The 72,089-nt window shown below is 33.1% G+C and overlaps 2 protein-coding genes across 3 annotated transcripts; both read left to right on the forward strand.

Moving 5' to 3' along the window:
• Positions 1-15,137: 15,137 nt before the first annotated feature.
• On the forward strand, positions 15,138-20,941 carry LOC115722199 (probable E3 ubiquitin-protein ligase LUL4). 2 transcript variants are annotated; one of them, XM_030651337.2, is made up of 4 exons: positions 15,138-16,181; positions 17,943-18,447; positions 18,785-18,935; positions 20,664-20,941. In XM_030651337.2, the coding sequence occupies exons 1-3, from the start codon at positions 15,640-15,642 to the stop codon at positions 18,896-18,898; spliced, it is 1,161 nt and encodes a 386-aa protein (XP_030507197.2). In that variant the 5' UTR covers positions 15,138-15,639; the 3' UTR covers positions 18,899-18,935; positions 20,664-20,941. The 2 variants fall into 2 exon arrangements, with proteins under 2 accessions (XP_030507197.2, XP_030507196.2); XM_030651336.2 differs by lacking the exon at positions 20,664-20,941 and having other exon boundaries at positions 18,785-19,207.
• Positions 20,942-22,820: 1,879 nt separating this feature from the next.
• Positions 22,821-25,968, forward strand: LOC115724140 (heavy metal-associated isoprenylated plant protein 33). The gene is made up of 3 exons (XM_030653608.2): positions 22,821-23,460; positions 23,698-23,773; positions 23,877-25,968. The coding sequence occupies exons 1-3, from the start codon at positions 23,431-23,433 to the stop codon at positions 25,394-25,396; spliced, it is 1,626 nt and encodes a 541-aa protein (XP_030509468.2). The 5' UTR covers positions 22,821-23,430; the 3' UTR covers positions 25,397-25,968.
• The last annotated feature ends 46,121 nt before the right edge of the window (positions 25,969-72,089 follow it).

A 72,089-nucleotide genomic window follows, 5' to 3' on the forward strand; every position in this document is an offset into this window, starting at 1 on the left:
TAATTACTGCAAACATGGGAAACTTAACATGCTCTTAATTTGCTATCAAGCTACTACCATGCCTCTTATCATACTTTTCTAATCATGCATAATAAATTTAAACTACTAAGAGCATGCAAAGGGCTTATTGAACCGTGGGTCGAGCTTATCTCTGATGATGATTGTGTTGGGTTTTATGCCCTAAATAAAACTCATTTCAATATAATCAGATTTACTTATTAATATAGATCAGAAATAACATTTAATGTTGCATGGTTCACATGATTTATTTCATGATTATATGTACATAATGTATAAATTCATCTGAAACCCTTTTCACATACTTGATCCTGTTTATTGTGCCGTCAACACATTGGAAAGTAAACATGACTATGTGAATAAAGTTTCCTAGATTTATCAGACATAGGGTTTTACTGATATGATAATCTACAACAGAGTTTACTTGCATTTGGAGAAGTGCTATGTTCTTTCCAGAGCATTGGTTAAAGTAAAGCTCAGGTTGGATGCATGGAGTATGCATCGGAAGGGACTGATATTGAACTTTGACTTAGATTTATTAAACTTACCGTAATATCTATTCAAGTCAATATCGTCTAGTTGATCCTAGATCAAGTGTTCTTAATCCTGTTATGATTAGGCTCAATCTTGAAAGGCTATTCGTGTTCTTTGATTTGTTAGTTAAGCCTACTTTTAGGTCAGGGTGATACGTACATTTTGGGAACACGGTAGTGCAATTGAGTGGGAGCGCTATCATAAACATGGAATCTATAGCTTCTATCTGGCGAATAGTAAGCAAAGGATGATCTCCTTCGAGCTTGACCAAACGAACATAAATGGTGGAGTACTCATTTCACATAAGCTGAAATATCATTTATACGGGGTCAAGTGTTTTAAGGAATAAATACATTGTAGGGTGTAACGGTAATCTAATCCCTTTACAGTGTAGATCATTCATATAGAGGATCATTGATCACATTAGGATTATAACAATGGATAACTAATGATGTGTCTATATGGTGGAACATATAGAGCATTCTATATACTGAGAGTGCAATTCTAAGTTCTATGCGTGGATTCAACGAAGAATTAATAAGTTAGTGAATTTTAGTGCTAAATTCTTGATCTACTTATTGGAAGCTCGGTTATATAGACCCATGGTCCCCCCACTAGTTGAGATAATATTGCTTGTAAGACTCATGTAATTGGTTTTGATTAATCAATTATAATTCTCAAATTAGACTATGTCTATTTGTGAATTTTTCACTAAGTAAGGGCAAAATTGTAAAGAAAGAGTTTATAGGGGCATATTTGTTAATTATGATACTTTGTATGGTTCAATTAATAAATATGATAAATGACAATATTATTTAATAATTATTTATAGTTATTAAATAGTTAGAATTGGCATTTAAATGGTTGAATTAGGAAATTGGTATTTTTGAGAAAATCAGATACAAAAGGTGTTAAAATTGCAAAATTGCAAAAAGCAAGGCCCAATCCACTAAGTGTAGGGCCAGCCACTTTTGTAGGAAATTTAAACTGATTTTTTCATTATTTTAATGCCATATAATTCAAATCTAACCCTAGTGGAATGCTATAAATAGATAGTGAAGGCTTCAGGAAATTTACACTAAAATTTTCTATTTTTCCTTCAGAGAAAAACCTGAGCCTTTCTCTCTCCCTATCTTTAGCTGCCACTTCTTCTTTCTCTTCCCTCTTGAAATTTCGAAATTTCTTAGTGTATGAGTAGTGCCCACACACAGCAAGTGATACCTCAATCATAGTGAGGAAGATCGTGAAGAAAGACATTCAGCAAAAGGAGTTTCAGCATCAAAGATTCAGAGAAAGAGATCCAGGTTCAGATATTGATAATGCTCTGCTACAGAAAGGAATCAAGGGCTAGATATCTGAACGGAAGGAGTCATATTATTCCGCTGCACCCAATGTAAGGTTTCTTAAACTTTATATGTGTTTAATTTATCGTTTTAGAAAGTTCATATTTAGGATGTTAATCAACATACTTGTAAGTAGATCTAAGATCCTGGTAAAATAAATTCCAACAACTGGCCTCAGAGCCATGGTAATTGATTTACTTACATGTAATTTGGACTTTAAAACGATTGTTTGTATGTTCTTTGGATGGTATCATGTTGTATTGAGTGTTATTTGATGATTGATTGATGTTTGTGAAATTTTCGTAAAAAATTATTGTGATTTCGATTCTGGAATTATTTTTATTGGATAGTATGGAAAAAATTAAGCAAGTTAGCCTTTTACAGAACTCAATTTGGATTTTATTTGAATTAGTTATGATTTTTTGAAGATTTGACAAAATCGGGGCTGTGTTGATAGTTTCCTGCGATCGCAGAACTGTCCGTACAGTTTCGGATTTTTTCCTTTTTCTTCAATTTTTCATACTTTTTCATGGAATTAACTTCCAATTTTTTGTATGGTTTTGTATATATACTATTACTATTCCTAATTCAATTCTAATTATCATTTTGAATTAATTTAATTTTTTTTTTTAAATTAATTCAAGATATTAGTGTAATTTGAATTCGAATAGAATTAGTATTTATCTTTTTGCTTAAAAATCTATCTTATTTTTAAATTTGATTATATTTTTTTTTAAATTTAAGGTCAGATTTTTTAAGATATTTATAATATCTTTTAAGATATTTAAGATATTTTAAAAATATCTTTTAAGATATTTATAAAATCTTTTAAGATATTTTAAAATATCTTATCTTTTAAGATATTTAAAAATATCTTATCTTTTAAGATTTTTTTTTAAATCTTTTTAAGATATTTTGACCTTATTTAAATTTAAAATAGATATTTATAATCATGTAATTTTAAATAGATATAAGATAAAAAGTAGGTTTAATTTTAATTTTTTTTATTTTCGAAATTTAATTTTAAATTCCGAAATTAATTTTTTTTTAAATTATTTTTCGAATATTTTTTTTAATTTAATTATTTATTTATTCGAAATTATTTATTTAAAATTAAATAAATCCTACTTCCAACTATCCAAAATTAACCCTGTTGCAGGAGTATGTGTTTTAACTTGTTTGTAAGTTTTCAAAACCTATTATTACTTGATTGCAAATAGCCATGGTTACTTTTTGCCAGATCTAATGATCTGATGGCTCCCTTGGTCAAGTTAATAATTTGTAACAGGTAAATTTTACAATCTTCTTTCATCTGTGTATGACCTAGCAACATGATAGGACCCATCCAAAGTGTGCCTGTGTGAGCCTATGTGTTTAATTTGATTATAGATACATATAGGTTGTTGTTGCTAAAATAAATTATCATAGTTCTTGATAGAATTTATTTAGGCCCATTTAGTTATTGGGCTTATTCAATGAATAACAGTTGTTCTTATTAAGGTTAAATTCCTCTCTTTTGGGCCTTGTGTGAGAGTTGGGAGCCATAGAAGTGGGTACGACATACTGAACCCAGCACCCCCTCACACAAACCACCCCAATTGTGAAGGCCCATTTGCCTGATTTGAATGGCTTGTACTAGGTTAATTAAACTAGTTTAACCTAATAAAATTGATTAGCAACATAATTAATTTCATTTATTTTGAAATTAATTTAAGAAAAATATAGTTTAAAGAATTTTTATTCTAAGCTAAACTATATGTGTTTTCTTGTATTTAATTAAATATAGAATTATAATCATCTAGATTCTTTTTTCGGAACTTAATTTAAATTATTCATTAAATATTCTTATTTAAGTTGATATTTAGTTATCTACAACTAACCAACTTAAATCAATATCTTTTGAATTTCAAATTTCAAAATTAAGTTGAGGAATTTTAGGCATTGGTTATTAAGATTCTTTAGATATTTTTTAAGTTAATATCTTTTCAAATATTAACTTAAAATGGAATATTTTCAAATTAAGTGGTTACAACTTAATTTTTGATATTTAATTAAATTTAAATTTGAAAATATTTAAGTTCTAGATTTTTTTCTAGTACAACTTAAATTAGATATTTTTTCAAATTTTGTGGAAAAGATACTTAGTCAAATAAGATATTTTCTAGATAGTTATTTCTAGACTACTTATTATTTCTAATATTAAAATAGGAAAATATTATAAATTGTGAAATTAATTATTTATATAATTAATTTTGGTACAATTTATTTTAAGTATATTTTTTCCTAGTATTAAATTAGAAATTAATAATTAAGCCTTCTCTACACTTAATTATTTATTTCTTGAATTTAATACATTTAATTAATTTGAAAATTAAATATCTAAGTTGATTTTTATCATCATACTTAAATATTTCTTTTTCATGACATTTAATTAAATAGAAAATTATTTTTAGTTGAAATTTAATTTTTCAACTAAATTTAAATAATTTTCAAAATATATTTTTTCTTTATTTTATTAATCAATTTTCGAAATTGCATTTCTTAAATGCTAGAATTTCGAATTTTATCTTGAAAAATAGATTAAGTTCTAAATTAATTATTTTAATTAATTCTTGGATCAACTTAAATCAATGATTTTTTCATTTATTGATTAATTTAAAATAAATTGAATTAAAGTATATTATTAGAAATTGAATTAATTAGTCAAAGGAAAATCTAGATAGATGATATTTTTGCTTGAAGTATTTTTCTAGTGTATTTAATTAAATAGAAAATTAATATTTAAGTTGATTTTCATCATCATACTTAAATATTTGAAATTTTTCTTATATATTTAATTAAATAGGAAAATTATATTTTTTGTTGTAAATTAATTTTATTAATTAATTTTGGGCCAACATTAAATTAGAATAATTTTTCCAGGATTTATTTTTTATTTTAATATGCATTTTTCGAAAATTGTATTCTTATATACTTTAATTTTTCGAAATGCAATATATATTTATAGAAAATTAAATTTGAGTTGTAAATTAATTTAAATTAATTTTGTAACAACTTAAATTGAATATTTTTCTAAATATTTATTGGAAATTATTACTAAGATGGAAATAATTCATGTTATTTTCATATCCATCTAAGTAAAATTTATAAATATTAAATTAAAATTTATATTTGGAATTTTTCATTCTAAATTGGAAATTTTAATTAAATAAATATATATTTAAAATAAATAGAATAAATAAAGAGAATCAAAGAAAATACAACTCACTTTAAATAATGAGCTTGATTATTATTAAGATATTCGATCTCCATTGTTGGTCTTACAAAAGTTAAATGTTTTCAATATAACCTCGAGACGCTAGACTTCGTCCCCCTATGGATGGTTATTCGTTGAACGCATTTAACACCGTAAGATTTCATTTGATAAGTGTTTTGTAAGTTTTCGTCTCTATTAGACTCTCCCCTACGGTGACTACTTAGAGATAAACTTATGAAACATGAAACAATGGTGGAAGCTCATAAAATAAGAATAACCTTGACTCTCGCCTACCGGGACAACGTTGGATTCTTATTTTGATCGAATAAAAGGTTGCTAGAATGGTTTCTATTTTAGATGAGCTGACAACTCTATTCAATAAATGATGCTTTGACTCTCGCCTCCCGGGACACTGTATCAGTTTGTTGAAAACCTTGGAAATTATTTAGGATTGTATGTTTTAGTATTTTCACTAGTCATTCCTACTTGCTATATGTTTATAATTTCTGAATTGTGTATGAATTTATATTGAACCGTGTTATTTTCTGTTATTAAGTTGTAGTTTAATTTCGAATCTTCATTGTTGGTCTAATATGTTTGTTTATCTAATGAGATAAATCCCTAGTGGATTTTCACCATTAGACATACATAATAGTGTAAGATCTCGAAAGATAAGTATTGTATATGCGACATCTAACTGTTCATCAATTGATGACACCTTAGACTAGTATTTTTACAATATGAAACAAGAAGATTACATAAATAAGATTACTTTGTCTTTCGCTAATCGAAGCATCGTTGGATTCTTATTTTAAACGAAATTATCCTAATTCCTCTTAGCTTATTCATTTCGAATTAGCTTCAAAACATATCATTGGATGAATGGTCTATAAATCATTTCATGTCATTATATTTTCTCTTAAGAAATTAAATGACGCTTATGATTATAATCCCGAAATTCTATTCCCAATTGATATAAATCCTCAATCCTAGAAATCTCCTACTTGTATGGGCAAATCTGACTTAGAGTTTGTATTAGTAGTGGTGGTCCAAGAAAGAATTACTCATTATATTTGGTTGAATTTAAGTCTTTGACTTTAATTTTAGAATCCAAACAGAAATTTTCTTATATTTCTAATTCCAGATACAATACAGTTACACTTTCTCAAGTGTTTAATATCCATCTTTTATTAATGGATTCAAACTGTATGGAATATGAGTTAGGTATTCTGTGACCAGGATCCACTTGCACTATTCTAAGAACTCTTTGATGTAACTAAACCTATGTCATCAAAAGACACTACCACATTTTTTTAATCTATGGCATTTGTATCTTGTTCATAGTGAATTTGACATGATCAATCTCTGCAAAGAGATAATATGCCTATATCCACTGAAAGTAGTTCATCTCATTCGCAGATGGATGTACATTCAGGGGTGGATATGAGTTTTTCGTTGTATTCTTAAGACGATAACTCTAGATTATACCTTTTAGCAAAGAAATTTGAAATGTTTGAAAAATTTCATTAATTTCTAGCAATGGTTAAAACCATTAAGGTAAGTGGTTAAAGATCTTGCGAACTGATAGGGGTGGAGAAATAGTTAGTAGATATGCAGTTCAAAGATCATTAAATTGATTTTTGACTTACCTCCCCAGAAATTTCGATTTGCATATTGATGATTAGTTACTAGTCGTTGCCTAAGTCCTTCTATGGTAATACAATTTCAGAATGATGTAATGGTTGTATACTTAATGTAAATCATTACTAGATTCATGGATGACCTAATCAAAATCTTAAGAAAGGCTAGAACTGTTAACCATGGTTTGTTAGCTTTTCTAAGTGATTAGGGGTGGACCATCCCATTGTCAATAGATAAGAAAGTGTTTGTTCAAACAAATACTACTTTTCTAAGGAAATGACTAAGTCTGAAACACAAGTAGCAAATAAAGGAGATATTTATTCTTGATTCCAAAAGTGTTCTATCATCTTATATAACATATGATGATCCCACTGCCTCTGTTGTCTTGTCACAACCGAAGATATCAATACCATTTAGTTTTCTTCGACATAATTCACAGTACCTTGTCGTAGTGGGAGAGTTTCTAGGACCTCACCTTCTTATGACTTGGGAGACACAAGTGATTAAAATCCATTGTGAGTTTAAACAAGTAATGGATTGTCAAGATAAGAAACTAAGAAGAAAGCCAATAGAACTATGGTTTAATCCATTCACATGGAATAACCTAAAGTTTTCTATTACAAGGACATAAAAGGAAATTTTTGTTTATAAGTCCATTCAATAGACTTAACAAACTTCCTGTTCCTAGTATTATATGTTTGAGTTTATCTAAATCTATGGCTTGTGGTATACCTGGTAATTACTTACTCTAATGCAAGCAACTTACTTTAGTAAGATGCTGAAGCATTTTCTTTCTAATGGCAATCTATAGAAGCTTCACAACTTCTTAGGTATAGATTTTATTTATCTAAGGAAAAGTCTCAACTATTCCAGAAAAGATAAAGCCATGAAAGAATTTCTTACATCAACAGTGAGAGGTCTTAGATATGCTTTTGTATGCCTTAGACCAGACACCTGCTGTTGAGTGGGAGTAATGAGTAGGTATCAGATTAATCCAGGAGAAGAACATTGGAAGACAATCAAGTAAATCCTAAGATAAAGAAGAGGAACTATATGTTAGTCTATAAGGGTGTGTTTAAAACTCTTAGACTACACCATATCAGATTTCGAAATTTGCCTATGTGCTAGTAAATATTTCTGATAAGATGGTGGTTACTCTGGGGGTGGAATAGTGATTTTGGAGAAGTGTAAAAACCTATCTGAAGTCTCTAGGTCTACCAGAGAGAGACTGAATGTTAAAGCTGCAGGAAAGGTACTTATTCAGTCTAAGGAAAGTTCTATACATCTTTGGCACCATTCCAAATTGCCTTAAACTACTAGTGTTAATTTCCTGATTAACCAAAAGTAGTTGCCAAAGATATAGAATCCAGTATCCCAAGAGAGTAAACATATAGAGAGGAATTTCACATTATCAATGATTTTGTGATTAAGGAAGAGTAATAGTGGAGAAAAGGTTGTGGTTAATTCAACCTTTCAGATCCTATTACGAGGAGTTTACTACTACTACACTTGATTTGTATATCAAGGTGTTTAGATTATTTGAAACGCACTTTTTGTTTTATATTAGTGCAAGTGGGAGTTTGTTGGGTTTTATGCCCTAAATAAAACTCATTTCAATATAATCAGATTTACTTATTAATATAGATCAGAAATAACATTTAATGTTGCATGGTTCACATGATTTATTTCATGATTATATGTACATAATGTATAAATTCATCTGAAACCCTTTTCACATACTTGATCCTGTTTATTGTGCCGTCAACACATTGGAAAGTAAACATGACTATGTGAATAAAGTTTCCTAGATTTATCAGACATAGGGTTTTACTGATATGATAATCTACAACAGAGTTTACTTGCATTTGGAGAAGTGCTATGTTCTTTCCAGAGCATTGGTTAAAGTAAAGCTCAGGTTGGATGCATGGAGTATGCATCGGAAGGGACTGATATTGAACTTTGACTTAGATTTATTAAACTTACCGTAATATCTATTCAAGTCAATATCGTCTAGTTGATCCTAGATCAAGTGTTCTTAATCCTGTTATGATTAGGCTCAATCTTGAAAGGCTATTCGTGTTCTTTGATTTGTTAGTTAAGCCTACTTTTAGGTCAGGGTGATACGTACATTTTGGGAACACGGTAGTGCAATTGAGTGGGAGCGCTATCATAAACATGGAATCTATAGCTTCTATCTGGCGAATAGTAAGCAAAGGATGATCTCCTTCGAGCTTGACCAAACGAACATAAATGGTGGAGTACTCATTTCACATAAGCTGAAATATCATTTATACGGGGTCAAGTGTTTTAAGGAATAAATACATTGTAGGGTGTAACGGTAATCTAATCCCTTTACAGTGTAGATCATTCATATAGAGGATCATTGATCACATTAGGATTATAACAATGGATAACTAATGATGTGTCTATATGGTGGAACATATAGAGCATTCTATATACTGAGAGTGCAATTCTAAGTTCTATGCGTGGATTCAACGAAGAATTAATAAGTTAGTGAATTTTAGTGCTAAATTCTTGATCTACTTATTGGAAGCTCGGTTATATAGACCCATGGTCCCCCCACTAGTTGAGATAATATTGCTTGTAAGACTCATGTAATTGGTTTTGATTAATCAATTATAATTCTCAAATTAGACTATGTCTATTTGTGAATTTTTCACTAAGTAAGGGCAAAATTGTAAAGAAAGAGTTTATAGGGGCATATTTGTTAATTATGATACTTTGTATGGTTCAATTAATAAATATGATAAATGACAATATTATTTAATAATTATTTATAGTTATTAAATAGTTAGAATTGGCATTTAAATGGTTGAATTAGGAAATTGGTATTTTTGAGAAAATCAGATACAAAAGGTGTTAAAATTGCAAAATTGCAAAAAGCAAGGCCCAATCCACTAAGTGTAGGGCCAGCCACTTTTGTAGGAAATTTAAGCGATTTTTCATTATTTTAATGCCATATAATTCAAATCTAACCCTAGTGGAATGCTATAAATAGATAGTGAAGGCTTCAGGAAATTTACACTAAAATTTTCTATTTTTCCTTCAGAGAAAAACCTGAGCCTTTCTCTCTCCCTATCTTTAGCTGCCACTTCTTCTTTCTCTTCCCTCTTGAAATTTCGAAATTTCTTAGTGTATGAGTAGTGCCCACACACAGCAAGTGATACCTCAATCATAGTGAGGAAGATCGTGAAGAAAGACATTCAGCAAAAGGAGTTTCAGCATCAAAGATTCAGAGAAAGAGATCCAGGTTCAGATATTGATAATGCTCTGCTACAGAAAGGAATCAAGGGCTAGATATCTGAACGGAAGGAGTCATATTATTCCGCTGCACCCAATGTAAGGTTTCTTAAACTTTATATGTGTTTAATTTATCGTTTTAGAAAGTTCATATTTAGGATGTTAATCAACATACTTGTAAGTAGATCTAAGATCCTGGTAAAATAATTTCCAACAGATTGTACATATCACAATGATCTTTAGAAGACAACCTGGCGACTCTGATACCAAATTATAATGCCCTACTAGTTTAGGCGCGCTACAATGCTTACTTAATTACTGTGCACTCCTTTGCTAATTAAAGGGTTTATCAAAAAATTATGAATAATTAAAACTTTCATAAATAAACTTAAATAAATATATACAAATAGATATTTTAGGATCTTGTTTTAAAGTTTACAACTATTTATAAAACATGTTTACTACAAAAGCTGTTGCCTAGCATTTACCAAAATAAAGGCCCAACTGTATTAAAGATTTGAACACTCCAGGTCTAACCACCTCAATATGTACAATCTTCATTTAGCTCCAGACTCACTGGTGCTCAGCCTTTGCTTTTCCCTTACCTACACATGTAAACATATCTGTGAGTCGATAGACTCAGTAAGAAAAACATAAATATAAACATGTAACTTAACTGTAACCAGGCACCCATACACCTAACTGCAGTCCTTTCTCGGTACTCTAGCCGATATTCTCAGTACCCTAGCTAATACACTTGGTACTCTAGCAAATGTTCTCGGTACCCTGGCTAATATACTTGGTACTCAGGTTGATATACTCGGTACTCTGGTCGATAAACTAACATGTTGGCTATACATGTATGCATGCATATCTTTATACAAATCTTACCTTAATTTTAAATTCAAGTGTGCCAGTCAATCTATAAGTGAAAACTGCTGCTCGACGATTTAAGGTTCTAAATCACATTTTATGTAAAACTGATAAGTGACACACTAAATCACTTCCAGTGACTTTGAACTCAAAACTAAAAGTTTCTCTATTAATAGATAGCATGCCAGTACCCTAAATATCGATAAAACACCAAAAATAATACTTTGGGAAAATTCCCAGAAATAGGTAGGCCATTTCTCTAAAAATGGTAGGCCGTTTTTTTGGGATACTACTAGGGAAAGTGGTAGACCATTTATGAGAAAATAATCTACTATTTTCTACTGCAGATTTTCCAAAATTCCTATTTCGACTCTAAAACTATCCGAAACTTTCTATGTTATCTTTTTGGAACCCCTATTTTAGGCCCAACAAGCATAATTCAACAATTAAAATCGTTCAAACTATGTTATGACCAACAAAACCAGCAAATTACAGCTCAAGCAACCTAGAAATAGCTCAAGAAAATAACACCAAACACCTCCAATTCGAACAGAAACCAAAACTCAAAAATTGCATGAAAAACTTAACTTTTCACTTGAAAAATTGAAAGCAGAAAGAAGCTTAGCGTAGTCTTTGGGCAACACAATCTTGAATTCTACTAGAAATCCCTTGATTTGGTCAGAAATTAGAGAAGAAAAATCTGGTTTTAGCTTGGATTCTTGCTTGGCCGAACTAGAGAGGGAGAAAGTGAGGACTTAGGGTTTCTTGATTTTGTGGATAATGATCTATTTTTTTTTTTTTTTAAATTAACGAAGTTATTAAAATTTGAAGTATTCCACTATTAACTAATATTATCTCACTAAAGACAACCTTCAATAATCTTAGGGTAAAATGGTCATTTTGCCTTTTACTTTACCTTGAAGCAACCTAAAAGCTTAGGGGTAAAATGATTCAAAATCACAACCCCGCATTATCTCGACATTCTAAACGTCTAATTATCTTGCTCGCTAATTTTAAGATATTCTACTGTATCTAAGTGATTCTAATGGTCAAATCGTTGCATTCTACTATTACCGGACATAAAAAATGGCGGCAAAACCCCCAATACTTTAGTTTTAGTTTCACTAAACCCCCACAACCCAAATTTCTGCGGGTAAACCCCCAAAACCACTATTCTGTTAGCAAAAACACACTTCCGTCGAAATTTAGCTGTTAACTGACAGGTTGGACTGGACCGAGAACACGTGGCACAATTTTATTCGTCCACGTAAAAAATTATTTAAAAAAATTAAAAAATTAATTATTTTAAAAATAAAAAAATAATTTTTTTTTTCTTTTTCTTTTTTCCTTTTTTCCTTTCTTTTTCTTTTTCTTTTCTTTTTCTTCTTTTTTCTTTTTCTTTCTTTTCGTTTGTTTTTCTTTTTCAGTTCCATCACACTTCTTCTTCTCTCTCTCTCTCTCTCTCTCTCTCTCTCTCTCTCTCTCTCTCTCTCTCTCTCTCTCTCTCTCTCTCTCTCTCTCTCTCTCTCTCTCTCTCTCTCTCTCTCTCTCTCTCTCTCTCTCGAATAGTTGCAGGTGGGCCGCCGCAGTTGCCGAGGACCACCAAGCCAGCTCTGTCGCCGTTGCCGAGGATCACCAAGCCAGCACCGTCGTCGTCGCCGTTGCAGACCGACCCAGCCACCGAGAACCGCCGCGGACAGATCGATCGCAGCCCCAATCGATCTCAGCGCCGATCGATCTCAACCACGGTTGATCTCCTCTCTCTCTCTCTCTCTCTCTCTCTCTCTCTCTCTCTTCCTCTCTTTCCCGATCTCCTCTCTTTCTCTATATATTTAGGGTTTTCAAATAATAATTTTGGGGTTAATTTCGTATATACGTATATATATATATATGTGTGTATTTGTTGGATTTAGATTTGTTTGAATTGGTTTGAGCCTTGTTTTGTTATTGTTTTTTTTTCTTTCTGTGATTTGAATGGTGGTGGTGGTAACAGTGTGATTGAGGAAGAAGATGAGGAAGAAGATGATTTTTTTGGGTTTAGTTTTGAATGTGATTTTTTTGGTTTTAGTTTTGGGAAGAACTTGATTTTTTCTGTGCTTATTATTTCAGGTAGAAGAAGAAGAGAATGGTGGTGATGGCTGGGAAGAAAGGGAATGGTGGTGGGTGGTGGAAGGAAGGAAGATGGTGGTGATGGGGATGGCTGGGAAGGAAGGAAGATGTGGTGGGTGGTGGTACAGGAAGGTTCTTGTGATAAAGAAAAAGAAAGAAAGGAAAAAAGAAAAAGAAAAAAAGGAAAAAAAGAAAAAGAAAATTATTTTTTTTTTTATAATTATTTTTTTAAAATTTCAAATTAATTTTTTTTTAATTTTTTAATTTTTTTAAATAATTTTATACGTGGACGAATAAAATTGTGCCACGTGTTCTCGGTCCGGTCCAACCTGGCAGTTAACAGCTAAATTTCGACGGAAGTGTGTTTTTGCTAACAGAATAGTGGTTTTGGGGGTTTACCCGCAGAAATTTGGGTTGTGGGGGTTTAGTGAAACTAAAACCAAAGTATTGGGGGTTTTGCCGCCATTTACCCAAAAAAAAAAATATAAAATTTTATATTTATATAATACATTTAGAATTCAAATATATCTCTATAATTGAGAAATTATCAATTTAAAGTCTACTTTTGATAATATGCCTTAATTTTTTGCTAAAAGACATATAATATTAAAATATTAAAATAAATTTTTAAGTATTTACTAATTTTTATATTAAAATTAAGTAATTATTATAAAGTTCTCGCTGATTGTAAATTTCGGCACAATTAATTCATGCATAATTTTGATCATAAAATAAGGTGGAGAGAGAATGTGAAAAAAAAGTAACATGAACAATTTATTGTAAAATGAGGTTTATGTAAAAAGTAACATGCCTTAATGCTTTTTTTTTTTATTTACTTATTTGTTTTCAATTTTTAGCTCAAAAATAAGCAATTGCAAGAAAAAAGAGAGAAAGAATATAAAAGTGAATATAAATAAGTAATGATAAAGAAAGAGAAGAGGAATATAAAAATGTGTCTCTATTTGGCAGCCCACAATTAGAAAGATTACACTAATGGCACATTTACTATACATTAATTAGAATCAGAATAAATTAATGGAGAAATGTAACGGAATAAATGAAAAATAATCGGAATCAATATATGTAATATGTTGTTTACTAAATTTTTTTAGAAATGGAATAGTTGTGATTTATCTTGTTTACTTTATAAGGAAACGTAATCAGAATGCTTAAATTGACTAAATTGTCCTTTTGAGTTAAACTATATTATATGGTAGTTATTTTGCAAGACATATTTTAAAGGATAAAATTGTCATTATATATTTAATATTAAAAAATAAAATAAAAATAATAAAAATCCATTACCCTTATTTAATCAACTTCTCCCTTTCCTAATTTTAATAATGCAAGTAAACAAATATAAGGGAATGATTACCTTACTATTGATTCTCATTACTTATTAGTAAACATGCCATTAGAAAGCTAATAGGATTTAAGTATTAGGGGTGCACCAAATCATCTTTTTCAAGGGGTGAAACAGAAATTTGCTATATTATATACCACTATCATATAGGAATATTTTACAGTGTACCCCTTTTAAATAGATGTAGTGATGCATTCCTATTTATTTTAACATCTGAAATAGTTTTTTAGTCAAATTTTTTCTCATAGGCATGTACGTTATAGCTATTTAAGATATCTTGTAAAATTTTAAAAAATTTAACATGTCAAAAATAGGGTTCGCGTGATTATTTTATTTTATATACGTGTGAAATAGATTATTTGAACACTACTTTTTATAATGTAAATTATTCTAAATTTCTCAAAATTTTATAAGATATTTTAAATAACTATAACGTAAACGAATATAAAAAAATATTAGATTAAAAAAATTTTTTGGATGCCGAAATAACTAAAAGTGCTTCAATAAACCCCTTTTTAAGGAGGTACATTGTGGACTCTAACATATACACTACAATCTACTTGGTAGGATAAGTTTAATTATGCAAGTAGGGTATAGAGGAAATGGTGTGCATGTGAAAGAATCATGGTTATTTTTTTATTTATTTTTTTTGAAACAAGAATCATGGTTATTAGATTTAGATCAAACCAAATCTACTAGTAGTTGTAAAAACTAGTATAATTATAAATATCTAATTATTTTATTTAGTTTGAATTTTACAGCATGTACAAAATATCAAATCAATCTAATCAAACCCTCTTGAAGTTTGTCTAGCTATATTTGTTTGTTCTCTAAAGAGCATCTTAATTTAAACTCCATTCAAACACAATGTCTTTGTAATATAGTTTTAAGTCGATCTCTGTGGAAGAAATAAGAAAAGTATGTGAAGTTTAGCAGGGCATTTTGACCATTATTATTATTATTCTTTATTTATTATTTGACCAAGATAAGTGAAAGAGACACAAAACATTGGCTTACAAAACGACATGTCGTTGCGTTGGAAGTTAATTTAATTCTATTTACACACGCTGTTAACAACAATGTCAAGTCAAAGAAAAGTCAATGATTTCTGTTCTATTTTCTTCAGCCACAAACAAATGAAGCCTGTTCAACTCAATACCTTTCTTCTTCTTCTTCTTCTTCATCGTTCCAAATTTTCTTTTGTAAGGCTTTAACTCAATAAAATCTTCGATTTTTCTCAGATGGGTATTTCATGGAGTGGCCGAAGAAGAAACAACTACTTCCAAAACCCACCTCCAGTGCCGCCGCCGCTTCCCCCACCGCCACCATATTACTCAACGGAGCCTCATCCTCCTCCCCCTCCTCCGATGCCGCCGGCCCCGGGGAATAATTATGTCTTCGCCACTGCTACTTCATCTTCTTACCATGGTCCCCCGAACAGTCAATACGCACCCACGGGCCCGAACCCACCTCCTCCTGTTCACTCCCACTACTTCCCCGGCTCTTACGGTCAGTGCAATCACCCAAATACGATGATGGGTCGGTACAATTATCAGCCTTATTACGCAAATCAGCCCAATTGGTGGGCCCCGATTCGCCCTCCAATGGGTCAACTACCGCTCCCGCCTCAGGCTCCGCCGCCTCCCTTTGTGGAGCATCAGAATGCTAAGAAGGTCAGGAACGACGTGAATGTTCATAAGGACACGTTGCGCGTCGAGGTCGATGAGCAGAACCCTGATCACCACTTGCTCTCTTTTGTTTTTGATGCCTTATACGATGGAAGGTTAGCAAAGTCACTTTCTATTTTTCTTTTCTTTAAGGGTTTAAATTGTTGATTGCGTGTTGTTAAGGTTCAGGCCAGTGATGGGTTTTAGGTTGTTCGTTTGATTTATGTAAATGTAGTTTGATTCTTAAAATCATTGTTGATTAGAGGCATAGAGGAAATAATGACCAAACTAGTAAGCTCACTTAAGCAAAATATGACTGAATTTTGTTTACCTTGGTTGATTAGTGTTGGTTATGTGTGGTTGTGCTCCGGTAGTGATGGGTTTTGAGTGTTTTGTTTGATTTATAATTGGGTTTATGAAATTGTAGTTTGATTCATAAAGTCATTGTTGATTAGGAGCATAGAGGAAACAATGGTCTGAGCTAGTATGCTAACTATAGCAAAGTTTGAATTGAGTATGGTTATATTTGTGTTTTTAGTGTTGATAAATGTTATTTGAGGTTTATGGTTTTTAAGTGGTTGGTTGATTTACAATTGGGTGTATGACAATGTAGTTCCTAGAATCATTTTTGATAAGGAGCATAGAGGAGAAATGGCTCCAAACTTGTAAGCTCACTATAGCAAAATAGGAATTTAGCTGCGTTGGGTGTTAATCCTTGAAGTTGTGTGTGCTTTGTATTTTGTGAAGATTCGCATCACTATAGAGTGGGATATGTGGACTAGGTTCCTGTTCCTAGTTAATTGAATACTCTGGTTCTGCTGGAGTTTTAGTGCTTATCAGTGTTTCTGACTTTCTAGAGCAAAAGAAAGAAGACAGAAGAATAAATAGCTAATAATAGATGAAGTATATTAGATTAATCGAAACATATGCAGAAAATTAGTGGTTTAAATAATCCCTTCATATTGTGGTAAAATGGGTTGGAAATAACTAGTGGAGTTATTTACATATTAGATCAGTATATGAGTCTCTCGACTTACAATGCACTGATGTTTGGTGTGAAAGGAAATCGAGCTCATCCATTTGATTTTACCTGAGGATTTCATTTGGGAATGGGGATTGTGGGATGCTGCATAAGGCATGACAACAATAGCCAAAATTAGGGGAAGTTTTTTTTTTCCTCCCTCTTGTGGTTTTCCTTCCACCTTGGCTGAGAGAGTAGGTTTGTCATAATCTATTAATCTTGTTTCTTTGTTGGTGCTGCTGATGTCATGCACCTTCATGATGGTCTTTAGTGTTTGTTCCAGAGGTTTCTCGACCTACTCTTTATATAATAAATTTTCAGTTTAGTTCGCCACCATGCTAGAAAGATTCCTAAGGAGGTTCTACCCCGTGGAAACGGTGTTTAATGGAAATTTAGCTTTAGCTGGTCATGACTTATGACCAAGAAACGAGCAATTTTGCATGGTTGACGAATATAATTTAAACATATGACAGCGTAAGTGTAATATGCGAAAGCTTCATTTAATCCAGTGTGGACCCTTTATGTGCTGGTTCTTACTTAGATGGAATCATTTGTTACATGCATGAACTTCAATGTCCATGCTGCCTACTGGATGTTACATCCGTGTAATCCAATCCATGTATTGCAGTTATAGCATTTGGTAAGACTGAAGAATGCTATCATGCTAAACCCTTCATCTATAACTTGTAAGAGATAGTTCTAAGTCATGAGCTTATGCAATACCAACGGATAATTTGTTGAAATCATGTTGCCTTGTGTGATTTATGACGTGATTTGTAACATTTGCTCAAAGTACAACTGATTTTTCTCCTTAAAAGATTATTCTGTTTATCTGTTCATGTTTTCTGATTTGCAGCATTACCATCATATACTTTGCAAAGGAGGAATCAAACTGCAAGTTTGTTCCACAATCTCCTGATGCATTTATGCCTTTGACAATCTCCTTTCAAAAAGGAAGTGGCCAGAAATTTCGCCAGCCTTGTGGAACTGGCATAGACTTTGGCTTCTTTGAGTTGGATGACCTGTCAAAAGCATCACCAAAAGAAGACGTATTTCCTCTCGTGATATGTGCTGAAACACGCCCACCACCTCATTCAGATGGACATGTTAATGGTACATTGCAAGATGCATCACCAAATATGCAGATCACTCAAGCTGTGCTTGAGAAAAGAAATACAGAGTCCTTCCAAGTCAAAGTAATTAGACAAATACTATGGGTTGATGGAATCCGCTATGAGCTACGGGATATATTTGGAATAGCAAACTCATCGGCAGAAGGCTTTAAGGACACTGATGGGAAGGAGTGTGTAATTTGCATGACGGAACCTAAAGATACCTTTGTCTTACCTTGTCGACATATGGTAAGTTCCTCTTTGATTATTTTTAAGCTATTGAATGTTAATAATCAAATTTGAAAAGAGTTACTACAAATTAGTGGTTTTGCAATTGTAGCAGCTTGTAGATTACTTTCGAGAATAGAGATCAGAAAGTCTCAAGCTTTTTATGCTCAATCAATCTTTTAATACTGGATTGTTTTAAATTTGAATCCTGTGCTTGAGCTTGAGTCATCTGATCATGTTTTTACCCTCTATTGTCCTCTATTGGATGCCTTGTGTGATTTCTGCTAGTTCTCCAAGTACTCTTGGTCCTTAATTAATCAATGTTCCACTGATATGACGTGTTCTCTTTTTTTTGCAGTGTATGTGCAGTGACTGTGCGAAAGAGTTAAGACTTCAGACAAATAAATGCCCGATATGCCGCCAACCAATCGAGGAACTTGTAGGAATCAAAATAAACAACGATGACCAATGATAGAACTATTTCTCTCTAATACGAATTTCATTTTGTGGTATGATTTCCCCACCCCACCCCCAAAAAGGAAAAAAAAACTTGTGTGCAGCTTCACCCTTTTTTTCTTTATTGTATATTACCTCTAACTTTTCTTTGATATCATATGGCATGCAAATTCCATTGTTTTGATAGTCTTGACCTCTGTCTTTATACTTGTACAAATATAGAACTTGTATGCAATTCTCTTCTCTTTTTTCATAATGTATTTTTTCCCCCTATGTTAGAAAGCTGGAGGAAAGAATTATTTATACTAGAACTCTTCTTTAGCTACCTAATGTTCTTTTGAAATTGTCATTTTACTCTTTTGGGACTTAATGTTGCTACAACATTTAATTTTCTATGCTTATGCAGAGGATCAAGTCCGTTTTTTTTTGTTGCTTGAGACGAGCAATATATGCTCACTTAACAAAATATTAGAGAAGACATTGACTTGGGGGTATGGTTGATACCAACATAAAAGTTTGGGACTTAAAATGTGAAGACACTTAAGTATTGGGGACTAATGGGACCAATAAGTCTTCCTAATGCTAATACATGTTGGAGAGAATGAGGTAGTATAGAGAATCAGAAAACCAAGAAAGGGTCTTTAGGATTAGTAAAATGGATGAACATTCTAGTCTTAGGTAGATGTAATTTTTATTTTCTTTGGGGTAATAGCCGAAGAGCTGAGATGGAATATTTGCATCAGAAGTTAGCATCTAAGGGTGGGCAATCTTAAGCATCTATAAAGCTTGAGTGGGCCTTGATAGTGTATTAACTTTGAAAAGAAAGATAAAAGGCTTCTGTAATAGAACTAATTATTCTTCTTGGTATCTCTTTTACCATTCTTTACTTATGTTGCCTTTTCTCATTTTCTTGCTTCCCTTCTTAAGGCTTTTTTCATGTGCACATATCTATACTATATCTATACATTTACAAGTACTATCTTTATTATTATTGGTACAAAGATGGAAAACTTGTTTTCGTGTTCATATGATTGCACAGTGTGAGTGCAATGGATTCCTAACTTTTAAAACCCTCCAGTCCATGATGCAAGATCAGAAGATCTAAACTTGATAGCTCATTCCTCTTATGGTGAAACTTTGGGAGTAAATAATTTTGAACCATTACACTCCCAATCTCTATTCTTGTATTCAGCACAACAGAAAATTTTGACTGTTATTTGATTATGTGGGCAATGATCTCTTAGCCACAAAAATTCTTTGCTACATTTTTTTTTTATTATTACAACTGGATTTTGTTTCTCTTACATCTATGGAAAATGAGTCTGTCTCAATACTCATTGCTTGTCATGTACACAATGGCATTACCCAAATCATTACCTATAGTCATGTGATATGTGAAACAGCATGTATTCTATGATTTATTTCAACCTTATAAGCAAATGCATATTCACTTGGATATCTTTTCCTTTATTCTTTGGAAAATATTATTATTAATTTTAAAATGTATTCCCAAAACATTCATTATTTGTATATTAGCCAACATAGTTCAACATTGGCATGCCTTCTATATGTCATGGAAGAATTATGCTGTGTAGTACATGTGGAGTACCATGTGCATCAAATATTCAAGCTTGTGGTCCTAGATGAGTTAGAAAAGCCATGGAAGAAAAAAGACCCTTTTTTAATATTATTTATTTCACTTTAGTAGTTTTATTATGGAATAGAGTTTAGCTGAAATTGTGCAATGAATCACCAAAATGGGTTGGTTTTCTTTTTTTCAGGACAATAGAAGAAGGCTTGGAATAATTATGCAAAAACTAGTTTGTGAGAGTATGGAACACTACAAAAGATCATCCTATCATAGAGCTGTGCTTTCCTCTGTAGTCAAAACCTACTCCACTATCACCTCCATCATTAGTTTCCATTAAAGACTAAAATTTTAGAGCCATAACATGGAAAGACTGCAGATACCATAAGGGCATGCAAGCAATCCTGATCATGTTGATAAAGATAATAATAAATGAAACTCCTTAAAATGCACCTGTTTTTTACTATTTAATCACTGTCCAATATACATGTGGTGAAAATGTGAACCATTCCACTTAAATGGCAAAAGAGTTTTCATAGAAACCTCAAGTCTTTTTGTCTTAAAAGAAATTTACAGAGAAAAAAGTGATGTATTATGGAATACCATATATAGCTAGCTTGGCCTTTTGCTTGGATTCAAAATTACTAAGTGTTATATTTTTTAACAAGTCAATAAATTCCATGATTGACTAAACTGTCAAATTCTCCTTGTTACAAGCCAAGTCTAGTAAAAATAAAAAGAAGTAGAAAAGAAAAGTAATTGCTTCAAGTAAGAGATCTACTAAATTGTTATTAAATGAAGAAGCTTATTAAAAACCTAAACAGCTTTGCCAATTGAGCAAGTTAGAGCGAGGAAAGACATGTATTAGTAGGTCTCTTTGTCACAATTCAAACGTTCTTTGACAGATAAAGTGGCTTCTTCAAAGGGATAAAAGAGAACAAAGGGGAAAATTAGGCTTTTAAGAAGGAAAAACTAATAATTTGCTCAGAAAAAGAAGGGTCCAAGCTAGTGATTTTTTTTTTTCTTTGCCTTAGAAACGTGATTCTTCTTCATCATCTCTACAAAGGGGGGGCCAGAGACCATGCTTGAGGAAACTATCTTTAACACAATTTGCTCTTAAAAGCAAGGAATTGATCAAAACCAAAAGGACTTTATTAGTTCCTAATTTCACACCTTTAACTATTTCTTTTTACAAACCCATATAACCACCAACACTCAAAGATCTTTTTTTTTTGGTCACTGGTGATTGCTTCAAGAAAATTGAACTGTTAGGTTTGGAAGTTCTATAAAAAACTCTCGATTCCCTTGTTCCATTTTTATCTAGATTTCCATTTCAGCATACATAATGCAACTTCCAGTTTTCCACTTAGTGAGAACTTTAAGCCAAACTGGGCAACTTCTTTTCCAGAGAGGCATATAGTACTAATACTACATATATGTATAATTATATATTTATATGTACATAAATATTCAAGTGAAAAATAAATAATTGAACGGCTCATCTTGTATTTCTAAAAGTTACCTTCTTCCTAGTCAATCTTTATTGTTATGCTTTACACATAGTTACTAATAAATTTGTCAGTTCTGGCAATAGCATTTTAGAAACATAAGAAGTGATTTATTATTATTCTTTAAAAGTTTGATACAGATGTTGGTCATTTTATGAAATTTATAGAGTAGTCTATGAAGAAATTAAGAAATTATAGTGTACATATTTTATTGAGACATGCTATAAATAATTCTATGAAAAATAAAATAAACATTTTATTCTCTGAACTGTACAAAATATCTAGAAAGCAACAATAAGGTTAAGTAAATTGCACCTCAAGCTAAAAGGACTTGATGTTTTTATTTTCATTTATTTATTGTATTGGTAAAAATTAAAAATAAAATAGGAATGGTTAAATTGGTAATTTAGGCAAGACAGTGTATAGGAGTTAAAAGTACCAAAAGAGTATAAAATTAAATATTTTTTTCAGGCCACCCAACAAAGGTCCCCAATAAATGGCACTATTTATTGTACACATCTAATTTGGGGAGAAAAATCTGACAGAGTTCATTCATATCTGCTCATAATAATTATCAAAGATAAAAGAAAAACAATAAAACAAAAGAGCACTCACCATGATCATATTCAACAATCTTACTACCCTTTTTTAACCCCTACCAAAAGAAAAAAAAAATAAAAAAAAAGACAATGGTAAGAAAAAATCTAAAGCCAAGTGAAGTCAAGCCAGACTACAAGGTGTCCAAAAGCTAAATCTGAAGCTTTGAGCCAAGCCATGTGAAGATAATTTTTTTTTTCTTTTTATTTTTTATTTAATTTTTTTGGGCTTGCATTGTATGTATCACAGTAAGTCACAAGACTCTATATAAGTTTATTTATTTATTTTTATTTTTTTTAAAAGTTAACGGCTTGTTAAAGGACCAAAATAACATAAAAGGACCAAAATAAAGAGAGAAGCCTTGAAACCTTGAAGAGTTTATATTTCTTTCTTATTTTTTTTCTTCCTTCTCTTCTCTGCCAGTGCTCCTTGCACTTTGTTTTAGCCCTTTATCCTCTCTCTCTCTCTCTTACCCTGAAATAGAGGAAGCAGAGTCACACAGAAGAGTTTAATGTCCAACCCACCGCTTCTTGCTTTCATTTTCTCTCTCCAAGACTGAACCTTGTTGTTGGGGTCTCAACTTTCTCTGCTCAGTGACTCAGAACTCAGTTGTTTTCTCTCATTTTCTCAGTGATTCTTAGCTAAAGGAAAAGGAAAGTCACCAAAACAAAGAAAGAAAAAGAACAGAGAAGAGCCATTTTGTTTGTGAAGGAGACTCATTTTTCTCTCAACTCATATTCTCTCTGTTTCAGCTATTTCTTGTCTTTAGAGATCTACCACCAACCAACTCTTATTTCATTTTCTCTTTTCTTATTCTCTTGTACCTTTGTGTTTGGTGCATTTTGAGTTGTAACTATGAGTAAAGAAGAGTTTTTGAAGATCCAGGTACTCTCTCTCTCTCTCTCACACTCTACTGTTCTTTTTTTTTTTGCTCATCTTGAACTGAAAAAGTGTTGCCATTAATTTCCCATTATTATTTTTTCCTTTTAAGTTTCCTATGACAGACATATCAATGCACTTTTAATCTTAGCTTAGCTAAATATTTTTTCTTTTGTTTCTCTTTCTGAATAATAATATCTCTTCACTCTTGTTTTTTGCACCTTGGATTACTTATTCACGCAGAAATGTGTCCTCAAAGTGAATATACACTGTGATGGTTGTAAGCATAAGGTCAAGAAAATCTTACAGAAAATTGATGGTACACTCACTTCCATTTAACATTTATATTATTGTACTTTTTTTTTTCTTTTGTTGTTTTGTATGGTTTTTAAAACATCTTTCTTTCTTTCTTTTTTTTTAAGGTGTTTTTACCACCGACATAGACGCAGACCAGGGAAAGGTGACGGTCTCAGGCAATGTTGACCCTGCCGTTCTCATTAAAAAGCTTGCAAAATCTGGTAAACATGCTGAGCTGTGGGGTGCCCCAAAACCAAATAACCAAAACAATCAGAACCAGAACCAACTGGCTAATCAGCTCAAGAACATGCAAATTGATAATGGCAAGGGTGGAAACAAGCCTCAAAAGGGTGGAAATAACAACAATAACCAGCCTCAAAAGGGAGGACAGAATGGTAATCAACAACCCCAGCAGCAACAGCAACAGCTGCAGCAGCAGCAAATGCTTCAACAGCAGCTCCAGCAGCAACAACAGCTCCAGCAACACCTTCAGCAGCTTCAGAACATGAAAGGGTTAGATCTAAAGCTTCCTCAATTGAAAGGCATGCCAATGCCTCAACCTAATAATAACAACAAAGGACAGAACCCAAATCAGAAGGCTGTCAAGTTCAGTGAGCCGCTAGAGGAAGACGAATTCAGTGATGATGACTATGACTATGATGATGATGATTACGAGGATGAAGATTTTGATGATGAAATGGATGATATGCCACCTCATCCTCTTGCCAAGAACATGAACATGAAGATGCCTCCCGGTATGCCTCCTGGTATGTTGAGTGGTATGATGAATGGAAATAATCCCCATGCCCAGCAAATGATGAACCAAAATGCTCAGAAGGGTGGAAATGCAGGTGGGAATGGCAAAAAAGGAGGTAGTGGTGGTGGAGGTGGCCCTATACCTGTTCAGATCAATGTCCCCGGCGGTGGTGGTGGACCAATGGACGGTAAAAATGGAGGCAAGAAGGGTGGCGGTGGCCAAAATCCTGCTGCCGGAGGTAAAAATGGAGGTAAGCCTCAAGATGGCAAAAATGGGGGCGGAGGTGGAGGAAACAAAAACGTTAACGGCGGAGGTGGCGGTGGCGGCGGTAATAATTTAAACGGTGGTAAAAAGGGTGGTGGTGGTCTTGATGGGGCTCAAGTTCAAGCTATGAACAAAGGGTTTCAACACATGGGTCCTGGAGGCCCTGTTCCTCATCCTCAAGCCATGGCCGGAGGTGGTGGTGGTGGTGGTGGTGGTGGTAACATGAATATGAACATGGCCATGAGCCAAATGGGTCAAATGGGCAACATCCCAGTCGGCCAAATGGGTCCAATCCCTGCCGTTCAAGGACTACCGGCGGCAGCCATGAACGGTGCCGGAGCTGGGTATTTCCAAGGAGCTGGGCCAGAGGTCATGCCCGGTAATCCTTACCACCAACAACAACAACAACAGCATCAACAGCAGCAGTACTTAGCGGCTGTTATGAATCAGCAACGGGCCATGGCCGGAAACGACAGGTTTCAGCCCATGATGTACGCCAGGCCACCGCCGGCGGTTAATTACATGCCGGCACCGTACCCTTACCCACCGCCGCCACAATATCAAGATCCCAATTATGCTCACTTCTTCAGTGATGAGAACACTTCAAGTTGCAATGTCATGTGAAAGTAATTAAGGTTTTTTTTTTATTATTATTAAAAAAAAAAAGAAAGGAAGAACAAAGTTTGACCAAAAGCACTTTGATCTGCTGCTGACGTGGGTTAATTTGATTGGTTTGTGATATGGTGTTCCTGGTCTCTGGGTTCTCTACTTCTTCAGTCATAGTTACAAGTACTAGAAAAAAGAGGAAGGGTAAAAGAAAAAAAAAAGTCTGATGATGCCATAATATTATACATGGAAATGGGTTTTTTCTTCTCATTTTCTTTTCTTAGTTTTTTTATTTACATTTTCTCCTTAAATCTCTCTTTTCTTTAATCCTAATATAATTAGGAGTTTAATTATCTATAGAGGGGAAGTACTTCATATATTAGTATAATAATATATTAAAGCTTTTTAGGGAAGAATGAGATGTAAGTGGTGGGGGGCAAAGAGAGACAGTGCTCTGGGCTTTTTCTCTGTTTTATGAAAGATGTTTATATGTGTTCATATGTTTGCAAAAGCAGAAAAAAAAAAATAAGATATGAAAAAAAAAAGAGAGAGAAGGAAGCCCATCTCTACTGCCTATTTCTTTCCCAAAAGTCTTGATATTTTATATGTATAATTTTTAATTCCTATGCATAATGTGCACTGATTTTTGTTCTTATTAAATTTGCATTTTCACCCACTTCCCTGTTTTAGTGGTTTTTTTCAATGCACATTATGTTTACTTCGAAATCATAGATGTTTGTGTGGTGGGACTCACTAACAATGAGTAGGGCAAGTGGTGGGCCCACCCCACCATTGTTCACAAACTGTTTGTTTGGTTTTGTGAATTGTGTAGTTCTATGATAAAAAATGGTTTATTTATCCAAGACCATGGATAGGGTGAAATAGTTAAGTGAGTACTACTATTACTATTACTAACATTTTGGTTTTGAAGTCATGGAAAAGAAAGAAAAGAAAAGTACTCACTGAGTCAGATTTAGACATTGATAGAGGCCAAATCGTTTAAATATATTTTCTCAATCTCTATACTCTCTGCTGTGTAGTAAGTAATAAGAAAAATCAAACAAAAACCGTAGAGCGTGTTGACAATGACTAGCTAACTACTTAAATTTCGAAAAATCTAACGGCGTTGACACTTTGACACTAGTTTCTGGTAGGGTCTAGTCTTATCAACCAAAAGGGTATCAGATAAATTTTTCATGAAAAAAAAAAAAGACCCCACATTTCACATGGGATTCGTCACATGATGATCATCATGATAATGGGCCTCATCTAAATCCATCCATATGGACTAATCAGGACAGTGATTGATGCTCTGGGCTCCACTCCACTGTAAGGCTGTATGTACCTTCTCAAAAGTACTTCTCTGTTTCTTCAGCTTCTTCACCCTACGATTTCACATAATTATACACATATATGTATTGTTTTAATTAATACTGTAACGGATGGACACACTAGATTTGCAGTTTCATTGGGCCAATCTCAGCTTTGGATTTTAAAGCACAACACTGGCTTTTGCCTTTGATAACACTCTTCACTCTTCTTCTGTTTTTTCTGGGTATTTATTATTATTATCAAAAGAATCGTAGACTTTTTTATTTTATTTTATTTGTTTTTATATTTTGAGTTTTGAGTGTCTGCTTACGCCAACTTGTGTGGTGTTTCAGGCACTCTATTCTACCAGGGTTTTGCTGCACGGGTGTGCTTCTGCTGATACAACATTTAATGTGAGTAGCTCGAGATCCAATATTTGCTCTCTTTGGGGTTGTTTGGTAACGAGGTTAATGTTGTCCCCAAACATTATAATAAGTTACTCTTATCATTAATTGGAATAAGGATATGAAATGTAATGTAGTGATTAGTGAGTGTGTAAAGGGTTTTGATTTTTTTGAAACTGTTACAATCTACTAACTATTTTTGCCAAATGGCGACCATGCAAGGTAGACAAGTGGGAAGAGGACGAAGAAGAAGAAAATGAGAAATGGTTTTGGTTTTGGTGGTGAGAAGAAAGAAAAGAAGAGAAGAAGAGAATCAAAATCACATGGGATAGCTGCCTCTTCTTCTGTGGTTGGGATAAGGTTAATTTTTGGGGGTTATGGGTTGAAGGGGAGGATTTTGGATGTATTTGCCTCATCAAAATTGAATTTTGACAGAGGCACAGACCCATATAAACCTAACAGCACTAAACTCTCTCTCTAAAATTAAAAAAAAAAAGTACAAATAAAAAATAATAATGGTTTTTGGCATGACCCATTTTGATTGCTAGACAAATTATTCGTGACAAAGTGACATTTTCCTTTTCTTTTTTTTTTTCTTTTCTTTCACTTGAGAGTTAACTCAACAAGTACATTTTAATATTTTACCTTCATTCCTTTTAATTTTATTCATATCATTAACTAACTCATAAAGAAATGTTCTACTTACCAATTATATATAGGTTACAACAATTTAGCTGGGAGATAGGTAAGCATTTATTACTTTTAACCATACCAAGTAGGTACATTGTGCCATGTGTGTGAGTGTGAATATAGTAATAACAATACACTTTTATTAGATAATAAACTAGTATATCACACATTGACATCCAATTTTATATATTGAATTTTCATGTCACGTTCAGCATCACTAGCTGTGTGCGGTTATATATACATAATATTATTATATATATATAAATGTGGAAAAAAGAGAATAAACAAATTCATGCAGGCAGACAGAGCACGTAGTCGGTGGTGCACTCCCATAATAACACAAATTTTCTCACTTACAATTATACTTCAAAACCTTTTTAGCCTATTCAATATATATTATATAAAATATGAAAAATATACTGGTTTATGAATTTTAAATATACTATATACATAGCTTTTTCTGCATAACTTTAGCCCTATTTTAGGGGAGAAAATCAGAGTTTTTTTGACACAAAAGTGTTTGTTCAACATATACTGTGGGTGGGTGATAGAGAAAAAAATCAAAGAAAAGAGAAGAGTGAAGTTAATCTTGAAGAAAAAGACAGAAGCTATTTATATACATCACCTTTATTTTTATTTAGTTTATTTATAAATATTTATTTTGTCTAAAACATTTTTTTTGTTTTGTTTTTGTTTTTGCCTTTTAGACCATTAACTTTGACTAGGGATTACAAAAAAACCTGAACTTTCATGCTGCCTCTTCTTTAAGTTGTATTGGCTCCACTTGATTCACCCTACTTTTGGTGGTTCCCAACCCAACATTGTATTCCAATTTCTCCAATCATTTTAGCCACAAACAAATTACTTCATTCTTGCTTCTTTTTTTTTTCAATATAAATATATATATATAATATTAAAATATTTTTACAATACACCTTGAAATGATGCATTTTCTATTTTTTTTTAGCATCTGAGAGAATATCTTTCTTCGGACTTTGCTTCCTCTTCTTTCTATGATCGTTTACGTTATAGTTATTTAAAATATCTTGTAAAATTTTGAGAAAAATTCAAAAAAATTTAACAAGCTAAAAACAGGGTTCAAAAGTATATAAACAAATCCCTTTGGTGCATTGTAAGAATTTTTCTATATATTATATATAATATATTCTAACTATTTAAAAGACTACACTTTTACACATTGGATGAACTCAATGGCCTCATACCAAAAATATATGAATATTGAATCCTATTCAAAACTTCTATGTTTATATTTAAATTGATCATGTCACTCTTTTAGAAATGGGTACATAATTTAACTTCCAAAGTTTTTTTTTTTTTGGGTAAGGAAATTTAACTTCCTAAGTTGGAAAAGAATGGGTTCTCTTATAATCTTTGCTTCTTTTATTAATATGTCTTGTAATACATTATTTTGCTTATTGTTATTATTATATTTTAATAAAAAAGGCATTACATAGTCCAATGAATCTGTTTCCTTTTATTTTTAGGTTCTTACTGAACCTGATAGATACTATTTTGGTTCATTTTCACATGAAGACTTTTTTCTTTTACATGTAAAATTAGTTGAATTATTTGGGGACTGCAATGTAATTTAATAATAAATACGAGGGGTATTTCTGTAATTTAACTTGGCCAAATGGATCCAAATTTATTTCAACGGCCGAGATGGGTTGGGCCCACTTGTTATACTTTGATTGGTCTACTCAAGGGAATGATCCAACTCTTAATTGGGTCCCTCCACTGTCAAAATAACAAAATTCTCTTTTTAAAGTTCCGAAAGCACCACTAACGGAGGGAACAGACGCCGTTTAAAAATTTCAATTATTTGTTTGGTTTTTTTATTTTATTTTAATTTTTTTTTAAAAAAAAGATAAATGAATGATAAATTATAATAGATGGGGTCAAAATGTAATAATGACAAGGTAGTAAAAAGCAGAACATGGGTTAGCAAAATTCGTACCATCAAACGATTAAAATAAATCTGTTACCTTTCCATCGGACGGCGAGAATGAGTTGATTATTCTCTCTTTTCTCTCTGTCTTGCATGCACAGCTTCTTATCCTACGCCTCTTGCCAGATTATACATATGTTTTTTTTTTTTATATATTATATATTTTAATGACAACATCTTAAAGTTAAACCCTCCTAATAGTTCCTTTAAAATAAAGAAATTTAAAACATTTAAAGAACAATAGAGCAAAAACATAATTCAACAAATGATATAAATTCAATGAAGTATCTTTATTTTTTTTTTTCAAACTACATGTAAATAAATACTATTTTACTTTTAAATATATTTTAACTAGTAAACATCCCGCACTTCGCAGCGAATATATAAAATATTTTAAATTATATATAAAAAATAAATTGTGTATTTTAATTAAAAATAATTACTTAATAAAATTATATTAAAATTTTAACTTTACTATTTAAAATTTTGTGACATAAATACTTAAAATATTAAATTTGTTACTAATAAATACCGAAATTCAAAAAATAGTAACATAAATCTTCACTTATGGTTTAATTTTTATTCTGATGTGTGTGTTAAGTTCTGAATTCGAATTTTATTGTGTGTTTCTAATGTTTTATTGAGGTTCTAATGTTTGAGTTTGCGTTTATGAGATCTGTTTTTATTTATTAATTTATTTATTTTTATAGATTTTGAGAACTTGAAATTTGATGTTGTTTCTATTAATTATTGGGATTGAAAGTTTAATTTTTCATACGGGAATTAAAATTTACCTTCTCGTTTCATTGATTGAAAAATATTAGTAAAAAATTTATAAAATGAGATTTTGAATATATGAAAATAGAATTGAAAAATAACATTTGAATCGAGAATTAAAATTTATTGTTATCTGTAAATATAATATGGCTGGAAGAATATGGAAAAATTTATTTTCATTTCATTTAATATGTATATAATATATATTTTTTTTAAATAATATGAATTTATTTTAATTATTTTTTGTTTTTTAAAATTATTTGTTCTAAAAGAATTATTAGTTTGACCAATACTATATTTACATGTGTCACTTTATTGATTAACTAACATAATGATAAATTGAGTGTTAAGTTTAGAAATTTGAGGATATCATAAGAAACTACGATGATGACATCAAATTTATGATTGGAGTATAAAAATAATGCATTATGAAAAAATTTGATTCATAATCTCACACCTATTTCTTCTTCTATATAATCTCACACCTGCTTTTTTTTTTTTTTCAATTCATTATAACTTTTATCTATGAAAAAAATACTATTCTTATATTCCGCAAAGTAAAAAAAAACTTCACACATATATATATAGTTATGAATATATATATATATATAAATAATTGAATAATTATTTAATTTAATTTATATTCATTATTATGTGTTTTTTAAAAAATAATTAATTTAAGATAAATATTTTTGTAGAAAATTTATTAAAATAATAGTAAAATATTAATTTGTAAATTTTTGCTTTAATAAAATATTAAAAAAATGAGATAATTAAGGAGAAAAACGAAATATAGCTTTGGAGAGATTTTAGACCGCCACGTTACCGCCTTATATTTCTCCTTTATATATATGGATAATAATACTTTAATTATATTTTATTCTATTTTTATTAATATATATTATATATATTAAAATATATTATTTAAATAATATGGAGAAAATATAAAAAAAAAAATAGACTCATCTATGTGTACCGTAAAAATTTGATGTAAAATAAAAAAAAAAATAGTGTTTTAGTAATATATTTTAAAGGATAGAGTAAAAAAAATTATTAGGAGTGCTCGTGCTGAAATCAAATTTTAAGAAGTCTAAGTGATATTGTCGCATCACTTAGCTAATTTGTTGATTCTAGTAAAGTCGTTCTCTAGTTTTCAGAGATTTTGCTAGTTAGCGAAATCGGGTGATTTACGGCTACCCGAATTGCGAATAGTTTGCAGATATTTCACATTATCGTAAGGTAAAATATCAAACTATGAATTATATTTGCCAACATTTGTACATCTTATTAGTGATGGAAAACTAGCCCGATGCCCAAGATGAAACTGAAATCGAACAAGTAGAACCATGCACATTAGGTTGAATGTCAACCTGGGCGCTCGAAGCTATTCCCAACCCCTCCTGGTGTCGTTTTGGTACTTTGATCATATTTTAGTCTGAACACGAGGTCTCCTCCCCCATTTGGAACAAAAATATGAAGAATTCCCGAAACAAAATTGACATTTGACTTACAAAACCATGCACACCATGTTAAATGTCAACCTGGGCGGTTGAAGCCAGTGCCTATGTCAATTTGGGCGTTGGCTAGGGATTCTGGCCACGTTTGTTATTCGAAAGAAGTTCACTACAAGAAATTAGGTTAATACCGGCGGTATTATTCCCGGCGGAATAGAACCGCCGGTAATAGTCTGGGTATTACCGGCGGATTTAGTAATCCGCCGGTAATAGTTATTAAATAAAATTCATTTACCGAAAATATATATTAATTAATTATAAATATATTATTACCGGCGGAAAACATTTATTACCGGCGGAATCCCGCCTCGAAAAATGAGGGCGGGAATTTTGCCGCCCATTTAATTGAAATTAGTATTGCCGGCGGATTAATACCGGCGGGTCCCGCCGGTATTAATTGGGGATTCTGACCGTTTAGTTTTATACCGGCGGAACCCAATTAATACCGGCGGGTCCCGCCGGTATTAAAAGTCTATATAAACCCCTCCCCATTTCAGAAACCCATTTTCCCCATTTTTCATTTCCACCTCCCCCATTCACCTCTTCCCCTTCCTTCAAACACAGCCGCCCCATATTTTCCACCTTCTCCGTTTAACTTTTTTCCGGCACCGCCCGTGCGTCAGCCGTCCACCACCACCACTGCAGTGGCCGAATATCAGTGCACGGTAATGTATTTGTTGTTGTTCTTTATCATTTTTATATATTGTTTTTTTAATTTTTAATATGTAATTTTTTTTTTCATCTTCAAAGTTTTGAGATTAATAATCGGTGGGGAGTATATTTCTGAGTAAAACGCCGGGATTGATCGGAGTTCTAAATATTTGGAGGTTAGTTTTTATTATATTTATGTATATATCTCATAAATTTTTTTTTTCTGTAAAAATATGATATATGTGTTATATTTGAAAATTTTATATATACTCTTATATATTATATATTCGTAGAGATTTAGGATTTATAGTTTACTGTCATTTTAATTTTTGTTTTGTGTATATTGTATAATGTGTTTTATATATTTTGTATTTATACTGTGTATTGTATATTGTATAATGTGTATTGTATAATGTGTATATTGTTAGTTTATACACTGTGTGTACAATATATGCAGGGTATATAATGTGTATACAATATATAGGACCGTATATACACTGTATATACTGTATATACACAGTATATATATTGTATATACAATGTATATATACTGTATATACATTGTATATACTGTATATTTAATATAATGTTATATATATATTATGTAATATTAAATGTAATTTATAGAGTTTAGTGTTTAATTTTTTCAAAAAATTATATATCATTAATATTTTAGAACAATAAACAACTTGTAAATATATATAAAATTGATATACAATTAATTATTTTTAAAAAAATGTATTAAAAAAGTTAGGATAAATTTAAATTATTAGAAAAGATACTTATAAGTAAAATATTTATTAACATTTATGATTTAAATATAAATAAATATAATTTATTTTTATGAATATAAAACATAAAAAAAAATAAAGTTTGTTACATAAATTATTAAATAAATAAGATTTGATAGTTTTTTTTAATTAAGTTAAAATTTGTTTTTATGAAATAAATTTTTAATAATTAAATAATTAAATTTTAACATTTAAATATGTGAAAAATAAATATTAAAAATAATAATATATTTTTTTAAAATAAAAAATTTAATAAATGAAAATTTTAGTGTAATATTTTCTTTAAAAATAAATACAAAAGGGAAAAAAATATTTTGATGTAAAGAACAAAAAATATATTTTACGATTTTTACAATAATTTTATTTTAAAAAAATAGTGTCGTAAAATATTTTTAAATAATATTCCTTTAAAAGTTAACAATATAAAATGTAATTAATAATGAATTTTAATATTATAATAATATATAAATAATTATGGAAGTTATAATAAAATAATAATGTAATTTTTCTTAATAAAAAGTCATAAGATATCATAAAATAGCATAAAATATCATAAAACTTTTTTACATAGATTATTAAATAAGATTTGGTAGTTTTTTTTAATAATAATATATTTTTTTATAATTAAAAAAATTTTAATAAATGAAAATTTTAGTGTAATATTTACTTTAAAAATAAATATAAAAGGAAAAAATTATATTTTTTACGATTTTAATTATAATTTTATTGAAAAAAAAAAGTGTCAATATAGGAAAATATTTTAAAATAATAATCCTTTAAAAATTAACAATATAAAAGATAATTAATAATGAACTGTAGTTATTATAATAATATATAAATAATTGTGTAAGTTAATATAAATTAATAATGTAAATTTTTTTAATAAAATATCATAAGATATCATAAAATATCATAAAATAGCATAAAATTTGATGATTCAATTTTTCGTTATACTTTTAAATCTTATGTCTTCATAAAATTTTAGATGACAATCGACAAGTCTTGGACCACTTTGCGAAATCGTAGATGTCCACAATATTGGGATGGTCTAAATGCATTTTTAGAGATGGCCTCGAAATGTAAAGATTGTGATGGTAGGATTAGGTGCCCTTGTGTAAGATGTGTGAACAATAGGCTTCAAACTTTACCTGTTGTGAAAGCACACATATTCGATTGGGGTTTTTTTACTGGTTACGAGAAGTGGACATACCACGGGGAAGCAGAATCTAGTGCCACTAATGCAATGAACGACCATGATGCCGCTGATGATGATCCTGAAATTGACGAGATGATTCCAATAGTGGATGACTTCCTTCAGCCGTCATTCGAAATGGATGATAATCCTGATGCAAATCAATGGCGCGACGAATTATTTGAAGAAATTGAGGCCGAGTTGTATCCTGGTTGTGATTGGATATCTTCTCTTAACTTTTTGGCAAAATTATTGCATTTGAAAGTTAGGGGAAAAATTCCTAACAACATATTTGATGAATTACTGAAGTTACTAAAATTTGCTTTTCCAAAGGAAAATAAAATTCCATCAAACTATTATGATGCCAAGAAAAGATTGAAAAAATTAGGATTGGGGTATGAGTCAATTCATGTGTGCAAGCACAATTCTTCATTTTATTTTATAATGAACATGCAAATGAAGATTCATGTCCGGTACGTGGCACTAGTAGATGGATAACTTGAAAATTTAGGAGCAAAAAAGGTGCCTCATAAGGTGATGCGTTATTTTCCGTTAATTTCGCGACTGAAAAGACTGTATACTTCAAGGCATACGGCGAAATACATGGTATGGCACCACAGTGGTAAATCAAAAGATGAGGGTGTGATGCGACACCCTGTGGATGGTGCAGCGTGGAAAGACTTTGATGCCAAACATCCTGATTTTGCTAGTGAACCTCGAAATGTTCGTCTCGGTTTAGCTGCCGATGGCTTTAATCCATTTGGCAATATGAGCCAAGCTTACAGTATGTGGCCTGTAGTTTTGGCGAACTATAATCTTCCACCTTGGTTATGTATGAAAGATAATAATTTTATGTTGACCATTCTAATTCCTGGAGATAAATCACCCGGAATGGACATAGACATATTTTTAAGACCCTTGGTGGATGAGTTGAAGGAGTTGTGGGTTAACGGAGTAGATACCAGAGATTGTCGAACCAACACTGTCTTCAAGTTGCGTGCAGCTCTTTTGTGGACAGTGAATGATTTTCCTGCTCGTAGTTATTTGTCTGGTTGGAGTGGTCAGGGATATAAAGCTTGTCCTACTTGCAATGAAGATACATCTTCTATTCGAGTAATTGGTAAGACATCTTACGTGGGTCATAGAAGATTTCTGCCAAATAACCATCGAATGAGAAGGGATACTCAATTTGACGGACAAATTGAGAGAAGACCTCCTCCAAGACGTTTTACTTGTGAAGAAGTATTAGAACAAGTAAACAAACTCCCACCCCACCTCCCTGGAAATCATGAGCTCTTTGGTGGTGTGAAACGTAGGCGAGTTGCAGAAAATCATAATTGGCGGAAAAAAAGCATCTTCTACGAGCTTGACTATTGGTGTTCAAATATTCTTAAACACAATATTGATGTCATGCATGTTGAGAAGAATGTTTGTGATAGTTTATTGGGCACAATATTGGACAATGAGAAATCCAAGGACACTACCAATGCAAGACATGATTTAAAGAAGCTAGGCGTCAGAGAATCGTTGTGGATTTATGAAGACGAGAGGGGGAAGTTGTTGAAACCTCATGCACCTTACGTGCTTAAACCTGATGACAGGATCCAATTTTGTAAATTTATTAAGGATGTGAAATTTCCCGATGGCTTTTGTTCGAATTTGAAAAAAAAAGTAAATGAAAATTTAACAAATGAGATGAAGAGAAGATATTCTGAGAGAAAGAATATCAGGCACACGTGGTTTCAGGAACATTATTCCGGGGATCCAAATGATTTGGCAAGTGTAATTGAAGCAGTACCTGATCACTGCACTACCGAGAGTTGGAAGCAAATCATTGACTTATTTTTGAGCCCAAAATTCAGGGCGCGTTCAAATCAAAACAAGAAAAATAGAGGAGAAATGCAGTATTTGTCAACGCAAGGCTCGAGGTCGATGGCAGCGTCTCGAAATGAACATGTAAGTAAAATTATCAACTTTCTATTAGAAATTTCTTTTACTAAGCATAAACTAACTCTATTTTTAAACAGGACGTCCCCGAAGACTACGCAATTGATACTTGGAAGAAAGGCCACATCAAAAAAGGAACAGAAAACACTTGGATCAGCGAGACATGCAAAGAACTACATGTAAGTTTAAATATGTTTTTTAATAATTTTCTTCCAACTAATGCATGTTGTTGTTATAGTATTTCTAATATTTTATTTGGTCAGGAGAAAATGCTTGAAGAGGTTGCTAGCATGACAGATACAGAAGATGATTCCAGCGATGGGTCTGCTAGCAAATACAAGCAATTGAAAGCTATGAATAAAGTTCTTGGGAGCCGGTCGGACTATATAAGAGGATTGGGTTATAAATTGAAAGGCAGCTCGACATCAAGTTCTAGTACTCAAAGTCGAGCTCAATCACAAGTACCGACTTCATCCATTACTCCGGAAGATATGGGAGTCTTCGCCGAGTTTATGTTAAAAATGCGTGATAAGATTGATCAGTCTGGCACCTCCAGTGACGCGTCTCTGCATGACCCGAGGTTTAATAATTTTTTACAAAAATTTTTACCATCACAACCGCAAGGTAGCGCGTCCAGTTCAGCCCCCCCTCCAACGTCAATGCCACAACAACAACAACAACAACAACAACAACAACAACCACGATCGCCTCAGCAGCCCCAGTTTTTTCAACAACAACAACAACATTCTCCCAACATGTCTGCTGGCTCTTCACAATCGCCTCAGTTGCATTACATGTTCGGGCTTCCCTCACAGTCTCCTCCTATATTTTTTTCGGAAGCCGCTGGAGGATCTCAGACACAACCTATGGTTGGTAATATTGGAGGCTCATCCCAACAACCATACCCTGTGTACGGTCAATTTGGGTCATTGTTGCAGCAACAACCAGTGTATGGTCAAATGGGAGGATCTCCACAACAGCCTATGTATGGAGGCTTTTTCAGTGCTCAGAGTCAGCAACAACAGCAACAGCCAATTTTGGTTCGCCCGCACCCTCGACAATATGTGGAGATCTTACCTACGCCGCAGACTGGACAACCATATTACCCTGCCCCGCCGGCTCAATCCCGTGAAAATATTGATGGTTCAAGACTTAGCGCAAATGCAGATGAATTTTTAGAGTTTACTGATTTGAACAATGATAGTTAGTTTATTTTTAATTATGTGTTATGTTTTAAAGTTTATTTAAAGACAATTTCTAATTTTATTTAAGCTAATATATTTTTTATTGTAATGGACAAATTAATTTTAATACTTAATTTCTTAATTAATGTTTAATGCTTAATTTCTTAATATTGATATTTTATTTTTAATTAATATATTTATTTATAAAATAATTATTATAATTAATTTAATTATATTAAATAATCAGAATAATATTTTTTTTTTAATATTTAAAATTATTATTACCGGCGGATGGGTCCGCCGGTATTTATGATTATAATATTTTTTTTTTATTATTTAAAAATATTAATACCGGCGGACCCCACCGCTATTAATCTGCCGGTATTAATATTATTACCGGCGGAATCCCCCTTTCGTCGGTAATAACCATTTTTAGCGACCAATTAATACCGGCGGATAATTACCGGCGGATTCCGCCGGTATTAATAATTACCGGCGGCCTAGATACTTATTACCGGCGGATGCTTCCGCCGGTAATAATTAAATTTGTTGTAGTGGTTGTATCTTCATTGTTGATGAAAACAAAGAAAATGCCTACAAAATATCTTTAGAAAAGTCGTTAAAAGCACCCCATAGGAGCGAGGTTGTGTAAACCTAGGCGCTTGGTTCCAGGTTGCACATACCCAAAACTCGTCTTTCTTGTGGAAAGTACTCGTATACATTTAGTTTCCTCAAATTTGCACGGGTGTTACTCAGAAAACTTTAGTTGATAACTCGGTGTCCAGATGACCTCCTATGTCAACCTAGGTGCTAGGTATAGGGTTTGTCCCCCCTGTGTAGAGTTTACAAAAACTCAAGTCCTAGCTTTGTTCCTTGTTGAATTTGAGGAATCAAGATGCAAAGAAGTTCTTGAAAACCCAAGCTGTTAGGTTATTTTTAGTAGTAATTTTAGATTAAGTTTAGTATATTTTTAATTGAGTTTTAATCATGTTTGGAGCATTTTTACGCTTGTTATCTTTTATTTTTGCAGATTTAAAATAGAAGAAGATTAGAAAAATATCAGAGAAAAAGATGGGAAAAAGATAAAAATATCATGATATTTAAAATAGAGAAAATTGTGCAAGCCGAAACTTCAAGCCTGAATTCGACGGTGTTCTGATTAGATTTTGGAAAAAGTCAAAACATGAAAGTTCTAGATCTCTCTTTTATCTTTCCGGAACATCTTGAATCGTCCGATTCCGAGAAATATTGAGAGAGTTATGGCCAAAATACTATCAGTCAACGCAGCAGAAAAAAAATATCTATATAAAGGGAAGAATGGAGTTGATTTCATCAAGCAATTTTAGAGAGAAAAACAAAGAGAATACAGATGCAAAGTGGAGAGATCAACTGCAATATTGGAGGCATTCTTCAGAGGGTTTTCAGCATTCTTCTCTTCTCTATTTTTATCTCTTTTCTAAAAGTTAATATGTGTGATTGTGCTCTCATAAACATGAGTAGCTAAACATTTATTTAGGGTTAGATGGATATTGTTTAACATTGTTTATGGTTTTAATATGATTTATTTTCCCCCTAATTTCTATGTATTCTATTTTATTTGTGCTTAATTACTTTTAATTGCCTGATCACCAATTATCTGTCTATGAGTTTGATGCGAGATCTGAGAAGTGAGTGTCAAATATGCTATAGTAAAATAGAACTGAATTTCGATATAGGACGAGAGTACCTATATGGTTTAGATAGCTTATAGGGTTTTTATGCTTAATGCCTGTTGCATGTTAAATTTATCACGAGAGTAGAAAGTTTGCATGTAATTGAGATTTATATATCTGAGAAGACTATAAATTACCTTAGTAAACCTGCTATTGCATAGAGATTAATATTAGGAAAATAATCATATTAGCCCATATTCAATAGAAACAATTGAAATCGAAGCCCTAGTTTTTATTAACTTCAATTTTCTTGTATAATTGTTTCTTACTAGTTTCTTATTCTTAATTCTTTCTTTATTTTTTATTTAACCAAATAGAAGTAAAAGTTTAATTTTAACGTACTTAACTACACTCCCTGTGGGATCGACCTCACTCCTAGTGAGTCTACTACTTTAAACGATACGTACACTTGCGTGTGCAAAAATATCGCAACACAAGCCCTAGCTATCATGCTTCCCAGGTTGACTGAGATTGTCAACCTAGGCGTCAGGTACTCAGGCACTCCAAATCGAAAGTGTTCCAATATTGGTTCTAGGGCTTGCAGCTTGCTTATGGCATGTCTCTCATGTGTCAGAGTGCAAAGATTGAGAAAATTTCACAAAGACAATGGATTCGGGGACCAAAACTAATGCATTCTAGAGCACAAAATGTCAACTAGGGTGCTGGGCAAGGCCCATGGCACCGTGTTGATTCTTGGGATGTCGAGGTAACATGCTCAACTTCTTAGCCTATTTTTTGGAGTCTTCTTGTCTTGTTTGCTTAGACTTTTGAAGGACGATACATTAGAAATAGTGAAAACGACTTTGTGGGAAATACCTACTCAGATGCCCCTTATGTCAACTTGGGCACTGGGCTAGGGCTCAACTCTCAAGTTGATTATCTTTTCTTGAAATGCGAGGCTTCAAGATTTTTTTCCTTCTTGCCACGTGTCAAAAATGATGTCCACATCATCAGGGCTAGTTCTAGGTAAACATTTGCCCCCAAGTTAGTTTTGAACTCCACCCATTTCCTTTGAAACTACCTATCAGACATCATTTGTTGACATCTGAAAATTATCTTAGGCTGTCTTGAGTGATTTCCTTTGATCCGGGAAACTTTGAAATTTTTTCGAAAAAATAAAAAATTGCGCGATTTTTTTGACTTTTTTGAATTTAGATGAAATCCTAATGGCCTTAGGAATAGGAGAGATTCTATTATAAATAGATAACACCCCTCATTTGCTCCTCACAATATTCCATACACCTATATAGTAGCTAGGAGAGCTTTGATAGTTTTTCTTCTTGCTACTTAAAGATTTTAGATCATCAGGTAGCAAAGTTTTTTCTTTCATCCTCCTCGACAAAAACGATTAATGAATTCCCAGATTAGTTGGGAATCCTCGAAATCCATGGTTAAGCCCTCTAAAAATCAAAAATTCAATTTTTATGTGAATTATTGAGTTATGACAAAGATTTCGTGCAAGCATCATTTCCATCTGAAAAATAAAACCTCTATATTAAAAGGTATAAAAATGAAAAATGAAATCGAAATAAATAAAAAACTATATATAATGTTAATCATGAATGTGTTGAATAGAATATAATATTAATTAAATTTGATTTTTTTCATGTAAGGATTAACTTGAAAAATAAAGAAGCAAAAATAATAATAATAAAAAAACTTAAATAAGCTGCGCGCCACATAGTTATATATATTGATGATATTGATATGGATTATAAAAATTATATTAGTACTAAAAACAAAAAGGACCTTACCAATTGAGACAAAAGCATACTCCTAAAAAACAAACCTTCCATACACATATTGTACAAACTTGTTGATAAAATAAACAAATAAAAGGTAGTGAATGTCAAATGAGATCATCCTAATTACTAAGTCATCTCTTTTCTTTTCCACATGACATAAACATTGTGACTTTTATCTTTGTTTGTTTGTTTGTTTTTTTTTTTTTTTGAAAAAAAGTCAAGGTATGAACCTTGTTTTACATATACGTAGCTAGAAAATTATAACAGCTAATCTTCTAGCTGTTTTTATTTGTATATTATCCTTTTCCACTCAAAACAAAATTTACTAAAAGCCCTTCAGAAGAAAATCACTTGGGTTTTATGTATCTTTCTTTCATAAAATATATTCTCTATTTTTAACTATAGGCTTCTATATACCCTTTTGGCAAAACTAATTTTTCCATGTGAAATCTAGCTTTTTTTCTTTTTCTCTCTTAAATTTCAGGTAAGCCATTGAAATTGAAGGTGTATGTCTCTAGATTTTAAGTAGAAAGTAACTAGTGTATTTATTCCTAGTGAGGAGCTAGTGGCTACAACCATGGTGGATATGTCACTACCTTTCCACTTCCAAAGGTCAATATATAGAACTATAGATCCCACAATTCCATACTAATATTTTGTCCATTTTACCTTTTTATATGTGCTACATTATAAAGCACCGAAATCCACAAACACAACTAAAAAAGCACAAGTCTGCACTAAACAACACTATTATTTCAACCTTTTTGTTTGCATGTATGTGACTCAATAACCAAACCAATAACATTTGTCTAGGAAGGGAAATTCAAGTCAATGGATTTTTAATTCCATTTAGTTATAAGTGAACAATAATGATGATCTGTCAAAGATCAAGAGACTAAATGATATAATTTTTTTCAAGGATAGGAAAGGGAACATACCACATACACAATTTGATGTAGAAATCAGCTTTAATATATCTTTAAATTATTGTTCCAATTAATAAACTACTCGGTTAGGTTAGGTTAGATTATTGATTAAAGAATTACTAGATGTAGATGATCAATTAAGAGCCACTCTCTTCTCATTGGATGATTAGGTTTTTATAAAAGGCTGTCTACACTAAGGTAGACAGTGGAATAGGCTAGTGTCTAGCAAAATATATAGAATTGTGGCAATGTTTTGGCTGGAGGCATACTTAATTTGTGTTTAATTACTTAAGTAATATTGTATTCTCTCACACTTGACATGTGTACATCTCAAAAATTTATATAGAGGGTCATTACTCATACAATATATTTATATATATAGGTCCCCACTCACTCCTCTATCAAATGTTTGAATTTAATGTAAAGTAAGTGGAGTTGGAGAAAAGAATCAAATTAGTACTGTATTTAAACTCAATGGCAAAGTAAAATCATGGCAATTGAATAATGGTCATTGCATATTATTTGGATTGAAAATATGTAAGGGTTTACCCTTTTTTTCATTTCATTTCTTATCACTTTCTAGGCCTTGACATGTAATGGGATGTGCCTTTTACTCTTTGCCTTTATAATTGGAGTGAGTTGTATTGGTGCTAGTGGAAAAATGGAGACTAGTTAGCTATAACTTGGGCCATGTATAGAGGTTGAATACCTTTAGTTCAAAGTTCAAACTACAATTATTTGGTTTTTCTTCTATATTTTCTTTGATGTTCTTATTGATTTTAACTTGATGACTCCTGAAAGTTATTTAATCTTTTATGACATGTTTACTTAAAGGGAATAGAAACAAATAGTATGGTATTAATTTTCATATAATTGTTTTTTAAAATAATGTGTCTCTTCTTACATTTTTTTATATATAAGGACAATAATTTTTTCAATGGTAAATATTATTTGTGACCCTATATTATATAAAAGTTATTAATTGGATCTTTTAATTTTAATAAATAACATTCGAACAAAATAGTACAAAATAATACCTTAAGCTTAATTTTTTTTTTTTTTAATAACCAACCTAACACTATTACAAAAATGGTGTTTCTTGTAGGAAAAAGTAACACTCAGAGTTCGCACTCGATGAAAATGGCTACTGAATACTTTTGCCTTTGGTTTTCTACCAAAGCACCGGTGCTGACAAAAATAACAAACGACAAACAAGTAATTTTTTTATAAAAAATATCATCAAATGGGCGAAAGCCCATTTACCCAAAACCTAACTACACTAACACAAACCTCTCAGCCACATATTTCTCTCTCTCTCTCTCTCTCTCTCTCTCTCTCTCTCTCTCTCTCTCTCTCTCTCTCTCTCTCTCTCTCTCTCTCAGCCCCAGCCCGACGGTCCTCAGTCCAGGTTGACGGTCCCAACCCCGTGTGTCTCCGTCCTCTGCCACTTTCTCTCCCACCTGCGATTCTCTCTCACACCCACTTATCTTAAAAGAGAAACTTCTAAAGACATTTAATTTCTTATTCCTGGATATTTTGGGATAGTTCTTTTAAATGTAATTTATTACCTTTATACAAGTAAATAATCAATGTTTGTGATAATTTTCCTGAGTCGTGATGGAAGGAAAAGTTAAACCTTAGGTCTATATAAATTAAAAGACCTAGGGAGGGATTTTTCTTTGGAGACCACTCTCTTTTGAGCCGCCTGAGAAATCTTAACCTCAATAACTTGGCTTCAATTCTCTCCTTTCTCAACCATTGAAATATTACACTGTTAATAACTAACTCTGCTGTACAGTTAATTCTGTTTTGTTAGTTATTAGTTAGGTAGTTTTCTGTTACTGTTATTAGCTTTGTATTAATCTGTAACTTCTCTCAATATAAATAAAGAAGTAGCTAATCACTTTGATTAGCTTTTGCCATTTCATTTTTTCTCTTGCTCTGTTTCTTGCTTTCTCTCTGTGTTGTTCTTCCATGGACATTGTTTTACATGGTATCAATCGCTATTGACTATCGTCCATGGCTTCCTCTACAACCGATCCTGCTTCTGCAACTATGGCCCCTGCCAATCCTTCTGCTGCTACTCCTACAAATCCTGTCTGGAATCCATTTTCCAACTCTCTAACTTCTTCGCTGACTCTGAAACTTGATCGATTCAACTTCCTCTCATGGAAATCGCAAGTCGTTCCAACTGTGATTGGACACGATCTTGATGAAATCTTGTTCACCGGCGTTCCACCACCCAAGAACCTTGTCACAGGCGTACCAAATCCCCAATACAGTCAATGGAGAAGGAAAGATCAGCTCCTCCTCTCTTGGCTCCGATCTTCCATGACAGAAAGTGTGCTTGCTTCAGTCGCCAATTACCAAAGTTCCTTTGCTGTGTGGCAAGCCTTGGAACAGAAATTTTCCAGCCAAACCAGGGCCCGTCGTCTTCAACTCAAAGGAAAATTCTCCAATATTCACAAGGGAAGTCTTTCTATCTCTGAATATGTTGATAAAATTCAGTCTATTACTGATGCTCTAACTGTTGCTGGCTCACCTGTTAGTGATCAAGACTTAATTTTACAATTGCTCAATGGTCTCGGACCCAACTTCGATTCTGTTGTCTCAGGAATAACGTCAAGGAGTGACAATCTGACCATTGAAGAAGTTCAAGCTCTCCTTCTCTCTCTCATGAAAGTCGGCTTGAACACCATCAATCCATGACTGATTTGGCTGTTAAAATGCAAGCAAACCTGACGTTTGGCAATGGTAGATCAGGTGGTGTTCGACCATTTGCAAACTCCAAGAATCAAGCTGAAAATTCTCAATCCACTCACGGTCGTGGTAGAGGATATCCTCGATACAACCAACAACGTGTGATTTGTCAGGTGTGCCTTCGATCTGGGCATACGGCACCAGTTTGCCACTATCGTTTCGATAAAAACTGGAATGTGCCAAGAAACAATCAACCTGCAAGAGCCAATCTTGCTGAGGTTGAATTCGATTGCGATCCACAAGCATACTCGACTACTCTCGTCTAAGATTTTGGGGATGATCATTCTTGGTACGCAGACACGGGGGCTACTGCGCATGTTACCTTTGATGCTGCAAATTTAGACAGTCAACAAGTCTATCATGGTTCTGAGACTCTTGCCGTGGGTGATGGTAAGAAACTCAAAATCTCTCATATTGGTCATTCCTTTCTTCCTTCATTTAACTCTTCTTGTCCTCTGCAATTGAATTCTGTGTTACAAGTTCCTTCTATCACTAAGAATCTAGTCAGCATCTCTAAACTTGTTGATGATAATGATATTTTTCTAGAATTTCATCGAAATTGCTGTTTTGTTAAGGACAAGAAAACAGGTGCTCCTCTCCTAAAAGGAAGGCGTAAGGAAGGACTCTACATGCTCGGTGAAGACCTTGGATTACACACTCAGACCCCACAATGTCACCTTACCACTCTATCTAGTAATAAAGATGATCACTACTGTACTGATCAATCTACTCCTTGTAACCACAATATGCATTTGTCCAATGATTGTAATCAGTTCACTATTAATAAAGATTCTTGTCAACTTTCTTCACAATCTGTTTTCTATGCTGCTTCTTTTAATGATATCAACACTTGGCATTGTAAATTGGGTCACCCCTCCACAACAACCTTGTCCAAAATATTATCCAATACACCTCATACTGGATATCTCAAAACACTTCAGTTTTGCAATGCCTGTCAACAAGGCAAGAGCCATAGACTTCCCTTTCCTCATTCCACATACCGTGCCAATAAGCCTTTAGAGTTGATACACACAGATCTGTGGGGCCCTTCTCACATTCAGTCCAAAGATGGGTTCAAACACTACATCCATTTTATTGATGACCTTAGTAGATTCACTTGGATCTACCCTTTGTCTTTAAAGTCTCAAGCTCTTGACATGTTTCTTAAATTCAAGAGTATGGCTGAAAAGCAATTTGGTTTACCCATCAAGGCTGTTCAAGCTGATGGGGGTGGGGAATACAAACCTTTTAAAAGGTTTCTGAGTGACCAAGGCATTTTATTTTCTCACCCTTGCCCTCACACTCATGAGCAACATGGAAGGGCAGAGAGGAAGCATAGACATATTGTCGAAACAGGGCTTACTCTTCTTGCTCAAAGCAAGTTAGACTTCACATACTGGTGGCATGCATTTCAGTATGCAACATTCACCATCAACAGGCTACCTACACCTGTGCTTGGCAATATTAGCCCCTTTGAGTGTCTGTTTGGGATGCAACCTGATTATAGCATTTTGAAGCCTTTTGGTTGTGTGTGTTTTCTACATCTTAGGCCTTACAATTCCCACAAAATGGATTATCGATCTGAACTTTGTCTGTTTCTTGGTTACTCATCATACTATAAGGGCTACTTGTGTGAGAATGCCCAAGGTCGAATCTTTATAGCACGCAATGTTGTCTTCAATGAGACATGCTATCCAGGGAATTTCCAACTATCAACATCAGATCAGGTACCATCTCAACCTATTTCTCATCCTTCTAAAAGTTCAATACATCTAACTTGTTGATAAATACTAATACCAATGTCTCTACTGGTGTGCAACCATCTGCTGCTGAGCCCGATTGCCCTCAACACAATATCCCTGAACCACCACTCAGAAATATCTCACCTGATCCCACCATCAATATATCACATGAGCTCCCTCAAATACCAGTTCCCACCAATACTATGACAGCCCATACACCATCTGTTCCTGAACCCGATTGCCCTCAAAATAATATCCCTGAACCAGTTCCCATGGTTGCACCTCAGTCTAATGCAGAAATCTCACTTCAGCAGCCTCCAACACGTACTCACAGCATGACCACGCGATCTTTGAATGGCATTGTCAAACCAAAATCCTATATGGCTACTAAACACCCTCTCCCACAGTCCCTGCTACCTACAGAACCCAAGAACCTGAAAGAAGCTCTTATGAATCCAAAGTGGTTAGCCTCAATGAATACTGAAATTAATGCCTTGCAGAGGGCTGGTACTTGGTCACTGGTGCCATATGAAGATGGTATGCATATTATAGATAATAAGTGGGTACATAGACTGAAGTTAAATGCAGATAGTTCCCTCGATCGTTTCAAATCGAGACTGGTGGCCAAAGGATTCTTACAAACTCCTGGAATCGATTATGCTGAGACTTTCTCCCCTGTGGTTAAACCTGTAACTGTGAGAATAGTTTTATCTCTTGCTGTCTCAATGAATTGGCCTGTCAAGAAGCTTGACGTGAGTAATGCCTTTCTTAATGGCCATCTCACTGAAACTGTCTATATAAGACAACCCCCAGGTTTCATTGACACACAAAAATCCAACCATGTCTGCCTATTACACAAATCCATATACGGACTTAAACAGGCACCGCGTGCGTGGAATGATAAGCTCAAAACATGCCTGCTCAACTGGGGATTCACGGCTTCAAAGGCAGATACTTCATTGTTCATTTACAGCAGTGGTAATTCCTTTATCATTTTACTTGTCTACGTTGATGATATTTTGGTTACTGGCCCTAGTGTGCATCATATAGACAAGCTTATTACTGATCTAAATGGTCATTTCTCACTGAAAGATTTAGGGGAAGTTCACTATTTTTTGGGTGTAGAGATTTATCGAGACTCGACAGGGATGTATCTTTCCCAAACAAAGTACATCACTGATATTCTAAGGAAACTTAACATGGAAGGAGCTAAATGTACTCCTAATCCCTCCAGTGCCTTAACAAAGCTATCTTTGACTGATGGTGAACCATTCTCTGATCCTACATTATACAGGAGTACTATTGGAGCCTTACATTACCTCTCTCTCACCAGGCCAGACATTGCATACATAGTAAATAAACTCAGTCAATTCATCAAGGCTCCTACCATTTGTCATTGGAATGCATGCAAGAGATTGTTAAGGTATCTTAAAGGCACGGTCACTGAAGGTTTAGTTCTTCATCCTGCCACTGAGATGGTGTTACATAGCTACTCGAATGCCGATTGGGCAAGTAGTATTGATGATCGCAAGTCGACTGGAGGGTTTGTTATATTTTTGGGAGGTAATCTGATATCGTGGACAACCAAAAAACATCAAGTTGTGGCTCGCTCAAGCACAGAGAGTGAATTTCGAGCCCTTGCTAATACTGCAGGTGAGCTTAAATGGATATCCTCCTTATTGTCTGAACTTCACGTTTCTTTGGCCAGATCTCCTATAATCTGGGTCGACAATCAAAGTGCTGCCGCACTTGCAGCAAATCCGGTGTTTCATGCTCGTTCAAAGCATATCAAAATCGACTTGCATTTCGTTCGTTGTCAAATCATTGCCAATCAACTTGCTGTTCAATTTGTTCCTTCGGTTGATCAAGTGGCAGATATTCTCACTAAATCTCTGTCTACTGAGAGATATCACTACCTAAAATCCAAACTTAACATGGCTATCTCCAAGTTTAGTTTGAGGGGAGATGTTAATAACTAACTCTGCTGTACAGTTAATTCTGTTTTGTTAGTTATTAGTTAGGTAGTTTTCTGTTACTGTTATTAGCTTTGTATTAATCTGTAACTTCTCTCAATATAAATAAAGAAGTAGCTAATCACTTTGATTAGCTTTTGCCATTTCATTTTTTCTCTTGCTCTGTTTCTTGCTTTCTCTTTGTGTTGTTCTTCCATGGACATTGTTTTACATACACCATTGTTGTTCATCTCATTCCCTCTATCTTTTATCATTGTTTCCAAGAACATTGATCTTTTCCTCACCTAGAGTGAATTGTGTAATGAGATTGTATTGAAAAAGCATCTATCCAGACACAAACACATAGTTTCACTAAGAAATCTCCATTATAATTTTACTCAAAGCACGCTTTTGAGAACATACTCTGGTGTGCTTAGGTCCTATTAATAAAACTAAAAGTAGACGTGGTTTTATTACCATCACAATATGGGAAGTGAACTACTATAAATCTCGATGTCACTTTCTTTACGGTTTTATTTTGATGACTATAGCATAAGTCCAATCCACTTATACTTTTTATAATATTTTTAAATCAGTTAATGAAAAACTACGTCAACAAAGTATTATTCAAATGCATCAAACGAATTTATCAGAATTAAAAATATGTATATAAAAATTGTATATGTGATACTAATTAGTGTGAAATTAGTTTAGTTGATATATGAATATGCTATGTCAATCCAAGGGCGAATACGATGGTTTGAGTTAGGGTTGCGATTAATTTCTCCTCACGAAATATATACATATTAGGTTAGAGTTGATCAATTATACATGTTAATCTGTATAAAATACAAATTAAATATGATATGACAATAAGAAATATCCCCCTATAATAAAGACTACATATATAGTAGCAATGCTCTTTCTATTTTCTATAATCAAATCAATGTAGTACATTTTTTTTTATTACTAAATAATAATAATATAGACTTTTAATATAAACCTATACTTAAAAATTAATTGCTAAAATGAGTTGGCTATGATCTTTCAATATGAAAACTAGTACTCCACCACAATAAGAAAAAGAAAAGAATTTACTATGAAAGTGTGGCAGTGGATGAGCTAAGTAAATTTCAGAATGCAACTTTATGAAAAAAGAAAAAAAAGGACAGATTGGACTTGTGCTATAGAATGATTACTTTGAGTTGTCTAATTAAAATTGATTAAGATCGAAGCTAAGCTTTTAAAATATACTTTAATAAAGGGATAAAAACAAAAGCTGATATTTTAGGCTGTTCATTTGGTGACTTTCGCAGTGAATGAATGTAAGTGTGTTTATTCACGTGGCCTAATTTGGGTATGGATTTCGAGAGATACCACGTATAAGTAAAATGAAATGATTATATGTATATCTCTTCTATATAAAGTGTGCCTATATAACCGAATTCTTAGTTTATGAGAAATTCATGGGTGACTTTGTATTTATATTAAAAATAAAATGGTTTATTATTAAAAATAAAATGGTTCATTAGAAATTGATGGATCACTTTTTATTTATATATAATAAAATAAATAAAATAAATCCCATTAAATCTAAAAAAAATAGGTTTTTGCTGTTGTACATCTACGATTGGGTTTTCTTTAATTATTTATTCCTTTTCCTATTACAATTTGGATATTCCCATGGGATCACACAGCCCAACAAAGTTTACAATTAACAAATGATTGTAAGTGCTCGACATATGCATTAGTTTCCAGGAGCAAAGGTTTTTAAAGTTACATAATAATTTACATATATGCTGCAAACACAATATACAAAAAATAAAGAAGAATATGCAAGAAAGAAGAGACCATTATTCACATCTAGAAAAGTAGGGGTGTACAAAAAATTTCGTAAACCGCCTAACCCGAATAATTCGCTCAAACCAAACCGAAAAAACTGATAAAAAATACAAACCGACATAACTCGACAAAATTCTAAACCGCCCAATTAAACCGCCCAACCCGATTTAACCCGATTTTTATTTCTTTTTTTTATTATTATTTTATATATATTATATAATATATGATATATATTAAAAAAAAAAATCCCAAATCCTAAAATTCTTTCCCAACCTCTCAATAAAATTCTTTCTCACATATATTGTGTATTTATGTAGTTAATTTTTATTTTAGTTGAAACTAAAAAGAAAAACTCTCTTATTTCGGTTTGGGCGGGTTAACCCGACCAAACCGCCCAAACCGTCGGTCGGGTTAAGATTTTTTTTTTTAATTGGGTAGGTTGTATGCAGAATTTTACAAACTGATCTTTACGTTGAGTTAGAAAATATGTAGTATAAACTGACTAAACTGACCGAATGTACAACCCTACTAAAAAAGCAGTAGAGATAATAATAGAAACTTTTCATTTTTTTTTCTTTTTTTTATCAATTTTTTTTTTCTTTTTGAATAAAGATAAATATGAAATTTTAATCGTATAGAGTTTTATTTTAATAAAATATAATATTTTAAAATAATTTAAATTCAAATAATTTAATAGTATTTTGTTATAGAATACTATCACTTTTTGTTAAACATGGTTTTTACTTTTTTGTCGACACTACCATATTCAATTTATCAACGAAAAAATGGACAATCCAGATATATGCAGACCCGGCTAGAATGAAAAGTGCAAAATACAAAAATTACACTATTGTCTTTATCGAAGCAAATGAAGATTGAAATCCACCAATGACTATCATTAGTTTTCTTATCTACAATTTTTAGATAAATGCTATCTTCAATTATCAACAATTTAGAGATTGATTTTTAATTTTCTTTTTATCTTACATCCATTAATTTTCTTTTTATCTTACACCCATTCAACAAGTTAGGAGCGTTGTTTGAAGATGTTATAGCTTTATTGTCTAAATTTCCGGGGGCAGTTTTGTCCCATGTGGCTCGCTCTGAGAATTTAGCGGCCCGTGGCTTGGCAAAGCATGCTCTGCGGTTAGACGATGAGCTATCCTGGTTCGAGGAGGTTCCAGCGCCAGTGGCGGACGTGGGCGTCGTAAATTCATGAGTGATTCTAATCACTTTATCAAAAAAAAAAAAAAAAGTAATGTTTCTTTAAGTATTGGAACATTAATTTTTAATTTATTTTTGGATTAACTTAAGAGCATATTTAAATCATCAAGCTTTCTTAAACACTAATATATTGCATTCGGTATTTACTTTTAATTGAAAATATTATAAACTATAATATTTAGATACACATAATAATAATCTCACCTAATAACTAATAATATTTTTTTCTTTAATTTTTAATTGTATCAATTTCAAATAACATAGAAAAAAACTAGCATAAAATTTAGTATACGTGCCTCACACGTAGCTTTTTACTAGTATATATATATATATATATATATATATGTCATTGGCTACTCTGTTATAAAATGGTATATCATATTAAATTCATCACAACATAATTAATAGTACTGTCACATACAGTTGATCATACTATATAGTCCTTAAAAAATGTTTTTACATTTTGACAAAAGCTACTAAATGTCCGATTAATTTTCAAATGCTTTTTTGATTTCCCAACAGGTCAAATTGTTAGACTTTAACGATGATCCATTCCCAAATCAATAAAGTTCAAACCATAAGTATTTATATAAATATAAATATATATATTTGCTTTTGACAATTATTGTACTTTTAACTATTTTGAAGTGCTTCTTATCATAAATGTTTCATTTTTTAATAGGTATGTCAAAAAGATCCATTTAGTTAGAGCGGGTTGGAGTTCCGACCCGACGAATTACTTCTGATCCGAAACATTTGGATACTTATTCGATCTTGGATCAGATCCGCTCCACCCCGCCTAATTTTTTTCTAGACCGGATCTGATCTGAAACGATTTTTAATTTATTTAAAAAAAACTTAATTCAAGACTCGGATCCCTTAGGACCTTGATTCGGACCCGGACCTAGACCCAGACCTGGACCAAGACTAGAGACCCGGACCCAAACTCGGACCCAGACCCAGATCTGGGACTCAGGACCCAGACCCGAACCCTAACCCTGACCCAAACCTGGGATACGGACTCGGACCCGAACCCGGGACGTGGACCTGGACCCGAAACCTGAGACCGGGACCAGGACCTGGACCCGGACCAGGACCCGGATCCGGGTCCCGGACCCGGGACCAGGACCAGGACCGAGACCCAGACCCGAACCCGAGACTCGAACCGAGACCCGGGACCAAGTTCGGGACCTGGACCCGGACCCGGGCCAAGACCCGGGACCTCGACCGGGTCCGGGTCCCGGACTCGGACCCAGACCCGGGACCCAGACCTGGACCTGGACCGAGACCCAGACTGGGACCCCGGACTCGGACCCGAACCCGGACCGAGACCGGGACCCGCACCCGGATCGGGACCTAGACTCGGACCGGGTCCCGAACCCGGACCGGACCCGGACTAGAACCCGAGACTCGAACTCGGACCCAGACTTGAACCCAAATTTGGACCCGAACCCGGACCGGGGCCCGGACCCGAACCCGAGACCCAGACTTGAACCCGGACCGGGACTCAGACCCGGACTAGGACCGGGACCTGAACCCAAGACCCAGACCAGGACCCGGAGCCGGATCTTTACACAATCTATTAATACATGTCAATACTAAACATAGTATTGTATTTAATAATAACATAAAATTAAAATGGATATAAAATTATAAGTTAATATTAAATTTTTTTAAAAAAAATAGTCGGGTCGGATTAGATTCGATCCGAATAAGGCGGATCGGATCTGAGTATTTGATCTAGTGGGGCGGAATGGGGTAGATCCTTACATGATCTGGATCAGGTCGGAGCATAGTCCGATCAGATCCGACCCGACCCATTGACACTCCTATTTCCTAACAGAATATTTGAAATCAATCACCAATGAATGTTGATTACTCTTGAGTACAAAATTCAAAACTATTGAGGGATTCATAAAAAAAAAATATAAATATACATATATATATATATTTAGAAAATAATACAATAATTTTAAATAAAAATAACATATGTCATCGATCTTCAAGTAACAATATATTTCCCAATAGTAGTGCTTTTTCGCAAACTAACATGACCCAGCTAGCTTGCATAAAATAATTATGAAAATAATCAATTAGTTAATTTGAATTTCTCTTATCTACATGCATTCCATTGTAATTAGGGAATTGGCATTATTATAAGAAAATAAAATAAAAATTTATGTTTTTTCAAACTTTAGAGAGGAAACAAGTCCCCTATAGTCTAATACTTAAATCCGAGTGTGTTGAATTCATTTGAATTCACTCAACCTTTATATATGAATTAGAGTAGGCATTAGTGGTGTCTAGTGTGGTGTAGTGTCTCGTGGTACATCCATATGGGGTTATTTTGCAATATGAACATGTATTAGTGCTTCACCACTTATCAAATCTTGCACCAAACACCTTATTATTGGGAGCTAATATCATATTTTTTCACTAAAAATTCCTTAAAATCCCATTAAGCTCTTTTAAGAGAGGTAATCTGGTAATTTATGAAACACCTTATCACCAGTATGATAGAAACCCAACTATGTACTCTCTTATTCTATGAAGGCAATATAATAAATAATATTTATTCATACTTTCTTGTGTATGCTTCTATGTTGTCTATGTGCTACATGTTTATTGCCTTTGTTAGTCCATTTGTATGCCATTTTCCTATATGTTTACCTGTGCATTTTGTGGGATTAATCCTTGGAATGACTTCGGTTATGTTTGCTCATACTTCGTGATTTCACTCGTACATGTGCAAGACATGTATCGTATCTAACCATTCAGTTTGTTTGCATGCAAGCGTGTTTAGGCTGACTTGCTAGCTCGGTGTGCTAGCAAGTGTCACATGTCCCATCTACTTAGGAGTGTTCAAATAGCCAGTCCATGACAGTTGATATCATAGCCAAGTGAAAGGGAAACTTGGTAACATTTTCGTGATGGTGAGCAACACTTAGAGAATCGAGGCTCTATAGAAGCACATGAGGGAACTAGATGGCCTAGACGAGAGGGTCAAGAATCTATCCTCTGAAAGTCATGACTCGAAGGCAACGGGGACACAACAATAGTTTGCCACCTTAGCTCAAGATTATGTCAACTTGTAAGTAAGGGTAGTCGCGATCAAGCGAAAAGATGTCACTACCAAAACATCACATGTGCCTTAGAAGGAGGGTCGCATCAGGGCATTAGAATAAGCAATAAGAGACATGCAAACTGCCATTATTGGGTGTCAAAATGGGCAAACCAATTTTTAAGTCAACTTGAATGGCACAATAGAATATTGTCGAGCGTCTATTGTTGCACTTTGGCAAGAGTTAGCAGAGGTGTCAATCAAGATAAATCTTATCATGATAGCGGTAGAGCAAGAACATATCGAAGGGCATGGAGGTATGGAGTATTAGGACTGTACATCGGTCGGTTTGGGCGGTTTATTCTATATATTTTCTAACCCAATTTAAAGTTCGGGTTGCTAAAATTTAAGTGCAACCCGTCCAATTTAAAAAAAAAAAAATTCTATAAACCGACCACGGCCAAATTTTTTTTTTTTTTTTAGTTTTAAAGTCAAAATTAACAAAAATTTTAAAAATAAATTAAAAATATCACATTCCACCAAAGTACAATACCATATATATGACTTTAAAACTAATAATTAAGTATATAACTTTATATTATTATATATTTAATCATTTATATTATATAAAATAAAAACTAAAAAGTTTAAAAAAAAAATAAAAGTGCAAAATCGGGTTGGTCGGGTTGGTCGGTTTAATTGGGCGGGTTGGACCTATTTTCAACCCGCCCAATTAAAAGATTGGGCGGTTTGTAATTTTTCGGGTTATTTCGGTTTGTCATTTTTATCGGTTTTTTCAGTTCGGTTTGGGCGAGTTATTCGGTTTAGGCGGTTTACAAATTTTTTTGTACAGCCCTATGGAGTATGGTCGTTTGAGAGCACTTGAGCCTAAAAGCAATGGAGGGGCAAGGGATGTGAATGAGCTCTAAAATGTTATGTTTAACATGTGGAGCAGTACTTTAGAGTCGTGCAAACAGACTTTGAAGAGGCAAAAGCAGCAACATCTATTATGTATTTATTCAAAGATGCCAAGTTGTGGAAGAGGACAAACTACGAAGACATTCAAAGTGGCAAGTTCACCATTGAAACATGGTGTAAAGTCCTTTTTTGGCAAGTTAGGTGACAAAATAATTTTTCCTTTTTATGGTAAGATTGCTATGCATTCATTTTCGAAATCTTACCTCTTTTATTCGGTTTTTAGCTGCCATTTTCCTTGTTTGGAAAGTTGCACTTTCAGCTGAACTTTCCTTTGTTGAAAACTTCTCAAAAAAGAAGGAATTCTCTTTTGGAAAGTTGTATTTTTTAGGGAAACCTTGTTTATTGCCTTTTCCTTTTTGATTTCGATTGTATCTTGATACAATCAGAATATCTAATCTGTTTTTGGCAGGAATCAAGCCTTGAAAGAAGATCGGACCCGATTTTAGTAAGTTTCCCGTTTCTGGGCAGATCTGCTTCGTCAGCAACCGAATCTGATGTAGCAGATCGTGTTTCTTTTGGAAAGTTTTTGTACAGCTGCTAATTCGAACTTGTGGTTGCCTCTTTGGTTTCTATGATCTATAAATAGAGCCTAGAGAGCAACCATTCGAATTACCTCTTCCATTATTCATTTTATACATTTATCTTTTGAGAGAAGAGAGTGTTTCTTTGTTTTGTGAGAGCCTAGTTGTTCACCTAGGTTCTAGTTGTTCTATTTCTGTTCTTACTCTATCCTAGAGGTTGTGAAGAACTACTTGACTGAACAAGAGATTGGTCTTCGGGAGAAGACTTGATAAAGCCTTACTTCGGGAGGAAGTAAGCACTTGGTCTTCGGGAGAAGACTTGTTGAAGCCTTACTTCGGGAGGAAGTAAGCACTCACACTTCAAAGACGAAGGGAGTTCGGGCTTGAAGGTGTTTCAAGAAGTCAGATTCATAAAGTGGATTACAAAGGATTGCGGCAATACTTTAGAGGGAGTCTAAACTTGTTTAAGTCAATTGTCTTTGTAATTTTGATACTTTATTAATTGATTTCATTCTCTGGGCGTGGCCCCGTGGACTAGGAGTGTTCGTGAGAACACTGATACCACGTATAAATCTCTTGTGTCAAGTTATTTATTTTTCTCGCAAATATTTTATATTACGCTTTGTTCGGTTTTCTTTGTAAACGAGAATTATTTTCTATTTCTGCAAACGCGTACAGTTTTATATTTTCTTATATACAACTGACATTTGCAAAAACACGGTTTTTCAATTGGTATCAGAGCGGGACACTAAACTCTTAGTGTGGTCCTATAACGTTTTTGTTAGAATGTCATTTTTTGCAGAAGGAAGTTCTATTTCTAGACCACCATTGCTTAATGACTCTAACTATCCTTACTGGAAAGTTAGAATGAGAGCCTTCATCAAATCTCAAGATGAGAAGGCGTGGAGAATGGTTCTATCGGGTTGGTCTCCTCCAAATGAGACAGATTCTTCGAGTAATACTATTATAAAATACGAACTGGAATGGTCTATTGAAGATGATAAACTATCTGCCTACAATAGCAAAGCCTTGCATGCTATCTTTAATGGTGTAGGTGAGGGTTACATTAAACTTATATCATCTTGTGTTTCTGCTAAGGAAGCTTGGGAGATTCTTCAAACTCAGTTTGAAGGAACTTCTGATGTGAAAAGATCTAGATTTATCATGCTTCAAACTAAATTTGATGAGCTTAGAATGTCTGATAATGAAACTTTAACTGAATTCTATGAAAAATTATACGACATTGCTAATGAATATTTTGCTCTTGGAGAAAAGCTTGATGATTCGTTTCTTGTGAGAAAAATTGTTAGAGTCCTTCCAGAAAGGTTTGATACTAAACTTTTGGCAATGGAGGAAGCTAAAGATTTTAGCACTATGAAAGTGGAAGAATTGATGGGTTCCTTACGTACTTTTGAATTAAATCAACAGATTAAACAAAAGGACAAACCCAAATCCATTGCTGATAAAGGTAAAAGTATTGCTTTGAAAGCCGCCGATAATGAAAATTCGATAGTGAATGTGATGATGAGATTGCTTTATTAACTAAGAATTTTCGAAATATATGAAAAAGATGGGAAATAAAAAGAATATTTCGAAAGGTTCAAAAGGTAATACTTTCATTAAACCATCCGTCTCTAACAAAAAGGGAATTCGGTGCGGGGAATGTGAAGGTTTTGGGCATATTCAATCCGAGTGTGCAAACACTTTGAAAAAGAATAAGAAAAGTTTCAATGTCACTTGGAGTGATGATGAAACCGAAAGTGATGAAGATATTGCTTGAAAATGTTGCCCTAACCTCTCGTTATGACTAATGTGTTGTGTGATTCACAGGTGAAAGATAGATTGGTATGTCTGAATAATACCACCAAACAAGAGGAATCAGATTCAGATGAGTCTGAAATCTGTGAAGAATCTCTTGCTGAATCATACAAAGTCATGTATGAAAAATGGATTCGAGTTGCTTCGAAAATAGAGAGTTGAATAAATTGAATAAAAAATTGTCTCATCAGATTGAAATGTGTGAGTTGAAAATAAAAGAATATGAGACAAGTGTTTGTGATAAAGATGAAAAAATCTCTCTATTGAAGAAGGAACTTGAAAACTTTAAGAAAAATGTTCAAATGCTTAATCCTGGATCTTCGATTTTCGAAAAAGCTCAGAATGCAGGTCAGAGAGGTTTTGCAGGCCTTGGTTCTAATGGAATGAAAAGTTCTGGAGTCACGAAGTTTGTAAAATCTAGTGTTCCAACGAATCACCGTGAGGCTACAAACTCTGCCGTAACGGTTTCACGACTGTGGCGGCAAGAACAGCTCTTCGATGCTGCAAAATCTCCAGGATTTTCGAAAAGGGTAAGATCTCAGGTAAAAAGATTTGTTCCCATTTGTCATTTTTGTGGTAGAAAAGGACATATCAGACCTAAATGTTTCACATTGAACAACCTGTTTAAAACAAATTATTTTGATAATTTGAAAAAATCTCAAAAGAAACATAAAGGTTTGAAACAAATATGGGTGAAAAAGAAGTGTCTAGCTGGTTTTTCTGATAAAGCTTCTTTGCATCTCAAATGTGGTATTTTGACAGTGGTTGCTCTAGACATATGACAGGTGACAAGGATTTTTTGACTAACATTCGGCCTATGCAATGTGGAGAAGTCACTTTTGGTAATGGCTTATCAGGAAAAGTTGTTGGTATGGGAACTCTAAATTTTGAAGGGTTACCTAGACTGAAAAATGTGATGTTAGTTGAAGGACTGAGGGCTAATTTACTTAGCATCAGTCAAATCTGTGATCAATGATTTACTGTTTCTTTTGATAGTGATCATTGTTATGTTCTGAATGATGACAATGAATCTATCTTGCAAGGATTTCGATCCAATGATAACTGTTACACTCTAACCCCTGTGTTTTCTTGTCACTCAGCTATCAACAACACCACAGATCTGTGGCATGCCAAGCTTGGGCATATTAATTTTAAAAACCTGAAAAAAGTCAAATGCGAGGTATTGTTCGAGGTCTTCCCAAGCTTGGTAAGGAAAGTGAAGGTAAGTGTGAACCGTGTCAACTTGGGAAGCAATTAAAAATCACTCACAAGCCTGTGTCTGATATCAATACCTCAAAGGTATTGGAATTGCTTCACATGGATCTTATGGGCCCAATTCAAGTTGAAAGTTTGAATGGTAAACGATATATCTTTGTGTGTGTTGATGATTTCTCTCGTTTTACTTGGGTAGATTTCTTAAGAGAAAAATCTGACACTTTTGATGCCTTTAAAACTCTTTGTCTGAGATTAAGAGTTGAGAAAGGTTGTAATATTGGGAAAATTGTTCGAATTCGAAGTGATCATGGTAAGGAGTTTGAAAATTCTGTGTATGATGATTTTTGCAAGTCTACAGGTATAACTCATGAATTTTCAGCTCCCAAAACTCCTCAACAAAATGGAGTCGTTGAGACGAAGAATCGAACTTTGCAGGAAATGGCAAGAGTGATGTTAAATAGCAAGAAGTTGACAAAGCGATTATGGGCTGAAGCTATTAACACAGCTTGCTACATAATAAACAAAGTGTTTATTCGTCCAGGTACCTCAAAAACATCTTATGAAATCTGGAAAGGTAAGCGCCCCAATGTAAGTCATTTTCATGTTTTTGGATGTGTGTGTTATGTCTATAGAGATCGTGAGCATATTGGTAAATTTGATGCTAAAAGTGATGTTGGTGTATTTATTGGATATTCCTTAAATAGTAGAGCTTATCGTGTTTATAACATGAGGACTCAAACTGTTTTGGAATCAGCTAATGTGGTTGTTGATGATTTTAGAGATTTTTCAGAATTTTCCACAGAAGCCAAGATAGATAGTCTCATGGATACTCCTCCAAAAGCTGTAACAGCAGATCCTGATGCAGCAGAACCTATTGCTGATGCTGCAAATGACGAATCTGTCGTCTGCAACCGAAACCGGAGAACCGAACCGTCTATCTTGACTCATCCAAACATCATCACAGACTCTATTCAGAAAGAACCAAGCACCAGAGTCAAACTGAATCATCCAAAAGATCTCATCCTTGGAAATCCTGAAGAAAGCATGGTAACTCGCAGAAGGTATATTAATTTAATCAGCTTTCTTTGCTTTGTTTCTCAATATGAACCGAAAAATGTGAAGGAAGCCATGACCTTTGAGGAATGGCTCAATGCAATGCAAGAGGAACTCAACCAATTTGTTCGCAACAAGGTATGGATTTTGGTCCGAAGACCAAAAGGTATAAATGTTATTGGAACAAAGTGGTTGTTTAAAAATAAAAGTGATGAGTTCGGTACAATTGTAAGAAACAAGGCTCGTTTGGTGGCACAAGGGTACACTCAGGTAGAAGGTATTGATTTTGATGAAACTTTTGCTCCTGTTGCAAGATTAGAATCAATACGTTTACTTTTATGTATTGCTTGTATTCTCAATATTAAATTGTTTCAAATGGATGTGAAATCTGCCTTCCTAAATGGTATTTTGAATGAGGAAGTTTATGTTGAGCAACCAAAAGGATTCGAAGATCCTCAATTTCCAGACCATGTATACAAACTTGAAAAAGCTTTGTATGGTCTGAAACAAGCTCCTCGAGCTTGGTATGAAAGGTTGACTCAATTTTTACTTTCTCATGGCTATCACAGAGGTAGTGTGGATAAAACTCTTTTCATCAAACATATAAAATCTGATTTTATCATTGCTCAAATTTATGTTGATGATATAGTTTTTGGTTCTACATCTAACCATGAAGTGCAGGTATTTGTTGATCAAATGAAAAGTGAATTTGAAATGAGCATGGTTGGTGAGCTTAATTTCTTTCTGGGTCTTCAAGTGAGACAAATGGAAGGAGGTACATTTGTATCTCAAAGCAAGTATGCTAAGAACCTTGTCAAGAAATTTGGCCTTGAATCGGCTAAGCGGTAAGTACTCCTATGAGCACCACTCTGAAATTAACAAAAGATGAGAATGGAGTAAAGGTAGACACTACACTCTATCGTAGCATGATTGGAAGTCTCTTGTATTTAACTGCTAGTCGTCCTGATATATGTTACAGTGTGGGAGTGTGTGCTAGATATCAAAGTAATCCTATGGAATCTCATGTATCAGCTGTAAAAAGGATTATTAGATATGTTAATAGCACTCCTGATTATGGAATTTGGTACTCGAAAGATACCAATTCAAATCTTGCTTGTTTCAGTGATGCAGATTGGGCAGGAAATGCTGATGATCGAAAGAGCACAAGTGGAGGGTGCTTCTTTCTTGGGAATAATCTAGTATCTTGGCATAGCAAGAAACAGAATTCCATCTCCTTATCCACTGCCGAAGCTGAGTACATAGCTGCTGGCAGTTGTTGCACTCAACTATTGTGGTTGAAACAAATGTTGATTGATTATGGGTTTGATTTGGGTGTTTTGACTATTTTTTGTGACAATACTAGTGCCATAAATATTTCCAAAAATCATGTTCAACACTCTAGAACAAAGCACATTGATATAAGACACCACTTTATTAGGGAACTTGTTGAAAATAAATCATTGCAATTAGAATATGTTGATACTGAAAAACAATTAGCTGATATTTTCACAAAGGCCCTAGATGCAAGTCGATTTGACTCCCTCAGAAAGTCTTTGGGAGTTTGCATTGTTTAATTTTATCTGTTCATCATTCGTGTACAATAGTGTTGTGTGATTCTTCTCTAGCTCTTAATCTTCTATCATTGTTTTTGACAAATCATGTTTATGCTTTTGGAATATAATTAGTTAGGATCTCAGTCTGATCATACTTTGTGATGTTGTGTTAAAAGATTCATGTTACTCTTTATTTGTGTCTGGGATTAAATAATGTTCTTATACAGAGTTGAGCGATTTTTGTTTCAGTCTTGTCAGGCCCCTTGCTGGAATAGAGCTACCCATACTGAGGTGTGAAAGCCATCTGATGAGTAAGCTGGAACATTGTAATTAGCAACTATGATGAGGATGCACTACCATAGAAAAGGGCTACCTTCAGTATGGTGTGAAAGCATCCAGTTGCGGGATCAATTTGAAAAAGGCGAAAATGAAAAATCTTGCCAAGGACAATGATCCTATTTACACTGCACACACTTATGCCTGACAAGTGTGTTCAAATCTGTAAGTCTCCTCTATTAAAATTAAATTGATAAATCCTCGTTCACAACTTTCAGTAACATGCATATCTTTTTCATCAACATCAATTAAGTATGATCATTTCATGAGATTCTAATTAGTTATTTTCCTTGAAAGCATAACATGTAATCTACTTTGTCAATTGTCAATGATATTTGATTTCTCTGCTTGATTCGAATCACATATACTCACTGTACACATTATTTTTTATTTTCGGTTTTATTTTAAAATAAAAAAAAATAAAAAAAATATATAAAAAAAAAAAAAGGAGGGAGGCGTGTGACTTGCTTCATGGGTTAAGGAAAATCTTGTGCTTAAATGGTAAGTATCAACATTCATTCTTTCTTTGATTTATTATGATATTTTTCCAAGTAAAGATTATTCTTTATATGGTAATGTGTCTTTATTCTTGAAAGATTGATTTATTTTTGGAAAAATTTGTTGGCATTTCTAGTTTCCTTTTATTTTTGTTAAAAAAAAAAAGGGGAAAGGAGTTGAGAAGTGGGCGGTTTCCTTTTTTGGTTCATGGGCTGGCGGTTACCATTTGAATTTTCAAAATTGGTTTCCTCTTTCTTGTTTTGATTCCAAGGTTATATAAACCAAATTTTGTCACTTATTTCACCACCTACCCGAACCCTCTTTCTTGTTTCTCTGTCAGACACTATTCATCTTCTCTTTCAGTTTCAAAATGGTGAGAACCAAGAATCTAGGGCACTCTAAAAAATTAGAAGAAACCGTTCCAACTCCTTCTAGTGCTCCCCCTGCTGCCTCAGTTCCTCCTCCTGCTGTTGCAAAGCCTGGAGATTCATCGCTTCCCCAGCGTGAATCTCAAGCCGTGAAGCCAAAACGTCCACCCAAGCAAGTAGCTCGCAAATCGGTAAGGCCCTATCGCACCTGGACTTCCTCTTCTGAATCCTCGAAGGAATCTCCTCCTCCATTGGCTGTTCCTCCTCCTGCTGCATCAATGGCTGGCACCACTCCAACAGGCCCTTCCACTCGAACTCGAGCCCAGCAAGCCTCGGCTGAGAAAGAACTTCAAGCCTCTCAATCTCGAGAGAAGACTGCTCCTCCAGCCAAGAAGAAACTCAAGACTAATCCTCCCTCGGCTTCCTCGAGTTCCAGTTCAGAAGAAGAGGATCCAATGGAAGTCTCTTCAGACAAATCAGTATCTGCGCATGCCGAGAAGGACGGTGAAGACACGAACTCGAGCCGAGCCTCCTCGTTCAAAAGCGCTTCGCAAAGAAAGGCCTCTGCCGTCGCCAAAGGCAAGCAGCCCATGGAAGATCCTCCATCTGGTAATATCCCTTCCTCTATCTCTGGCTGTCCAACTTTTTACTATCGAGACAATGAGCGTGACTGGAATCTTTATGCAACTCGTAAGTTTGAAAGTGAGAGGAATTATGATTTGCATGCCCATCGTGTTTATGGTATTGTAAAGTTCATTCAATTTCATCAATGGGAACACACTCTTACTGGTTTTATTGGATTCATTGCTAACATTATTAAAGAGTTTTATGCTAATCTTACTGATGATTTCCTTGATGAGAACTCTAGACTGTATAGAAGAGTGTATGTTAGGGGTCACTGGTTCTCATTTTCTGAAAAGGACATTGCTCATGCTCTGCAATTGCCTGAGAATGTATCCAATGCTGTGATGTCCATGGATCGTGACTTGATGCACTCTGAACTCACTGGTGCTCGTTCAGAATTGAAACCAGGGGAGAGTCTTCGAATTACTCACCTCACTTTTGCTCATGCTTCCCTTATGCGGTTTGCACTAAGCAATTGGGTTCCAAATTCGAACAAGACCGTGGTGTCTCAAGAAGTGGCTACACTCCTATACCGCATCACCTCTGGAACTTCCATTGATCTAGCCTCTCATATTCTCAACCAGATTGTCTCCTTTCGAAGAGGTAAAAAGCCAACCTTCAAACTTGTATTTCCAAATCTAATCTATAAGGTTTTATCCTCTCAGAAGAATGTGGCCCAAGCACATGAAACACTTGAGCCTCCCATCACTGGCCCTACATTCCAACCTTCTGAATATTTTGATGGTGTGTTCCAAAAACGGCCAAAGGCTGGTCTTCTTCTTTGCTTCGCCGGTGCAAGTTCAGGCTCTGCTGCTGCAGAGCTCCTGGAAGTCAAGTCTGAACTTCAGAATGTGTACACTCGTCTTGAAGCAATGGCTGATGTCCAGCATGACATGTCCAGGCAACTGTCCACCTTGATTAAACTCTACAAAAATTAAAGTGTTCTAGGTTGATTCTTTTTAATTAAACTTTGGTCTATTTTTGTTCTTTGTTTACTTTGGCACTCCGATAAACAAAAAGGGGGAGAGATATTTATTTTTTGGTTTGTTGCCCAACTCTGGACCCTCTTTTTCAGGGGGAGTTGTGGTTTCTTAGTACTTGTGAACTTTTTGTTTAAAGTTAGCATGTTCTTTGTTTTTATTGTGATATTCGATTGTGTTACTCAGGGGGAGTAGTCTCGTTTGCTCTTGCTAACTTTGCATTGCAGGTACTTTATGAAAAAATTATTTTGTTCATCTAAAGTGCCAAAGGGGGAGATTGTAAAGTCCTTTTTTGGCAAGTTAGGTGACAAAATAATTTTTCCTTTTTATGGTAAGATTGCTATGCATTCATTTTCGAAATCTTACCTCTTTTATTCGGTTTTTAGCTGCCATTTTCCTTGTTTGGAAAGTTGCACTTTCAGCTGAACTTTCCTTTGTTGAAAACTTCTCAAAAAAGAAGGAATTCTCTTTTGGAAAGTTGTATTTTTTAGGGAAACCTTGTTTATTGCCTTTTCCTTTTTGATTTCGATTGTATCTTGATACAATCAGAATATCTAATCTGTTTTTGGCAGGAATCAAGCCTTGAAAGAAGATCGGACCCGATTTTAGTAAGTTTCTCGTTTACGGGCGGATACGCTTCGTCGAACCGAATACCGATGTAGCAGATCGTGTTTCTTTTGGAAAGTTTTTGTACAGCTGCTAATTCGAACTTGTGGTTGCCTCTTTGGTTTCTATGATCTATAAATAGAGCCTAGAGAGCAACCATTCGAATTACCTCTTCCATTATTCATTTTATACATTTATCTTTTGAGAGAAGAGAGTGTTTCTTTGTTTTGTGAGAGCCTAGTTGTTCACCTAGGTTCTAGTTGTTCTATTTCTGTTCTTACTCTATCCTAGAGGTTGTGAAGAACTACTTGACTGAACAAGAGATTGGTCTTCGGGAGAAGACTTGATAAAGCCTTACTTCGGGAGGAAGTAAGCACTTGGTCTTCGGGAGAAGACTTGTTGAAGCCTTACTTCGGGAGGAAGTAAGCACTCACACTTCAAAGACGAAGGGAGTTCGGGCTTGAAGGTGTTTCAAGAAGTCAGATTCATAAAGTGGATTACAAAGGATTGCAGCAATACTTTAGAGGGAGTCTAAACTTGTTTAAGTCAATTGTCTTTGTAATTTTGATACTTTATTAATTGATTTCATTCTCTGGGCGTGGCCCCGTGGACTAGGAGTGTTCGTGAGAACACTGATACCACGTATAAATCTCTTGTGTCAAGTTATTTATTTTTCTGCAAATATTTTATATTCTGCCTGTTCAGTTTTGCTGTAGCAGAATTATTTTCTGCTGCTGCAAACGCGTACAATTTTTATATTTTCTTATATACAACTGACATTTGCAAAAACACGGTTTTTCACATGGGATGACCTTAAGAGAGAATTGAAAGACCAATTTTTATTAGAAAATGTTGCCTACTTGGCTCGATGTTAGCTAAGAGACCTAAAGCAAGTTGGGACAGTCCGAGAACATGTAAAAAAATTCTTTGGATCGATGCTTGACATAAAGGACACGAACGAAGTCAATTGATTCTTCTATTTTCTTGGAGGACAAAAGCCATGGGCCAAACAAAATTTGTAGAGGCAGTGTGTGACAAACCTAGCCACGACTCAAGCTGCAACCGAGTAGTTGATTGATTACACCCCAGAGAATTTGCTTTAAAAGAAGACAAATCCCCAAACCAGCTCTAACAAAGTTGAGAGGGAGAAGTTCGAGAATCAATGGCAGGGTAAGAGTATAGGAGTAGAGAAGAAGAACCCTAAATGTATATCCTCCTCCAAGAGTGATGTTGATAATGGAAAGAAGACCATTAAGTATTGGCTTTATCTAGGGCCACACATTGCAGCTTCTTTCCCCTACCAATCCAAGCTAAGTGCCATTAAGGCATCCATAGGAGTAAGGATGTGAGGATGAATAATATACGTATTTTATAATCATGCATATATAATCATAATTAATTGATTAATCACTTAATTATAATTCACTAATTAACTGCTAGTTTACATATCTAATTATGCAATCATCACAAGTGATAAGAATGTAGACAAATATTCTCATAAATTATATCTATATATTTTTACCAAAAAATTAATAATATGTTTATTAAAAAAGAAACATCATCCCCGATGTACTACCTTGAAGTTGAATCATTTATGCTTTGTGGATGATCTTCTTCTCTTTTCTTGAGGAGACATCCACTCCATTAAGCTCATGTTGAGAACATTTATGAGGTTTTCTGAGACTTTGAGTTTGCAAGCAAATGTCAGTAAAATATAGTTGTTCATTGTTCAGCTATGACCAATGATAATGTTCATCACATCTTAGACTGTTCAGGATATGTTAGAAGCTCTTTGCCTTTTAGATATTTTGGTCTTCCTATTTGTTCAAAAAAAATCTCTAAAGTGATCAGAGTATCATTGATAAGATGGTTACTCGAATTCGAATATGAGGTACCAAAAATATCTCTTATGCAGGTAGATGTGTATTGATTAATTCAAATCTCGTGGCTATCCATATCTATTGGGCTCAAATCATGATTCTTCCTAAATACATTTTAGGAAAAATTAATAGTATTTGGAGGAATCTTTTATGGAAAGGTACGACTGATTCTTCCTCGCCAGGCCTTAGTTCTTGGATTGAGATTCGTCATTCTAAATTGCGTGGTGGCTTGGGGTTTAGGAATATTGAGCAATGGAACTTTGGTGCTTTGGGAAGATATGTGTGGGATATTTCTCAAAAGAAAGATAATTTATAAGTAAAGTAGATTAATACGGTTTATTTGAAAAGTCATGATTGGTGAAGCTATAATGCTCCACAAAGTGGGAGTTGGTATTGGAAAAAAAAAATTGTGGAAGTGAAGGACATGATAAAGAGGCATATTGGTTGTAATGAATTTCTTGGCATGAATTTTTCGATTTTCAAGCTTTGTGATAGAATGTAGCCTCAAATTGATTCTCCTAGAGTTTAGAATTCGCTGATTTGGAATCGTTATATAGTGACCCAAAACAAAAGTTCATTTGTTGCTTAGCTTGCAAGCAAATATTACAAACTTGGGATCGGTTAATGAGATTTGACTGCATACAAATTGATACTTGTTTGTTGTGTGATCTTGAGAAAGAAACTAACTCTCACTTGTTTTTCACTTGTGAATTAGTAATAACATTTGTAAACAGATTTTTGATTGGGGGTTGGGCTTCATAGTAAGAAGATGGAGCTTGGCGCTTGTTTAAATGGATAAATTAAAGAGATGTAGACATTCCAAGTTTGGCAGGGAGGTGTATATAAGATATAACAACTATAAATATTGTAGTATATTATATTTGGGATGCAAGAAACATTGCTTTTTTGGGAGAACAAAATGTATACTGTGCATACAATTGTAAATAGAATTAAGAAAATAATTTGTAATAGGTTTTCTCTTCTTAAAAAGAAGAAAACTAATTTAAAAGATAGATTGTTGTTTGAGAAGTTAGGAATACCTAACTAAACAGTGCTTGTATATTTGATTTAGAGCAATAATAGTACTTTCTCATTTACCTAAAAAAGAATTAGTAATAGTTTTGTTAGTTCATGCAGATATTTTGAAAATAAAATAAAAAATAATTGACAAAACTCTACCAAAAAATCCAATATATATCAAATTATATATATACAGAAAATAAATAAATAAATAAAAAGTTGTTATAATACTGGGTGGATAGAGGGACCTGCCAGCATGATTAAGTGAACATATGCATGCATAGATAATGTGAAGATGGTGGGCAATTAATGGTCATAGTATGCATATGGTAGTGGGGAATTACAACACATAATAATACAATAGTTGTAGTTGATATATATTATGAGAAATGACTACTCCTTATTAATTATGATATAGATCATGATATTATCCATAAAAATCGAGTGCATGCCCCAGTACCAAACCACCAATTTTTGTTTGCTAGTTTAAATCATTTTCTTATTGTCAATATATTACTATTATTACCATTATTAACAACTGTCCAAACATTATCCATGTATTGATCATATTTTCTCCTCCATATGTAATCTTAGTAAACAGGTATGTATATATTTATATGTGAAACATTATCTAAAATCCTATAGAAAGATAATGATATATATATATATAGTTAATAATATACTTTATGCAACGTGAGAGATTTGCGGGATAATATATATAATTATAGACACATATATCTCTATCATTTCATTGATAAAACAAGTCAGAAATTACACATTGTGGCAACAGTAGTCCTACTAGATTTACGTTTGTGTTGTTGATCATAATAATTGACACCATCTATGGGGTCCCCTCCAAAAAGAAAGAGAAATATATATAAAAAAAAACTAAGAGCTATAATTATTTATGTTATAAAAATATAGCTAGCTATACATGTTAATTTATATGATCTTATATAGTTTATAAAGGTTGATTGTCTAACTAGCTCGATCTCTAAATTTTATTCATCGTTAATGGTAAATATTTTTTTTTTTATTTATTAGTGGCATTGCATTATTTGTGAACTTCTTTAGGTTAAAAAGTTAAAGATTGATTAAGTGACGTCTTTGGCTTTATTTATCGATCTTATTCTCTCCTTTATCTGTCACCATTATTATATATAGGTATAATTGTAAATTAAAACTAATTTTATATATATATGATATGAATTATATATGAGTACTCCAATAACATATTTCTACTATTGATCATTATGACCTGAAAATAAGATTAGGACAAAGGTCCAAAGCTCAATTATTTTAATGTGTAATAGCCATTGTGCGCTTTCTTTTTTGTAGATGTTGATCGATTGTCAACTTTATTTTATTGTTAATTAATTAATTTCTTATACTTTTTTCCTGTTAAAAAGATTTTGAGAATGTATCTACATATTTAATTAAGGCACTACTATATATCATTTAAAATATTAGAATTAGTACTTGTGCTTATTTATTAGTAGGTATTGAAAACAACGTATTCAAACATATTAGTTTATTGTATATATATGTAGTACTTATACTTTATAAATCAAATAATATATATAAGTGACGTTTGGTAATACTTTTTTAATCAGTTTTCTGTTTTTTAAAGTAGAAAAGTGAAAATATTTTTCAAAAACATGTTCTATAAAACTGTTTTTACTTTTCAATTTTATAATTAGAAATCAAAATTTTAAAAACCAACAAAATTACTTTCAATATTTTTTCAAACAGTTTTTTTTTCTTAATCAATCTTTTGGATTACAATCAGACCCGTACCCAAATCCCCTCCCCACGGCCCTGGCGCTGAACCCGACTTTTGACTTGAACCCGAATTTGACCCCGGACCTAGATCCGACTTAAATAAAATCAAAAAATAAAAATAAAAATGAACTTTACAGAACGCACTTTTATTTTCTGTTTTTAAAATTGAAAAACAAAAGTAGTTATAGAACGCATTTTTGTTTTTCAAAAATAAATTTTTTAAAAACAAAAATTTTACTTTCATTTTGTGATTAAAAAATTAAAAAACAAAAGTGTTACCAAACGGCACCATAATATATAACAATCTTCATTTATTTTTTAATTATCTCTACTCTTGAAATCACATATGTTAGAAATATTATTTTTTTTTCAAATATTTTTATCATAGCGATATTTTTATAGCTACAGTATTATTTTCTGTAAATTTTTGAAAAATCTTGAATTATTTACAATATCGAAAACAAAGTTCCTGATATTCCAATCTACCACACGTGTTTAAAAAATCTCAAATATATTTTCAGCACTGTAAACTATTAGAAATTTTTTAAAAATTTACAGAGATAATATTGTAACTATAACGAACGTTACTTTAAGAAAATTAAAAAAAAAATTATTTCGGCGTGTATTTCAAGCACAAAAATTATTTAACTAAGAAATTGTAATACATAAGAAATTAACAGTAGCTCCATATAATGTTCATATTGCCTGCCAAACAATTAATCTTTTTATCTGATGAGGATATATATAGTAACATTAATTAAAATAATTGACAAATTAAATTTTAGGTGATTTAAAAATTTAATTGTTAAAAATAGACGACACTTTAAGTTTTTTGAAATAAAAATAAAAAAATACCATCATGTTTAGGGACTATTTTTGCTATTTTAATAAAGTCTGTTTTATCATATTTTTTTTTTATTAAAACTGTGAAGATCTAAGATAAAATTTAACAATATTAAATACAATTTTGGACCTAGTGACTTGTAAAAGTTATCCATTAGGTCATCGGTTTTATTAAATGATAATTAAAATTATACATTTTTCAAAATAGTACAAACTGAACTTTGGGCTTAATTTTTATTAAATTAAAATCTAATAATAACTTGACATAGAAGTATTATGACAAAATTGTCTACATTTTTTGTATTTGTTAATTAGTGCTAAAAACTAGTTTAAGGTTAGTTATATTAAAAAATAAATTGATATAAATTGAGTTCAAAGTCTATTTTGTACTATTTAAAAAAAATACATTTGAATTGTCATTTAATAAGATATGAAGTTCAATAGTAACATTTATAAAACACACAATTTAAAATAATATTTACCCATTTAATAATTTTTGTATTATCCATCAATTAAAAGTTAAAAGTGATAATAATCTGATTAAGTCTAGTGACTACAAGTTTTAATAATAATGATTGAGACACTCTCAAATTACATGTAATTGTTATACGCCATAATGTGTAATTAATTTCAACTACACAATTAAAAAAATGAATAATTACATAAGGCACTATTTTTTGTAAAATATTTACATTTTTATGTTCAAAGAATGTTTTTTTTTTTTTACATTTTTACGGTTTTCAAAAAAATAACACGAAAACAACATAAAAGTAACATCAAAATAACATCAAAATAACAACAAAAAATAATTTACAGATAACAAAAAATTAACAACAAATGAACAAAATTTCAACATAAAAGACCGTATTTTATGTAAATAAAATCAAAAAAATTGTGAAAATGTTTAAAATTTCGTAAAACCGTATTTTTGTTGTTTTTGTGTATTTGTGAAATTAACCCTAAAAAAAATGTGATCTTTACTTAATGATATTATTGATTAATATTTATAAGTATTTACAACTTAAGTTTGTGTGTATACAACATTACTTTAAAATTGCTAACTTTCCGCAAGTTGCATATGGAATAAGTAAGTAAATATACACTCTTAATTATTGACATTAATAAACTATTTAGCTAATGGCCCAATATTTCTTTTTAATTAACTACTATTAATTAATAAACGAAAAATATATATATGTGGACAAATCATTACGGACAAATAATGTGATGGGATGGGATTAA

The sequence above is a fragment of the Cannabis sativa genome, chromosome 9 (assembly GCF_029168945.1).
Source record: "Cannabis sativa cultivar Pink pepper isolate KNU-18-1 chromosome 9, ASM2916894v1, whole genome shotgun sequence".
In the NCBI taxonomy this organism is placed as follows: domain Eukaryota; kingdom Viridiplantae; phylum Streptophyta; class Magnoliopsida; order Rosales; family Cannabaceae; genus Cannabis; species Cannabis sativa.

What these genes read in the sequence shown, in the direction of transcription:
- LOC115722199 (XM_030651337.2), top strand. Translation starts at nt 15,640, where the DNA reads ATGGGTATTTCATGGAGTGGCCGAAGAAGAAACAACTACTTCCAAAAC. An exon ending in GATGCCTTATACGATGGAAG is followed by an intron (nt 16,182 to 17,942) that starts GTTAGCAAAGTC and finishes TCTGATTTGCAG; the next exon opens with CATTACCATCATATACTTTG. An exon ending in TCTTACCTTGTCGACATATG is followed by an intron (nt 18,448 to 18,784) that starts GTAAGTTCCTCT and finishes TTTTTTTTGCAG; the next exon opens with TGTATGTGCAGTGACTGTGC.
- LOC115724140 (XM_030653608.2), top strand. Translation starts at nt 23,431, where the DNA reads ATGAGTAAAGAAGAGTTTTTGAAGATCCAG. An exon ending in AAGAGTTTTTGAAGATCCAG is followed by an intron (nt 23,461 to 23,697) that starts GTACTCTCTCTC and finishes TTATTCACGCAG; the next exon opens with AAATGTGTCCTCAAAGTGAA. An exon ending in AATCTTACAGAAAATTGATG is followed by an intron (nt 23,774 to 23,876) that starts GTACACTCACTT and finishes TTTTTTTTTAAG; the next exon opens with GTGTTTTTACCACCGACATA.